Source organism: Amborella trichopoda, chromosome 4, assembly GCF_054954075.1.
Source record: "Amborella trichopoda isolate Santa Cruz 75 chromosome 4, AtrichopodaSantaCruz75HAP2 v2.0, whole genome shotgun sequence".
Lineage (NCBI taxonomy): Eukaryota > Viridiplantae > Streptophyta > Magnoliopsida > Amborellales > Amborellaceae > Amborella > Amborella trichopoda.
In genome coordinates this window covers 6,948,311-7,009,258 of record NC_142339.1, presented here as the reverse complement: position 1 = coordinate 7,009,258, position 60,948 = coordinate 6,948,311, and the positions used below count along the sequence as shown (strand labels likewise).

The window sequence follows — 60,948 nt, the reverse complement described above, 5'->3', positions numbered from 1 at the left end:
TGAAACTATCAAGCAAGGGCAAAAAGACTATAAGTAGATACATCAGGTCGAGTATGGAAACGACAAAATCCCTTACAGTGATAGAGCAACATGTGTCAGCGAAATGAAAAGAAAGGTCTACCCACCATATGGTATTATAAGGCAAGGTACCTTCCTCTGTATCAAGTCATGTCATTTTTTTAAGCCTAAATCATCGACGCTTTAGAAAGATAGAAAGGCAACGGTGAAACGGTATGCAAGCTGGAATTTGAAAAATATTTAGAGTGACTCTTTGAAGACATCAGATAAATTTTGAATGGTACATAGAAGATTGGCATGGCCGATGTGCAAGCATGACACATACAAACCGAGAAATAATCTAGTAATAGAGAAAGTTTGGAAAATTTTGAGAAAGTAGATGAGGGGTTGTCTATCTGATGTATAATATTTTATGTTAATAGAAAAGAAATTAGTGGGATATTTTCAAGTATCTAGGGCATACACCAACATGACACTCACCCCTATTTTTATTCACATTAGTTGCTGAATCTTTTAGTCTGATATTACTAGCAATAAACAGAAAAAGGCTTAGAGGATTTTGGCCGTCTATTGGTGGGCCAGTAATATCGCATCTTTAATCCACAAAATAATACTTTGATCTTCTATCTTGCTTCGATATCCCATATTAAAAATCATTGGCTCTTTCTTGAATATAATGAAGTTCTATTCAGCCAAAAAAATTAACAAGAAAATAACAAACAATGCTTCTGGAAGTGTGTAGCAATTCAGATGAGATTTATGCCTTGGCTCATTGGTTTAGCCATAATATTGATTTTATCTAAGCCAAATACTTAGGGATGCTACTTGTGGATGGACAGCCCTCAAGGGTTATATGAAACAAGAGGTTTTAGACAAAATTAAATTTGTAGAAATTAATATATTTATCACTTGGAGGTCGAATTATCCTTGTTAAAGCATCCATGTCAAACTTGCCATTACATTTAATGTTCAAAGCACCAAATACGATTATGAAAAATGTTAGAAAGTATGATGCGGAGTTCTCTTTGGAATGGTGCTCAAGAAAAGAAGAAGTTTCACCTGGTTACTTGGAACTTTGTTTGTGTTTCTGAGAAGCTTGGTGGCTTGGGCATTCATAGGCTCAGCTCATGAATGATGCCCTGATGACGAAATGGTGATGGTGAATACTTCCTGAGGAGTCTACTTTATAGAGACCAATAGCTCAAATCAAATATGATTGTGAGAGAAATGTTTTATCACTAAATTATCGGTTTGGTAAGCTTGCATTCTATGCATGGAAATATATCGACAGCACAAAACCCCTCTTCACTCGTTACAGTAAAATGCAGAGATTTTATTCTTTCAAAAATAAGTGTGGTGATGCCCCCTTAAAGTTCATTTCCCATAGCTCTTTACAAAGGTTAAAAAATCGAATGCCAGAGTCATGGCGGTTCATTGTTGGATTTGAAATACAAGTTGTTCGGGAGATTAAGCTGAAAGGTAGGATAGTGGGTGACAGAGTTGCTAACTGATTTATGACTTTGATAAAAATGGTGAGTGTTATCTTTTATTGCCCAATAAATGAGGATGAATATATTTGGGAATTGAATTAAGAAGATTTATATTTAGTTAAGTCCCTTTACAATTTAATATCGGTGGACTAGTCAATCTGCCTCAAAATGATTGCCCATAAAGCTTGGCTTTTACCAGTCCCCAATAGATCTCAACATTTACCTGAATTGCCTTCCATAACATCTGACGATTGATGCACTGCAAAAAAGGGGTATGTTCCTCACTAACATACGTCTTCTTTGCAAAAAACCATGAAGAAACAATTACTCATGTATTTCTACATTGCCCTTTTTTTTACCCCCTTTGGATATAGTTGTTTAACTCTTTTATATTCATCTGGACCTCTCCCAATTTCATAAATGAGTTTTATAAGGTGGGAATTTGTCTCTAGAGAATAGTGCTCGCAAGGGTCCTTATGTAGTTTGGAAAGAGTGGAACAAAGAAACTTTTGGAGACTCTCTTAAAAGACAAGTTCAAAATTAAAACTACCATTGTCATGTGAGCCCTAGCGAGAAATGAATCTTACAAAGAAGATTTGATGATAAATTTTAAGCAAATAGACATTTGAATACTAAGAGATTTATAAAATCCAGCTTGTGGTTGCCGCCTCCTTCATACTGGGATAAAGTTCCTTTTTTTATGCTAGTGTTATTGGCAACTTAGGTATCGTTGGGATTAGAGGGATCCCTAGGTATAGCAATGGCTGCACCTTACTATCCTACATGGGTCCTTGCGGAAGATGTATAGTGAAAGAGTTGGAACTTATGCTTCTTAAATAAGGAGTGGATTACATTCCATTCTTCCTGACTATCGGCGAATATTAATAGAGGGTAATTTGGGGGGAGAATATCAAAAAAAGGTTCAAAACCCGATATCATTAAAGGGGCTAAAAGATTGTAAATTACTATTAAGATAATGTTTTAAAATTTTTATATCCCTCAAGTACGTTCTAAAAAAAATGATGAAAATTTCTCAAATTGCCCCGATTCGAATGCTAAGAAATTGAAACAATTAGGGGTAATTTGGTAATTCCCCCCTCAATTATCATTTGGTTAAAGCCTCTTGGGGGAAAAATCACCAAAGTACTTCGAATTGTTAGGTCATCCCAACATCGAATAGAGGCAATTAGGGAACTTTTCAAACTTTGTTTTTTTTAGGACACGCATATTTGATATAGAAGTTTGAAAGTACCCACTCAAATGTAATTTGTAACCTTTCCAGAGGTGTCGATATTTTCCCAATTCCTAGTTGTTTTTACTCCTCATGGAATCTATATCTAGTGGTTAATGAAGTCAGAGTTCTGCTCAAAGGTAAAGAGGAGCACAGTTTATTCATATATACAGAGAAAGAAATCTAACAGCAGATTCCTTCGTCAGACAAGAGTTATCAAAAAGCTCATCAGATATTTCAAACCGCAACCGCACGAGGTCGATCTCACGCTATCATAGGTAAGAGATACATTACTATTGCAAGTCAGAAATGGAAGTTAAGTTTCAAATATGGAGCAAATTTGGTAGCTTCAACTTTTCTATATCTGTGCTTTATTTTCTGAGTTGTTTTTCCATTTGGTACAACTTTCTCATTGTACAACTTTTGATAAAAAAAAGTTTTGTTTTCATTAAAAAAATAAAATAAAAAATGTCATGAATATAGCTGCACTATTTAGTCCATAATATTTGATGCTATGTTTCGAGTTTATAACAATTGTTATTTTTCTTGCACTCTCCCTCTTGTCAAATATCAACAAAGGGCTAATGGGTGGTATTGTTCATTCCCTAGTTCTACAAAAGTACTGAGAAACTTTGAGGAACAACAGGCCCCAACAATTTGTTATCAACATCAGATGATTGAAGCAGGAACCAATAAGACCCTAGCATGCAAACCCATAATATATTTCTCCAAGGAAGAGGTTCCATGTAATTGGTTATGCAGAAGTTCCAAGAAGCAACTTCTTACTATCAAACACGCCCTAACTGTAAGAATAGAAAGTTGATGAGTAAAATGATACTAATGCAGTTAGAGTTTTTATTTTTAATTTGGTTTCAAAATTTTTCTAGAGATTGAATTTTGGTTTTTTTAGTTTTGTATGAATTTTAATGACTTTTGTTATTGTAGATAATTAAAGGGCATAAATGGGTTTTTAATCTTGGAAAGTATGGGATTATGATTAAATAGTGATTGGGATTTCTTATGGAGCTAGTTATACTAATGGTTTTCTTATAAATAAGTATTACATTTGTAAATAAGGAATATAGAGAATACTTTTTCTATTAGAGACTTGTGGCTAGTTTTTGGGGGTGAATTCCCTTGTATGGTATGATAGAGAGCACAATCTCTAATCTTTCACCTTTATTTGTCTTTTTGGTTGCTTTCTCCTTCATGCTAATATCCAAGCTTGAGAGATGTATATAGTATGGCGCACCACAGTCACTAACTATAAATGATGAAACCACATCCAAGAACTTGAGTTTTGAAAGTATAAGTTACATTTGACATACTGAAGCGACACAAGGAAAATGGTGTCATGGCGACATGGAAGGTCCAATTAAATTTTAATTTTTTTTATTATTATTAGTATACTTGAACCAGGTTATTTGTCTTGGACTACTTTTTTTTGTGTGTATTGTAGATAATTTAGTTGTAGAATTGGAATTTCATTTTTGAGAAAATGAATGACCGGCATTTAATGACCATTACGGTTTTTTATAGAGCAAGAAAGATTTTTCGGATTTTAATAAATATATAAAATTGTTTAGACCAGGCAAAGAGATAAAGTTTGTTTGTGTTACTTAGTAGAGAGAGTGAGAATTTTAATGGAAAATTATAATTTTACATACATTCTAGAGATAGATATATATAGAGAAAGAGGTTATTGGTAGAGATACAGTAGTAGAGAGAGAGAGGGAGAGATGCCAAGGTTGGGAGAGAAAGCGAGTCATAAATATAGAGAGACACTATGGTTGATTTGTGGTTTTATATCAAGGCTTATAAAGTGGGAAGCAAAAATAAAAGCCCCATATTGAGGATTTCATTAAGCCAGGCTTTATAAAAGCTTTAGACAAATAATTGGGTATATACATGGTATGCAAGTTGCTTAGTTTTCTTCTCTCTTATTAGGAGGTACACGTAGGGTGATGTTAGTGTGCACGACTTCGTGATGTTAGTGTGCACGACTTCATGATATTAGTGTGCACAACTGCCAAATAAAGTGTGAGAATCATGTGGGTTAATGTTAGTGTACACGATTTCCAAAACTATGTTAAAATTATGCAACTTCCAAAAATAAACGGTGGCCATTTAAACCAATTTTGTTATGACATAACGGCTCAATTATGTCAAAGAGCTGGCCAGTTCAAGTGGGGAGTAGTCTGGATCCCGATTTATTGAGGGATGAGGAATGGTGTGTTAGTGTGCACGACTTCGTGATGTTAGTGTGCACAACTTCCAAAAAAAATGTAAGAATCATGTGGGTTAATGTTAGTATGCACGACTTCCAAAAAAAAGTTAAAATTACGCAACTTCAAAAAATAAACGGTGGCCATTTAAACCACTTTTGTTATGACATAACCACCAAATTATGTTAGAGAGTTGGCCAGTTCAAGTGGGGAGTAGTCCGGAACCTGAACTATTGAGGGATGGGGAATGGTGTGAACCAATGGTTTAAAAAACGGATCGGTGACCATGATCGGGCACCCAACAAACCGATCCGGATCGACGAATCGGCGATCCGAATCGGGAATCGGGTGAATAGGTCAGAATAAAGCTTAAAAAAAATCGAAAAAAATTATTAAAATTCATTATAAATATTGTTTTTTAGGAATTCAATAAGAAATGAGGGTACTCCATTAAGAATTTTCATGTTTTTGAATGAATATGAGAATATTTATATGTTCTTTCCTTGCATGAACCGCCATTCAGCATTTAATTTACATCACACAAAAGGATAAACATAGAATTATCATGGAATAAGTATATCAACATACATGGACTACAATAAAGCATAAAATTAGTAACATATGATCTAAAAATAAAATGATATACGACGTTATTTTTCTTCTTGGTCACGTTGGTGCCATTGATTGAATTCGTTTAACAATTCATTGATTCGATCTAAAAACGAATCATCGATATTAGCAGGCGTCTGACTATTCCCAAATCCCTGAGTGTTAGTGTTTTGTTGTGTTCCCAATCCAAAATCCCCGAAGCTTGTCCATCCTTCATGCTCACCTGCACTGTCGTGCTCATCCCTATACTGTTGTTGTTGGTACTCGATATGTGAATAATATGGCTGGGATAGGGTGGCCTCAGAATCATTATCTCTCTCATTTTCTCTTTGAATAATATGGATTAAAAAAAAAATTAACAAAATTTCAAAAAAATCGATCATGGATTAAAAAAAAAAATCACAAATTTTCAAAAAATTCTATCATGGATTACAAAAAAAAATTCGATCATGGATTAAAAGAAAAAAATCACAAATTTTCAAAAATTCTATCATGGATTACAAAAAAAAATTCGATCATGGATTAAAAAAAAAAAATCACAAATTTTCAAAAAATTCAATCATGGATTACAAAAAATTCGATCATGGATTACAAAAAATTCGATCATGGATTACAAAAAATTCGATCATGGATTACATAAAATTCGATCATGGATTACAAAAAAAAAAAAACATAAAAAAACAAAAAATTCCATCGTGGATTACAAAAAAAGAAAAAACCAATTCGATCATGGATTACAAAAAATTCAATCATAGATTACAAAAAATTCTATCATGGGTTACAAACAAAAAAAAAAAAACAAAAAATTCGATCATGGATTACAAGAAAAAAAAACAAACATTTCGATCATGGATTACAAAAAATTCGATCATGGATTACAAAAAATTCTATCATGGATTACAAAAAATTCGATCATGGATTACATAAATTTCGATCATGGATTACATAAAAATCGATCATGGATTACAAAAAAAAACAAACAAAAAAAAACAAAAAAAAACAAAAAATTCGATCGTGGATTACAAAAAAAGAAAAAACAATTCGATCATGGATTACAAAAAAATCAATCATGGATTACAAAAAACTCTATCATGGGTTACAAAAAAAACAAAAAACAAAAAATTCGATCATGGATTACAAAAAAAAAAAAAAAACATTTCGATCATGGATTACAAAAAAAAACAAACATTTCGATCATGGATTACAAAACATTCGATCATGGATTACAAAAAATTCTATCATGGGTTACAAAAAAAAAAAAAAATTCGATCATGGATTACAAGAAAAAAAAACAAACATTTCGATCATGGATTACAAAAAATTCGATCATGGATTACAAAAAATTCTATCATGGGTTACAAAAAAAAAAAAAAAAAAAAAATCGATCATGGATTAAAAAAAAAAAAAAACAATTTGATCATGGATTACAAAAAAATCGATCAAATATTACAAAAAAATCTATCATGGATTACAAAAAAAAAAAAAAAAAAAAGAAAAAACAAATTATGTTCTTCCGTACGAGACTCGCCGATTCCGTACAGTGAATCGGCGAGTCACTGTGCAGAATCGTCCGGTTCTCTCTATAACCGGACGATTCCCATTTTTTTCACCGATTCGATTCGTCCATGGCGATTCCCGAGTCGAACAGGGCGAGTCCGCGTTCGACTCGGCGTTTTTTTAAACACTGGTGTGAACGATTCCGATCTGAATCAAGCGATTGTGATTCATATCTATTGATTCCGATTCGAATCACCAAATTTTTAAACCTTGGTCGGAACAATATAATGTTCATGCCTTATATAAACACTTCCCATAAAAATTTCGGAATATTATAGATACTACCCTTGACCCTACTTTCTAGGTATATATGTCCCAAACTGGCATCATTTTAAACTATGTGCTGATCCGGCACAGAATGTGACAAACAGGCTTCATTTTAAACAATGTGTCAGTTAGACACACGTTATGCCTGACCGGCTTTATTTTGAACAATGTGTTAGTACGACACAATAACCACACAACCAACCCCAAATATGTTTATTTTTGCAACCAACCCTCAAATCAAAAAGTGAATAATCTCCATTTCTCCAGCTTAGTATTCATATGTTGTATTTTTCTTGTCACATTAATTAACAAGTGCACCATTTTTTTTACTGGTTTACCAAACTTCTAGTTTTTTTATGGCTTGATAACATTCTATACAAATAGATTGTGTTTCTTGCATCATGGTTGTATTACACTTCTATCAATTGTTTTGAATATCTAATGCCTCATGATTATGGGGATTGGCAGTTGTTTGCCATTTGTTTTTGTATTTTTGTTTAACTAATCCGTGTCACATCCTTATTTGAGAAACTGCCCGTTTGGATGACAGTTCACTTCATCCATCAACTTTTTCAATTCTTTTTAAAAAATTATTGCTGAGTTATTGCAAAGGTTTTCTACATTATTTTGCAAGTTGTGGCAACACTCTATTATAAATATTAGCTTCCAATGAAATGGACATTTGGAACCCGGATAGAAAGGAGAAGAGTCCCATGGCTGTGTATTTAAAAACTAGTACATGATTTTGCTGACATCTGGAACCCTGCTTGCTAGCTCTATTTCTCTTGCATTTTATGTCATATTTCCAATTGGAATTTTTCATGCATGGATCAATGCTTATTGATGAAGTTTATTGCATTAATCAACAATCGATAATTTTGAATGGTGTTGGCAATATTGAATGGTTAGCTTTCAAACTTTTAAATATTTATTTCTTAAATAAATGATATATGTTTACTCTTGAGGGCAGCTTGTGCATTGAGTAAAGTTTTGATATTAAGAAAATCAATTTTCTTCAATATTTATGTAAATATTGGTATTCCTTGAATCTATTTTCATGTTTGGTAATATGTTAGATGAATGAAAGGAGCCTTATTTAATTACAAAATGTCTTTAAAAACTGCATTTCACACATCATATCAATGAAATACACAATGAACAATATTACGGTAGGGGTGATTCCCAAGGACACCGCACTCAGAGTTATCAAATGCTCATAATATACATTTCTCTTACGTGCTCTGCATTTTCTTAAATGATGCCGATCTTGCACAACGTGTGCTGGACTAGCATCATGTTAAATTATGTGGCAGTCCAACACACATTATGCCGGATGGACTTCATTTAAAAAAATCGAAGCTAGTCCGGTAAAAATGTGTCGGACCGGTACATTGTTTAAAATAAAGATGGTATGATACAATGTTGTGTCGAACCGGCGAATTGTTTAAAATAAAGTTGGCAAGGCACACATTGTGCTAATCTAATTTGATTTCATCTTGATAAAAAGTATTATATTGGGGGTATTTTTGTCCTAAAAGATGTTAACTTTTGAACTTTGGGGAGGTAGAAACAATAAATAGTGGGATTAAGGATGTAATTTACAAAATGACAATCAAATTAGAGCCTACCTTCAAATAATATCGAGAAATGTGGATTCAATATTGGAAATCTTTGTGATAGCCTTAAAATATATTTTCATCTTTCTTTATAAAGTTTAACGCTTCAAAAATAGTGTAGATCAACAGATCTATGACAACTTGAAAATATTGAAAATAGACGGTCAAAAAATGCATTACAAAATATACTATTTTCAAAACTTGAAATCCATTTTTTTTCTCATGTCCATGCATCTTGATGATCAATTTGAAGATATTTGGGCATCAAAACAACCTCTTCTAGTGAAATTTTTGAGGTAGGCTCAAATTTGATTGTTTACAGCCTCGGTTATATATATAAACTTTACCATTTATAAAAATTTGTTGTTGGGGAAGGCGTGGGGCAGAAAGTGGCATCAATGTGGTATTTATAATTTTTTCTAGAAATTAAAAAATACAGTTCCTACTCATATATAGAAAGAGTAATGATCCTATAGGACCCTCTCCCATCCATGTGTGTAGGACTACAAAGGATCACCATTAAAATTGGCACGGATCTCTAAAAAAGTTATCGTGATCATTTGGGTTCCTACACACATGGGTGGGGAGGGTCCTATGGGATCATTTATCATATAGACATACAACACCTCTTAATAATTTATTTTTAAAATAGATAATGGCCCTATTTTCTAAAGAATATATAATGAAAAATGTTTCGATAAGACTGCAATTCTATCAAAATAAGTAAAGCCGCATCTCATAACTCAACAAAAATTGCAGTTATAGAGTTGAAAAACCTTCAAATCGATCATCTGGGCTTGACGATTATGGTTATGAAAAAAATAGGATTCCAAACCCTAAAAATAGTTATATTATAAAGGGAAAATTACAAAAAACCCCAAGACTACACTTACTATGCAACTTACCCCCAACCCAACTTATTGTCTCACTTTTTCCCCAAAAGTATACTTTCTATGCAAATACCCCTCAACCAAAAAATTTTATTTTTTTTAATGGAAATTCCCTTCCCATACAAAAATAATCAATTTCGCCACTTACAAGGCCTTCACGTGTGGTAATGCCGGAGCGTGCATTGAAACTGCTGGAGCGGGAGTACTTCGAAGCACGATCGAGCAGTTTCAAAGCTCGGTCCAGCAATACATGTTATGGAAGTACTGTTGCTCCGACAGTTTCAACGCATGCTTCGGTAGTACTACATCGCTCTGGCAATACCACATCACTTCGGTAGGTTGAAAGCATAGTCCGAAAACACTCCGACAGTTACCAAGAGCGTTTCGGTAGAAAAGGTTCTGTCAGTCATGCCGCTCCGGCAGTTTCAAAGTGCGGTCCAGCAATACATGTTCTGGAAGTACTACCGCTCTAGCAGTTTCAATGCATGCTCCAGTAGTTTGAAAGCTCGGCCCAGCAGTGGTTGCTCCGGCAGTTGCGAAGAGCACTCTAACAGATAAGGTTCTGTTAGTCACAATGCTCCGGTAGTTTCAAAGCGCGGTCCGGCAGTACATGTTCTCGAAATATCGCTACTCCAGCAGTTTCAATGCAAGCTCTGACAGTACCACATGTGAAGGCCTTGTAAGTGGCGAAATTGATTATTTTTGTACGGGAAAGGTATTTCCATAAAAAAAAAAAGGAACTTTTTTGGTTGAGGGGTATTTGAATAGAAAGTGTACTTTTGGGAAAAAAGTAAGAGAATAAGTTGGGTTGGGGGTAAGTTGCATAGTAAATGTAGTATTGGGTTTTTTTTTGTAATTTTTCCTATTATAAATTATAATACATTACCTTGGTTGTCCATGTGAAAAATAAGTGTTCATGGATCTGCAAGATCTCGAACATTTTTTGAACACCAAATTTCATAATCGATGTTTGAAATTAATTTTAAAGCCCTCATAAAATTTTTCCAAAGTGCTTTACGAGGATTCGTGGTAAAGCTTTCATTTCTTTTCATAAAGCATTAACCTTATAGAAATGGGCAAGCTTTCTATGCTCCTCCTACAACATAGAAGTTCTATCCTCCCCCTACCATCCAGCATCCAATTTTGATCAAGAGAGCTACTCACCGTTTGATCTTAGATCTGACGTCTCAAAATATTTTATTTTTAGTTTTTTTATACAAATTGTATGAATATAAAATTTGGTACGTGCCATCTTCTCATTGGGGGCACCTATAAAAAATATTAAAAATAAATTTTCGATAAAATATAACGATCAAAATACGCCTTGAAACTTTTAAAGGTATTTTGGTCATTTTAGTTGATTGAAAATAGTTTTTTTATATTTTTCGCTAGTGTGAGTTTGATAGAGGAATGAACGTCCAAAATTTGTTGTCAAAACAGTTTATAGAAAAAAAATTAAAAATAAAATAATGTAGAAATATGATATTGTGATTGAAGCAATTTTAGCCCTCTATTCAGAATTGACGGTTGGATGAAAGGGAGGATAGAACTTGGAGGAAGTTGAATAAAGGGTAGGATAGAAGTTGTAGGAGAAGCATGGAAATCTTAACGAAAGGGCGAAGTATAAGCTGACATATTGTACTTTACAATAAGAATCAAATAACGTGCATAGCACGTACTCGTGCTAAGTAAAACTTTAAAACTCAGCGGTGTCATATTTCTGGACACAGCGCCAACCGAGAGAGAGAGAGGGTGAGATTCAGAGAGGTCAGTCTAGAGAGAGAGGGGAGAGGCTAGAGAGAGAGAGAGGAGAGAATGGGTTTGCAATGGGTGATTCTCTCGTATGTGGTTGCAGCAGAGGCCGCTGTTGCCCTATTTCTCACATTACCTTCTCCAAGCATCATAAAATCTCGGATCGTGAGCCTTGTCTCCTTGATTTTACAGCCGGCCCTTGGAATAGTGCCTTTTGCTGGTTTCCAGCTCATGGGTTTGTTCTTTTTCACTTCCAAACACTCTCCATGAATGGATTGAATCACATGGAGTGCCTACTTGTTGTTACATTTTTTTATTTTTAGGAATTTTTCTCTGGATTTTTAGCATTCAAATTCTTTTATTTTCCTTTTGTTTTCAACGATGGACGAAAATTTGTTTATTTTTTTTGAAATATGTCTAACCTCGGCGAATTTTTTGTGGAGATATCTATGTTTATTGATGAAAAATGGTTCTATTCGTCTGCCTATAGTCATCGCGGTTGGGATGTAAAGAATTTTACTTACTTCGCATAATTAATTTGTGGTCCTTTTCTTCTTAGCAACTCTCTGATTCCCTGTGTTGTTCTTTTATGGGAATCTAGGGGGGATAAATTCCATTTTTATGTTGATTTCTTTTACTTATTCAGTTTCTTAATTGTTACTTTAGTTTGTTAAAGTGGTTTTATTTGTTCTCATATGGAAAAGTTCTTATTTGTTCTAAAGTTGAAACTTATGGTACTGTTTGGATTCAGATGTGTGTTTATTTAAACCCTCTTATCGCACTCTCTGGATTCAGATGTTGTATTTGTTCTTCAATAATGTACTGGGCTATATGTATCCTTTAGGTTTCAAACCTGCAAAATTTTCTAGAAGCTATAGGTGTAGGAAGGTGGAGTTCGTTCTTCTTGTTCTGACTTCTCTATGTAAAATTTACTTGCTATTCAAATGAATGCAGATATTTACTGGAAGCAAGAGCATCGCTTGATGTGTACGTCTGAAACATGTACGGCAGCTGAAAGGGATCGATACGAAAAATCAGTAAGTTATTACCTGATATCTTCTACTTGTTTCATGATTGCTTTAGGATTGTTATATTTGCAAAGTCTCCCTCCCTCTCTCCCCCCAAACCCTCCCCCGCCCGCCCTTCTACCCCTCTTTCCTCTTTCTATATTTCTTTATCTTTACAAGAATGTTCATCTGCCCCTATAATCGATATACATGCCTGCTTTTTGTTTTGCACACATGTATGTTTGTTTTTTTTTTTGGAGAGAAAGGTTAACTTTGTAATTAAATGGTGAGAATACATTTGGCTAAAACCTTAAGATGGCACTCCCACAAGTTGGGTGCTCAGACAAACAAAAGTAGTAAGAGAAGAAGGAGAAAGAGGGAGAAGTACAAAGTAAAAGAAAAAAAAGAATAAAACGATCTACATCAATAGAAGTGATCGGAGTTCAACTAACTCCCCAAAAGTTCTGTATCCAGGCTTAGCTTACGACCTGCGAGCTTTAAATTGCCTTCATAAGCTGACTGTGTTGGTGCGAGAAAAGCAACCGACGTTCTGACTTGCTTCCTTTGCTTGGAGAGGGAGCAGCTCGAAGAGGTAAAAAGGGATGTTGGTGAGGTTATAACGATGTGGAGGCAAGATAGAGAATACTCGGAGATATTGTGGAGCAAAATGGGGGCTCCGGCTACTGGTGAGAGGCCAGCAGACCTTCCACACCCGGAAATTCTTTGAAATTGTTAGGGGTTGAAATTTTTCCCATTGTCCGATTTCTTTTTACCCCAAAATTACTCGTTCACCTCTGTTCCCTATCTAACTTGATCTTTCCCTAATTTTTCCCATTGCACACATGTATGTTTGTTGACTGTAGTCTATTCTTATCCTCATTGATCTGGATTTGGTTTTGGTTGGCTCTAAGCAAGAAAGCAAAACCATGATAACTAATTTAATCTTTGACATTCAGTTGTTTCATAAACATGCAAATTAAATCAATAGATGGGTCTAACTGGATGAGTAATCGAGCACCTTGCAACCCCAATGATTGCAATGTACACATATTTTAATAGTATAACTTACACTGTCTTTTATTATTATTGTTATTTGGTTTGCAGTACATTATTATATTCCCAATTTTGTCAGTAGTGCAGCACACGTTTTCAGAGCCTATAAGTATATTTGCTAACATTTTTGTGAAAAATGCAATTGGAATAAAGCTTGGAATGAACTTCATTGCTTCTTGATGACCGAAATTACGTGGATAAATCTTTGGAGTTGGATTAAAGATCGGATTATTCTTGAGTAATTCAAATTATGGAGAAATATAGAGAATGGCCATTTGGCTTTTTAGGATAACAGTACTGAAACACTTCCTTTAGCTGGTTGAAGTATTTAAATCATTCCATGATTGCACATTCGCTTTCAGATCTTTCTTTTCCTACACTTTTAATGGATTGCCAATCTCAGCATGGGTATTCTTGCACGTCATAACGAGACAAATTATATTCTATTTGTTTTCTTTTTCTCTAGTCATGGGTGACTTGACTTGATGAAATCTCTATATTTTATAGTGCTTTCATTGTTGCAAATCTTATCCACAAGTTGGTATTGCAACCACAATAATAGACCTGAGAATCTTTGTTGAAACAATCTTACAAACTTCAGTATGGTAATAGGTTGGCCCTAATCCTGATTCTTAAAAGAGGACTACGATCCTAACATTGTGGTGAAGTTTCAGGCCTGGGCTACCTTGATTCTGGCCTTGTTGGACTGGGCCGGTGCTGGTCGGGGCCCTTGGATCGCTGGTCATGCTGAGGTTGGTCTAGACTTGGTCCAGGCCCGAGTCACTTGTGGCCTTACTCAAGCGGGGGGTTTGGGATTGTGGGTGTGGGGTATCTGACTCAGGTAATCTTGTTTGAGGTGCTATAGTTGCTTTTGCAGACTAGGTCCACGAGTCTGGCAAATATTGAATCCGACATGGTAGCCGTGTTTATTCTCTTCTTGGAACTTTCCTTCATAACAAATCTCTCAGGTTACATCCACGACTTTCCTCAACAGGCTCCTGTATGCTATTGTGTCCATGTTCTTCCCTTTATAGTGATTGTTGACTATAGTTCTCATTGATCTAGGGAGTCCTGAGAGAAGTAGTCCAATATAGAAGGTCTTTTGACCATCTGGCAAGTGATGCACACATTATTGGAAGGCGTTACCATTGGAGATCTCTTAATGAGACAAATTTAAGGCTATGAGTTATCGATCTACTATGATTCTCTGCCATGTCCTCCATTGGCTCGTAGAAATGGATCTGAATGGTGGTGAGGAGGCTCTCATCTGAATTTGGTATTTGGTTCCGGAGTGAGTCGGGACTCCTGTCCCATCCTCTTTTACTTCAATGCTTCTCCGGATAATCCGCCTTTTCTCGTCTATCGAATTGATCCCACCATCACCTCAGGGTGCCAATGAATCCCTGAGTTAGCTTATTCAACACTTCAGCTTTCATTTTTCTGCCTGTCATATGAGCATTATTATCTGCAATCATCAGGCTGAGCATCTCTATAATCTGCTCTGAATTTTCCCATCAATGCACCAGAGATGGTTCTATAGTTGAAGTGTTTAACCGTCCTTGGAACATAATGGGGTCTTCATGTCAAATTGGTAGGCATTGGTTGAGCACTTTGAGGCTTTCTTTGAATAGCCTGGATTTTCCGCCCTGGGTAATCTTCTTGGGGATAGCGTTGTCTTTGGTTTTGATTCCGAGTTGTCTGAGGACTAATTGTCTGGCTGTCAACCTCTCATGGCACTTAACTTGCATAGTAGTAGGGAATGGGAGACCAATGGCTACCTCGTACTCTCCTATGGATCTCTGTGCATGACTGCCGCTGGTTTGTTCCTCCACCGTGAGTGGTTTTTGGGAAATCATACTGTTCGCAAACTGCGATACTAGTCCCAACCCAGTTTGAGGAACTTCCTTAGTGTTAGAAAGAGAGCAGTTTAAATCTCCATCGATGATACCAAATTTTCGACTTGCTCTGCTAGATTCTTCCCCAACTTTTGGTCGATAGTGTTTAGCGCAGTATTGGTCTGATTTAGTTGCCGGTGGACCTTGTCTTGTGCTCCTCTTTTCAATCCTTCTGTAGAGGAAACGGGCACTGCTTGTCTCTTATCCTCTTCGTCCAGTGACTCCAGTCTAAATAGTTCAAAATAGGGGAAACGTTGACATCTCCAGCTGATTCCCTGTGGCTGAGTTCCATAGAGGTTTTGCCACCACTGCCATTTTTTTCCCATAAACAAAGTCAGAAAGAGATCTTCTGTCCCTCTTTTTGAGCCTTGATTCAGAGGCCTTGGAGGTGGGTCATCTACTGCTCGTTAATCTCTTGAGCCAACATTCTCTATGGTGTTCACTGAGGTACTCTTCATGCGGTGTTGCTGTAGCCCCAGTGATAACAAGGGCCTCCCATGTCGTAATCTCCTTTGGGTGAGATTCGAAGTCCTTCATACTGCATCTCTTTTCCAGGAAGTAGGGTAGTGCTGAAGAGATATTTGAGTCGAAGTCAATAATGACTCACCTAGCATTATCCCCAGAGATACTTCCCCTCGGTGGTTCTACTGTTTTTGTTGTCTGGTGCTCCAGAGCCCAGGACTTTGGGTTTCCAATTTCAGCTGGTTTGGCTTTTTGAGGGATCATCACCTTTCCCTCTACATCGTCCTCCATGTAAACGCCCTCAAATCTCGCTGGGCTATGATTACTAGTGTGCAGATGGTTACTGCTTGGTAGCATACTTTCTGGGTAAGAGCAACATTGATAGATCCGAACATGAATAGCCTCTAAACCAAGTCCTTTGCCTACATATGATGACTCATGGCTTTAGTATTACAAAGCCCTTCACTCTTTTCTACCTTGATTTGGGCTACACTTCAACAAGAGTGCATTGGCTATGAGTCACACCTAACTCCATCGAAAAGCTGGGTCGCCCCTTATGCTATCAACCAGCTATCCGCAGCCTTTTACTCACCTCTCTACTGTGCAATGGGAGTAGTCTTGCGTAGAGCTTTGATTCTTGCCACACTATGTGCTATTTTTTTTTTGGTGAGGGAGGGGAGGGGGGGGGGGGGGGGGGGTGTTGGGGATTCCATAAGGGCGCGTTTGGCAACCGGGAACTGGAATTAGAATTGGAGATTTCCAATTCTGAAATCTAGAAGGCAGAAAATTGAGTCTATGGTAATGGGAAATGCTATGTTTGGTTAACCAGTCTAGAATTAAGGGGATTTCTGAAAACTGTGTTTGGTTTATGCTGAAATTTCGTAAATTATGATATTTGAAAGTCAGCCAACTTCAACCCTTTATTAAAGTTTTTGTTGATGGTATGGTAATGTTTGTTAAATAAATTAGATTTCAAAATCATAGCTCATCTATGATAGGTCTAGCAAATTTACACTCAACGTCCCAAAAAAAAATAAAAAAGATTAATTGGATAAGGTGAGAGCAATTCTTAGTATTTCAATTTTTTTTTCCTATACATCAAATTGAGCTGACATCTTTAGCGTCTATACTTTTCACCCGCAATAACCTATTAAAAATATTGAAAAATAATTTGGAAAAAATATAATGATTGCAATATCCTTAGGGATCATTAAGGGTATACATGGGTGTTTCAATTTTATTTTATTTTCTATATACATCGGATTCAGCTAAAATTGTCGGAGTCTATGATTCTTCCCCTCACGAACTTGTAGAAAATATAAAACATTTTTTAGAAAAAATAGAATGAATCGAAATACCCCTGAAACTCCACATTATAGATCACCTAAAATACTATCGATGACAGTCGTATCTAGGTTGGATAGTCCAGAATATTCTAGTGTTTTTTTTTTTTAAATGTATTGGATGGATCTAAAATTTTGGGTGTCCATACATCTAAATAACTTGCTCCTATAAAAATATTTTGTAAAAACCGACATGATGGATTTGGCCTTAAAACTTTGAGGGGTAGTTTGGTCATTTTGTTCTATATAAATTATTTTTTTGATATTGTTTATAAAAAGCAGCCTATTAGGCACACATGCCCTCTAAATTTCATCTCGATCTGGTTTTAGGAAAAAAAAAAAAGTAGAAATATTTGAAGTTTTGTACACATTTTCCGAAATGCACATTTCCCATTGTCTGAGCAATTTGCTCTTCTATGGGTGTGGTGGAATTCTAGCTTTCTCATTTTTGAGAATGTGGTCATCCTTTTGATGTAGCACTTCCATTTGCCAAAATGGGAAATGCTACAGTTTCAATAATTTTGCATTTAGCAACTAACTTTACAGTTTCCAAACGACCCCTAAGAGAACTATGATAGCCTCAGCTGAATATGCAAGAGATCTATCTCTTGGGCAAGGAATTTCAAAACCTTTAGATGTCTTTCAACAGCAAATTTAAGGTCCAATAGGGCCAACATTTTTACCTTCACCCATAAGGAGGTCCAAGGTCTAGATCCATCTCTTGGATACCCTGAAGCCTAAGCTTAGGTGTTATCGAGCTTCACATTGATGAATGCTCCCATGATAACCCTCGGCATTGTGTTTACAAGGATATTTTAAAATTTGACAAGGGACACTCTTATCAACTTTCACTGGGTATCTCGGCTTTGGGGATTCTTCTTGGGCTCAAGCAAATGCCATTCTTGAAAGATGAAAAGATTCGAGGCATCGTAGCAAGAACATCTATCGGTAGAAGAAGATTCCAAAATTTTTATCCTATGGGTGCATCACCACCACACGCAAGGTTGAAGGCAGGGAGCCTCGAGGGCCGGTGGGATGAACGAGCTAGGCAAACCCACGCAGCATGGGTTGAGGGCTCCATGGTGTGCACCTAGGCACACGGTGCCACGATGGCCTACGCGTAGCCCGAGCAAGGCACACCCGCACAGTTTACCTGGTGGGCACCGAGGTGTGCACCTAGGTACACGGCATCGCAAGGGCCTGCCGGTCGCCGAGCTAGGGACACCCAAGCTGTATGCCTGGTGTGCACCAAGGTGTGTGCCTAGGCACAGCGCAACAATGGCCTCCAGGTTGCTCGAGCTGGGAACACCCGTGCGGTATGTGTGGTGAGCACTAAGCTGTGCGCCTAGGCACAATGCATCGACGGTCCACAAGTCAGCCGAGGCGAGGCACACCCATGCAATATGCGTGGTGAGGACCTCAAGGGAGTCTTCTGGTCCTTGGAGACTATCTCACATTGTTCGACCATTTATCACTCGTGGACGCCTCTTCAAGTTAACTTCCGTCATACTTGCTGGAAGGCCAATGCAACGGTTGATGGTTTTACTAAAGAAGAGCTGAATTATAGCACTGCATAGTTATTCTCTCATTCTCTGATCCTACTGTTCATTTTCTACAATCATTTATCTCTATTTTTTCTTCTATCTTTTTTTACTCTTCTATTTTCTGCTAACTGTACTATCTCTCCTTACCTGTCCATCTCTCCTTATCTATTCTATTCTCCTAGCTCTTCTATTCTCTCCTCTTATCTCTTTTATCTTCCCATCTGGTCCCTATCGATCGCTTTCTCTAACCTAACATTTCTCTGTTTCTTCCCATCCTCTTCACTTCTCTTTCTACTCTCCTTTTCCCCCTACCTTGGTTTTGTTGCTATCATTTCCACTTCTCTCTCTACTTTCATTTTCTCCCTCTACCTTTCTCCTCTCCCTCCCTTTCCTTTTCTCCCTATTATATCCCAAGTTTTAAGTCTATTATATACGTAATGTCCCCCTTTTTGTCTTTAGAGGGCCTCTTCTGTTTTCTTTTCTTTTTTTGGTTTCTCACGTGTTTGTACATTTTTAGCGAGCACCAGACCTATGGGCTGCCTCATCCCATCTCTTTTGGGGATACTTTTGTAAACATATTATACATTAATATATAGTCATCAGTTAACTGGGAAAAAAAAAAAAAGGCTTTTAGAATTTTCCATTCAATGGCTGGAGCGGAGAAGAAGATATGTCTTAAACTAGTAGTTGTAAAGCAAATTCAAAGAAAGAAAAGAAAAGAAAAAGACAAAAAAAAAGAAGAAAAAACAGAAGAAGATGCAAAAGTTTCGCAGAAGTTTTGGTTTCCAATATTGTTGGTTTTTTAACTTGGGTTCTTTGGTTGAAGTGACTTTACTTTGGCCAAAAGAGTAGAGAGCGCAAAAAATGGATGACAAGTTCCATTCCCTGCTATGTTTCAATCTAGAGGCTAGATTGAAGCAACTATAGCAGATGTCCCTCCCGCTGCCTCTTGCAGTGGCGTCGCATTTGACATCAAGTGACCTCAACATGGCATCAACATCCATTTGGTTGGATAAAAAATGACCTGCTCACCCTGCTCTTTATGTGCATCATGCCATGTTATTAACATCCATATAGATGGGTGGAAAATGACTAAATATATTATTGCTAGTGAACAGCTGCCAACAGGAAGCTGGATTGATCAAATTATCACTTAGGCTCACCTGTGGCAGGTTAGAAAATTTTACACACAGACATCATATTAGATAGGTAGGTAGGTAGATGTGTGAGCTTGTGCGTGTATCCAAGTGGAATGGTTTTTGTGTCCTGGATATTTATTTATGTAAAAAACTCTGGTAGAAACTTGTTTCTTAATTTGTGATTTTTTCCAACTTTTGGAATTGTGATAATCTTCACTGTGGTGCTTAAAGTGACTGAAACTACATTTCCATATCTCAGAGTGTGTTTTGGCTTGTGTTTGTTGTTAATATCTGGGTTGAATATTAGTTTTCAAAACTTGAACAATGGCGGAATTCAATAAATTTTGGCTGACCAAAATTTGAACATGGCACCATTTGAGCTCTTCGATATGATGATTTTGGCCAACTTCAGTTTGAATTTTGACTGTTCTATTAAACCTAAACCCAGATTATAAAGTCGAATATATGGATTTAGGATCCTCACAGATTTTGGGGTTGGCTGAGGCCTAAAAATGATTTTGGCACAAAGTAGCGGAAAATTCAAATAATAATTTTAAATGCCACACGTGCGCATATGCATTTGTGAGTCAGGGTTTTTCTTTTCATGCATTTTCTTATGTATTTCTTTTCCAGAGGTACTTCATTTGAGTCTCAGTCCACTCTTAGTCTGCTACAAAATTCATTGTCCAAGTATATGCTGATTACTTTGTGGTGACCTAAACACAGATATATAAAGCTCAAAGAAACGCAATTCTCTGTTTGGCCGCTTGTCTTCTTTACTGGTAATTAGTGACGACTTTCATCTACTGAGCTTGATCCCTTAACCTTCCATTTATCTGGGCTCTGAGAGAGAGAGAGAGAGAGAGAGAGAGAGAGAGGAAGAGAGAGATACATCATCATCAACAGAGCCTCTTCCCAAAGTATTTGGGGTCGGCAGAGGGCTGATACATGTTTGGGATTTTATCTTGTGGTTACAAATGCAGGTTTGTGCACCGTATCTGTAACTACTACAAAGAACTCCAAAGGCTGGAAGAAGTTGAGAAGAGGCGCAAGAACTTATAGGATTTGTAACACTAGGGAGCTTAATAGGAGACCCTCTTTATGTTTATCTGCACACTGTTTCATTCGGCGAGTCTCTCTTTCTTGTCTGTTCTAGTACAGCTAGTTTTGAAGTTCACTAACCACTTGGAAAAATTTGTTATATCATAGAATCATCTGGAAACTGTTGTGTTTCTGCATACCCTTCTTGTGATTGTATGGTTACTACGACATTCATGGTATACCCATCTCATTTCTATTCCAAGCTCACTTGGCTTTGGAGTTTGATGGTATCAGGTTCTCTGTGCTCAAGCTGGACGAGATAAGGTGTCAACTAGCCAAGCTAGGTAGGCTTGGCTTGTTATGAGCTTAGCTGGACCAATATTTTATAGCTTGATGAGCCAAGCCAATCGGGGCGTGGCTTCTTGTTTTCTAGACGAGCCGTCACAAGCTTGGCTTGAGCTTGTTTAATGTATTACTAGCAATCATCATATAATAATCAAGAAATTGCAACAGAAAAAAAGGAAAAAAAAGGGGTTTGTGAAGATTTTGAAATCTTTTCTACTGGGTAATTTATTATTCTTATGCATGAATATAATAGTCGGACTCTAATATGGATTTCTTACCACATTCTCTATAGGGCACTCTTATCTCTTATTTCTTGGAGCTCGGGTCATTGAAATGTTATATAACTAATATGATGCTGATAGCAACATTATAGGAAATAATCTATTGAATAGGAAAATATGACTGTCTTTTGATGCTTGGATGTTAGACATGCTTTGCCAAATGAATAAATTGTTTATGGGGAAAAGTTTATATAGAGCCGAGGCTCTACACAATCTAATTTGAGCCTACCTCAAACATTTTATTAGAAGAGGTTTTGATATCCAAATATCTTCAAATTGATCATCTCGGCATCAAGATCTCGACATCAAGATGTATGGGCATGAGAAAAAAATGGATTTCCTGTTTTGAAAATAGTGTATTTTGTAACACGTTTTTGGGCCGTCAATTTTCAAGATTTTTAAGTTTTCATAGATACGCCAATTTATATTATTTTTGAAGCTTTAAACTTAATAAATAAATATGGAAATATATTTTAAGGGTATTACAAAGATTTTCAATATTTAAACCACATTTCTTGATACTATTTGAAGGTAGGTTTTAATTTGATTGTTTAGAGCCTAGGCTCTATACACACCGCACCTTTGTTTACGTATTTTTGTCTAGCATTTAATTTTTTTAATATAGCAAGTTAAAAGTAATGTAGAGATGATATTATTATAATCATAATTCAGGTATAGCTATATTTTACTCAAAAAATAAATTTCAATTATATTATTGTTATTATGTCTTTTATTGGGTGGTTATCATTGTTATTATGTTAATACACAGAGCATAATATTTAGTTGAAATTTTAGAAGTGCCACATAATTTTCATATTTATAACTGAGGAATTGATTTGGCACCAACTTATTACTCAAGATACTACAAAGCTATTTTGTTAGAATTGGGCGAGAGAGAGAGAGAGAGAGAGAGAGAGAGAGAGAGAGAGAGAGCAGTTATACATGTAAGAGAAATCAGGAAAATAGAAAGATCTAGAAGAGGAATAAGAAGGAGATATAAAGATATAGGATGAATACTTCACTAAATGATAGGGAATGAGAGTACAGAAAGTCCAGAAGCACTCTAATGAAAGCTTTTGAAAGAAACTTAAAATTGCATGTAAGATAGGAGGCATTTTACACTTTGAGAGGATTTTAAAAGAAACTTAAAATTGCATGTGAGAGGGCATTTACTCAGCGAGAGACAGTGAGAGAGACTATTTATGGAAGATTTAGAGAGAGAAGCTACAAAGAGAGAATTGAGGAATCCATAAATGGTAATATGAGTAGAATTGAAAAGTCCCCAATGTAAGAAGAGAGAGAAACGCTCAACTGAATTGCATGTGAGAGAGGGCCTTTATACGTGGGAGAGAGTAATTTTTGTTTTCAATCTTACTTGAATCTTAACCCAAAACTAGTGTTCTTATGCAACTTACCTCAAATTTAACTTTTTTAACAAATACCAGTCAAGTCATAAAAAAAGATAAAATAAACACCAAAATACCCTTTGAAAAGCATGCAGTCCAGCACAAAAAGGGGGCGGTTTGACATTGGCTTTTGGAAAACATGCGGTCTAGCACAAAATAGGGGCTGTCTGGTACTTTGGGCATATGGTCTGACACACAATGGGGGCGGTCTGGCACTTTGCTTATGGAAAGCATGCGGCCCAACACAAAATAAAGGTGGTCTGGCACTTTGGGCTTCTGGAAAACATGCAGTCCGATACAAAATAGGGGTGGTCCAACACTTTGAGCATGCAGTCTAGCACAAAATGAGTATTTTCGTAAATAAAATATGACCTTTTTTATTTGGGGGTAATTGCTACAGAGGTTCAATTTGGGGTAAAAATTGTTAAAAAAAGCTTTTTTGGGAGTAGGTTGTTTAAAAAGTGTTACTTTGGGTTTTTTTTTTTTTTTGTAATTTTCCCTAAATCTTATTAATCAAAGAAAGAATTAATATGCTCATCAACAATAAACAGAGATTCCAAATGCGTTCCATATTTTCGCTAACCCATCTGCCAATACTATCAACCCCTGGCACAAGTCCATAATGAAAATAAACGATCTACCCCTAGCACAAGTTCATGGTGAAAAGAAACAATGAACCCCTGGCACAAATCCATAACCTCAGCCCAAATATGAAGGGACCTATATGGCGGTTTAGGTTTACTGATCATCTTACACCAATTTATTACATTTTGGAATCTACTTCAATAACACAACTAACACCCACAAACCTTTAATCCTTGTAACAAACCTCTAAATTCTGGCAAACTAGGCAACTCAACTAACACCCACAAACCAAACCTATGCTTGAAAACCTTTAATCCTTGTAGCAAACCTCTAAATTCCGGCAAACTAGGCAACTTCAAGTGCATCATTAATATGGGTGACTCCTAGGTAACAATAATTTATACCCCCATCAACTGAAATACCCACCCCCACAATGCACTAGCAAAGGAATAATGCAAGAAAACATGATCCAAATTTTCTCGTCCTCTTTACAAAAAATACAAACATTCATCAAAGGTGATCAAAATTTTCCCTGTACTCTTTACAAAAAATACAAACATTCACCAATATATTTCCTCTCTTTTGCAAGTTATCAACAGTTAAAGTTTTTCCTTGAAGAATCCAGAAGAAAGCTTGAATTTTATGAGGAATTGGAAACCTCCATACCTTATTCAAAGGGTGATGCACCTCTCTGAATCTGTCATGAAATAACAATCTGTAGGCTAATCTCGCGGTGAAGATACTATCATTTTCCAACTCCCTTACTATGATATCTTCCGTATTAGAAGCAATATACACAGAATTCGGCTCTACATTTAAGCTTAACCACTGTTGTAAAACTGCTGCTTGCACTCTGTTATATATCTGAGTTCCACAATCCAATGTTCACGACTTCCTTGATTAACCCAAATCTCTGCCACCTTTTGTATTTTGGTTCATGCTCTTGCTGTAAACTTATTATGACAGAAACCAACTTTATCCCATTTGCCCACATGCCTCATCACAACATCCTTCACACCAGCAATAACCTTCCAAAACCAGAAGTTTGAGGTCTGTTTTTGATTGAATAAGTCATGATACAATCAACCGACTCTCCATACTTCGCCTTTAAAACATTACACCCCAAATGATCTTCACAATGAGGAACCCTCCACCACAGTTTGGCCGATAACGACTAATTGACTAACTTCAATCTGCGAATTCTTAAACTTTAGAGAAAATAAAGATTTTCTTATTTTATAATCGATCTCTTTTGTTGATTTACTGAATTGAGATTCACTAGTGGACTCCTTTTATAATTTCACTGCATACTCTTATACTGATTTTAACCTGTTTAATTCTTTCTATATCCATCTATATATCTATTTATAATCTATAATATGAAACGTGAATTCCCTGAAGAACACGTCTCACAATATTTCCGGTTTGAAGGCTTGACATCATCTTTACAACGAGCTATAGTTTTAATGGTCTCACGGGTACATATACCAAAGTATTTCTCAGCAATGCGTTTATACAAAGGAAATGTTTCTATGCTTCTCCTACTACATAACACATATATACTTCCCCTTCATCCAGCCATCCAATTTAAATCAAGTAAGCCACTAACCATTTAATCTAGATCCGATGGCTCAGAGTATTTTATTTTTAATTTTTTTTACTAATTATATGACTATAGAATTTGGTATGTGCTATCATCTCAATGAAGCGCACTTAAATGAAATATTTAAAAAATATTTTTGGTATAATATAATAACCAAAATACCCCTAAAACTTTCAGGGGTATTTTAGTTATTTTATTTTATTAGAATTTTTTTTAGTTATTTTTTTTGGCTTTTTATAGGTGGGAGTTCAAAAAAAGGATTGGACGCTTAAATTTTGGTATCAAAATGTTTTTTATAAAAAAATTAAAAATAAAATAATATAGAGGGTGACATTATGATTGGTGGATAAGGGGAAGTATGGAAGTTTTACGCCTTAGGGAAAGCATAGACCCGTTTATAAATACCCTTGATGTAATAGTTGAGGACACGATTTCTATGAGGCCACCCCACATATTGTAGAAATGACGGCTAAGTAATAAATATATTTTTTAAAATATAATTTGATCCAAATTTTTAGAGAATATATAATCATTAACATAGAGATCATGAATATGAAAAAAACCAAAAAAAAAAACTAAAAATAATAATTATATTAAGAATACATTTGAACCGTTGGGTTACACTTGTTTTAAGATGCTATTGGCATCCATCTTTAAGATGGATGCTTTATACCTCGGGACCCCATATTGTAGAAATGTGGTCCAGCCCACATGAAACAATTTTTAATAATTAAACTAAAAAACACTTAATTTATATTTTTATAAATAAAATATAGAAGTAGGTTAAATTTTTTTGACCAAAAATGATGAGAAAGGTCGTCTATTGTAGAGCTATTTAATTTTCCCATAATACCCCTCGGTTTGGGGATGATATCTCAAACCGATTTTTAAATTTTTTTTTAAGTTTTTTTTTTCGATTGTCTGGGCCATGTCCGATGTTTTAAGACAGTTTGCAAACCGGTCTTAGGTCCCCCATCCTTGGACCACCCGATTGTGTGATTACATAACATTATAGGCAGTCCATGGATGAAGATCTTGGACCGTTTCAATCTAGTTTGCGGTCCGAAGTCTCCATCTTCGGACCGCCAACATTGTGGTATTTAACCATATTATAGTTGGTTCGAGGAGATATCTCGAACTGTCTGTAATGTGGTGTACTAAGACAATCTAGGTAGTTTAAGGATGGGGACCTCAGGCTGCCTGTAATGGTGTGATAACACCACAATTTGGGTGGTCCAAGGATGGGAACATCAAACCAAGTGTCCCAAAACATAGGACACAGTCCAGATAATTGAAAAAACTAATAAATAAATAAATTTAAAACCAATCCAGGGATACCATCCTCAAACCAAGGGGCATTATGGGAAAAATTTTAAAACTCTACTATAAACGACCTTTATTGTAATTTTTGGCCAAAATTGACCCATTTTATATTTTATTTATTATGTATTTCATTTATTTATCGTGTCCATAAATAATTGTTCATCTTTGACATACACAAAATCGGCAACCTTTTGAGTTCAATTCTGTTGAAGTTCGTCGAAGTTACAGAGCTGGCCGGAGGTTTCTTGAAGACCAGAGTGAAAGATGTGTTGAGAGAGAGGGCTCTCTCTAAACTCCAACGATGGAGCTTCTTTCTATTTCCAATCTCCAAAGAAGAAGCTGCTCTCTCTATTTCATCTCTCCCTCATCTCTTTCTGAACGCCAAAGAAGCAGCTTCTCTCCCTAATCTCCAAAATAAGAAGTTACCCTGTTGTTTACCACGGTTTTTGAACGTGACATTTATCTCATTTTTGGATTATTTTCAAATTTCAATGATGGTTTTAAAAGATAGGGTTTAAATGAGGGTTTAAAAGGATCATGAAATGTGGATCATGGACCATGGCACTTTGTAGTTCAAAGTACTCTAGGATAGTGTGGTCCTAAAGATTTTCTAAGGTTAGGAAAATAATGAGAATCTACTTAATTGAAAAACGGGTGTCTTCATATTTTAAGACAACTTTTTTAAAGGGGATTAAAGGAAGACATTTATGTGAAACAACCATAGAGATATGTCAGCAAAGGTCAAGAAGAAAAGATATATAGATTAAAGAATCATTATATGGTCTAAATCAATCATCAAGACAATGATATTTAACTTTTTAAAAAGGAATTGCCTAAATTGGCTATGTAGCTAATAGATTGGATCACTGTGTATATATTTGGAATAGTGGGAGGAAATATGTGATTTTATCTAGATATGTAGATGATATCTTATTAGTTGGTGATGATATAGAAATGACAAATAAAACTAAATTTGGCTTAATTCACATTTTAAAAAGAAAAGGTTTGGGAGAAACATCATATGTTTTAGAAATAAAGATTACAAGGGATAGAAACTCTAACCTTCTCTACTTATTTCAAAAAACATATCTAGATAATGTTCAAGGGATTTATGATGGAAAACGACAAAAGAATGAAATTTCCTATTTGTAAGGGCATGAGACTATCTAAGAAAAAAAAGTCTAATTAGTGCTCAGAATAAGGTTAAAATGGAATATATACCATATAAACAGGCCATTGGGATACTTTGTACAAGGCATGACTTTAGTTTTGTAATTGGATATGCCGGTAGATTTCAAAGCAACCCAAGTATGACTAATTGACAAGCAATTACAAGGATATTTAGATATATCCAAGGAACCAAACATTATAAATTATGTTATTAGGTTGATAACATGAAAATTCAAGGGTTTTTTGATGCAAACTTCGGGAGATCTCGATAATAAAAAATCCACTTCAGGAAACCTTTTCCTCTTTGGAGGAGGTTATGTTTGTTGATTTAGTAAGAAACAAGGATGCATTGCCTAGTGCGCAATTTAAGCAGAATGCATCGTTTGTAGTATATCCTTTACTTTTGCTGTCTGGATAAGCCACTTCATTAAGGAGTTGAAGCTATAAATAATCGACGAGTTAGTTCAAATATTTTGTAACAACCAAGCTGCAACTTCATTAATAAAAAATAGAGCCATAATCTCCAAATGCAGACATATAGAAGTTGATTATTAATATATTCAAGATAGAGTAGAAAAAAAAGAAACCATAACAAGTTATTTGCTTTCAAGTAATATGGTAATACCTCTTAACTAAAGACCTGATCGCTGAACTGTTCTCCGAGCATGCGACCATGATGAGACTTGAAGAAATATAAATTTTTTTTCCAATAAGCCTCATAATGCTACGAAGGATCAAAGCCTGAAAATGGACCAAACATTATAGCATGCCATGTCAAAATGGGCAAATTCTTGTGACCAAGGAACGTTAATGCATTTGGTCTTTTTTTTGGCCAATTGGGAGATGTTGGAATATAACCATAAAATGCCTCATTATCACCGTGGTCCCACTCTAATAATTCTCCTTAATTCCTTTGACCAATGGGCCACATCTCTATAACGCTCAAACGGTCATGTTGAACAAAGCAAATCTTTTATCGAGAGAGAGAAAAAGAGAGAGAAGGAGAAGGCTTAACCGTTGATTTGGGTAGAGAGAACTTGACAGTTGGATACAAAACCTATCCCATATAACAAGGGAATAAACTCCAAGGTTTATAGCTAAGAGTTAGCTACCCCATTCTAAAACACATAAAAAAAAAAAAATCTAAGACTCCTCTGTGCATCTTTCAGGTTATCAGTATGCTACAAAGCTTCCATATCCATCTTCTCTCTACCCAATTTTATTATATATTTTTTTTTAGCATGATGCACCATAACTATATGCTTATTGTACGTATTTACCTTTAGAATAAATGAAATGATAGTGTGTCCGGCTTCGAGCACCAAATTTGGACCTCCATCTGGTTAAAAAACTACTTTGAGGTGGGGAGCAACCCAAATTTATAAAGTGTATGGTTTGCATTAGGTTGCAACCTTAAACAATCTTAATTAAGGCGCACCACTAAATTTTATCATAAATATAATTTTGATATACTTTTTTTAAAAATGGTTTGAGAATCTATTTTTTTAAAAATGGTTTGAGAATCTATTTTTTTAAAAATGGTTTGAGAATCTATTTTTTTAAAAATGGTTTGAGAATCTATTTTTATCTTTAATTATAAAATTTTAAACTCTAAAGATGGTTCAAATCAAGTAGATCGATAAGCACATAAAAATCTTGAAAATGTACAGTCCAGATAATATGTTGCAAGATATACTACTTCACATACTGAAAATCCTTGTTTTCTTTTCATATTTATACATCTCGATGTCGAGATGATCAATTAGAGAGTTTTCCAACATCCAAACAACCTCTTATGATGGATTTTTGAAGTACACCTTAATTTTACATATTAAGGTGACAACCTTATATAAACTTTTTCCGGTATGTGTTTAGGATGTTGTCCATTGACCTAGAAGTTTTTTTTGGTGTCTTCTATGCCTCAAAAGTGGTTTCTAAGGGTGGGCAGAGTGCCAAATCCGGTGCCCCGGTATACACGTTATGACACCCCCATTTCCCTAGCATTTAAAACATTTATAGAATGTGACCATAGGACAAGGGAAGGTATCTATTAATATTAAGAGCCTGAGAGGAATAACCATCTTTCAAATGTTCATCACCCTCATTTTCAATCTCTCTAAAAATCACCAACCTACTACACATATCCATCATCTCAAACCAAACCAGTGATTGAAAGTGTGACTTGGATTGACTAATCGTTCTTGGCCGGAGCCGATTACTCGGGCCGAGGCCGAGTCCCGAGTAACTCGGCTCGATTAGTAACTAGTACTATAGCAGCAAAAGAAGAAAAAATAAAAAAAAACATGAGAAGTAGGAAATGTAAGTTTAAAGTAGCAAAACACTTTAAAATAATATTAAAAATAGTAAAAAATAGATTTTGAAAAATCAACTTGTGATTAAGGGTATTTTTGAAATAATTCAAAAAAGGGAAAAATGTAAAAATAAATATTTATACCCAAAACACTTTCCAATTTTTGCTAAAGTAATAAAATGATAAAAAAACATGTTCCAAATATTTTTTTTGGATTTTTATGATTTATTTTGAAATTTTGTAAAATCTCGAGTTGGGTGTCTAACTCGAGACAACTTCGGCTCGACAAGAGCCCGAGGCCAAGTAGAAACTACTCGGCAATTTTCAATCACTGAACCAAACATACTTTAACTTCCAAGCCCTTGCACCATTTAATGGAGTCACGTGAATGACCTTTAACCATCACCAAAATACCCAAATTCTCTATCAGAATTAATTTCAGTCCTTGAAGAAGAGCTTTTATCACAATAATTTGCCCACCTCCATTTCTCAACAATCCACCAATCCCCTAAAAAACCCCGTTTCTCAAACAACTTCCATTAAATTTATTTTTAAAATCCAAAGAGGCTACTAAACAACCACCATTCTCAACTTTCTAATACCCAATTTGGAGATCTCTCCCGGACTATGGATCTCTGTACTCACATGAATATATAGTCAATAGGTTCTCTCCACAAGGTCGGAGGTTCATGCCCTCTTTTTAGCACATTGCTGATTCTATTCTCATCGAAGGGCAGGGCTCAAATCCCCATTGAATTTTCTATTTTGGAGAATGAGCTAGACCCCATGATGAAGTCTTTAACTCCATTATCATCAAAAGATAGATGTCCAAATCTTAACTGGCTTACCTTTCTTTTTATTTATTTTTAGTCAATAGGTTCCCATACTTATTGAAGGCTGCACACGATAGTATTCCTCGTTGCCATGTCTGTACCTTGTTTTACTGGTTTTCTTAGGGTACATATTTTAATGGTTATGATAGACAACTCTACTCACAAAATTTTGAGCATAGAATATCTTGTATCTGTATTAATCTTATTTTGAAGATAAATATATTGTACGTAATTTTAAAACCCATTCTAGGTAATAGGTGAGAATCTCATTAGAAACTTAAACTTCATTAGAAAACATATGATAATTACCTTTATTGCCCGTCCCATTAAATTAATAATAATAATATAATTTATGCTCATGGTCATGAGTAGAGGTTACCATTTAGAGTAGTATATTGTAGAGTACCCCACCTGTATTGTATAGCAATTCCTTTCCTTTTTTTTTTTTTTGGTAATTCAGTGGAGAAGCCACGCCCTTACTTGTTTTTTTTAAAGTAGATTGTGAGTTAGTAAGTGTTAGTAAAGTGGTGTTAATGGTGGGAATGAAAACCACAATGTGGTGACTAGGGTGTGGGGGTGGTACCACCACAATCCTTTTCCCAAATATCAAACTAAAAATTATATTATTATGTATATTTAATTTGACCAAGTTAGTTTATAAATCTCTTGACTAGGTCAAGTCCATGTTGCCAAGCCATTAGGAAGCACAAGCCAAATTGAGTCGGAGTTGTAACATTAAACAAGGGGATTTGAACAAGGTTTTAACAAATGGATCAATGACCTGGATTGTCTATCAAAAAAAACAATCTGCTTTGGTGGATCGACGGTCCAAATCGACCATTCGGCTGAGTGAACTAGCCAATAAAAAACCAAAAGAATTAGAGAACCAAAAAAAATTTGTAAAAAATAAAATAAAGAAGGCATGTTCTTGGACAGAACCAGACAAAACCAATCGGTTCCTAATTTGTGGGAACCAGACCAGCACCTCCAGTTCCCAGGCTAGATTACCTTGTTTCAAAACCCGTTTTTAAACAAGGGGAATAAAAGTTATTTAGCAAATTCTAGGGTTGTTTAGATGCATGTAAGGATGTAAATGAGGGACCCTAAACCATCATCAATTAGACGTTTCGAATTACGCAAATATCAACCACTCATAAACAATGGTCAAAGATTTTTCTTTAGAATTATTTTATTATGAAATGTGGTTTGATAAGGCTGCAGCTCAATCAAAATAAGTAAAGCCTCACCTCATAACTCATTGAAAATTGTACTTCAAGCATTGAAAAACTTTTACATCGATCATCTCGGCTTGAACATTATGATTGTGGACCAAAAAAAAAAGATTTCAAGCTCTAAAAATAGTGTATATTACAACAAATTATCTAAATTGTCCATTTCACCATAAAAATAAATGTTCACAAATCTACAAGATATGTAATTTTTTGAGTTTCAAAGTTGAGTATCGGCTTCGGAAATTGATTTTAGAGTAGATTTCTATTGCCGAAAGTACATTCCAAACGAGGATTTGAGGTGGGGTTTTATTTTGTTTTCATAAAGCCTAGGCCTTATAGCAACTTCATCCTTTTATTATTGCATGATTTGCAGATATCCAACTGAAATATGGTTGCATTATACTATGATACAACTGTTGCATTAGACCACTACCCGTAACTAAAAATGGAATGATTTTGTTTTTAGAAAAAAACATTGTTTTCTAGAAATATAGTTGCATTATACTATGATACAACCGTTGCATTAGATCACCACCCCTAATTGAAAATTATACTATGGTACAACCGTTGCATTAGATCACCACCCCTAATTGAAAATTGAATAGAGCAATTATCCAATGCAACAGTTGTATCATAGTATAATGCAACGAAACTTTTAGAAAACCGTGTTCGTGGTATCTGTATGACCGTAAATTTTACAAACACACTCTCTTCATCTCAACAATCAATCTTCCTCCCAAAAAAATTTCAATTTGAACACTAGATATTGTCAAAATGAGTCCCCTCCAAAAACGAATCTAGACCATTCATTTTGTAAATTTCAATATCTTAGCTTTTATAAACTCAAAATCATTTTTTTCTTTCTTTAACATTGTTCATCTAAAGATAATAAAGCCATCCAAAAAAATTGGAAATGAAAAAATCATTCTAAGGCCTAGATCTAAGCATCTCACCAAAATGAACGGCCTATGTTAATTGACTAAAAAATTACTTTCTAGGTTATATTTTCAATTTTTTCTTTTTCTTTTTATTGTTCATTAGAATGAAAAGAGTGTATATTTTAAAATTTGGATCAAACAAATGGCCATAAGATGATTTTTTAAGGTTGTTGCATTATATTACTATATAACGGTTGCATAAAATCATTGCTCAATTGAATGAGCAATAATCCAATACAATGGTTGTATCATAGTATAATGTAACAACACTTCTAGAAAACTATGTTTGTGGCATTTGTATGACCTCAAATTTTGCAAACACACTCTCTTCATCTCAATAATCAAACGCCCCCCTAAAAAAAGTTCAATTTGAACCCTAGATATGGTCAAAATGAAGCCCCTCCAAAAACGAATCTAGACCATTCATTTTTTGAATTTCAAGATCTTATGTCACACCCCAAGAATTTTCAATACTGTTATTCCTGAGATGTGACAGACAAAACATATATACATCTATTGATAGGACAAATTTACAGTGGCGGGGTCTTACAAAATAAATAAAGAAAGCTAGCACAACGACAGTATCTTCCAAGGTTGATCTTGACTAGCACTCAAAATGGATCCGTAGTTATCCTGAAAAAATGTTTACCATAGTTTGATGAGTTTGGCTACTCAGTAAGTGATCATCATAATCCTAGAAATAATCATGATTGAAAGATATCAATATTTTCCAAAATGAGATCTATTAACAGAAATGCATCAACAGTTTCACCTTCAATAAATGCATAATTAAGTATAATCCGAATAATTGAAATGCATATAACACTTTAACGGTAGTGCATAATTCAAAGGATTTCACAAAATACCCTACTGGCGTCCCAAGTAGGTCACCTATATACCCCATCAGCGTCCTGATGGGTCCACTTAATCCCTATCGGCGTCCCAGATAGGTCCACTTAATCCCTGCAGGTCCACTTATACCTCACCGGCGTACCGGATGAGTCCACTTAAACCCTACCGGCGTCCCAGATTGGTCCACTTACACCTCACTGGCGAACCGGATGAGTCCACTTGCATACTTAAATTATTTCTAAATCTTTTTAAACATTCAAAAGCAGCAATATCATGTACTCAATATATTACTGAAACCATTAATATGAATTTCACTTAAACCATTAATAACAATCACTCTCTATAACATTTCAAAAATAACCAATCAAATATTTTGGGCTCAAATTTAGAATGGTAGCAGTTTGTAAAGGCATTCTAGCATAATTGCCAATTTAATATGTATAAAAAAACTCTTATAAAAATTCAAGAATACGGAATTATCACAATTTATGGAATATCAATTCACAAATAAACATTTTACAACAATACTATAATCAATTGCAAAATGTCAATTTTTAAATAATACGGCAGTCATTTGTATATGAATTTTACAATGTCTAAATATTCAAAACAGTAGAAAGAAATATAACAATTTTACTAAAAGCAGAATTATCACATTTATTTCTAACAATAGACAAGAAAAATAAATAAATTTATTTTTCTAATTTACAGCATTCAAAAATTCTAACATAGATAAAATATCACAATTTTTATTAAAAAGATTATTTTTCAAGATAATGAGGTCACGTGCGCATAAAATTTATCGCGCCTAAAATTCATGATAATAAGCAGAAATAATTATTTCATTTTATTTTTAAAAAGAATGGATTATTTTTCGAGACAATAAGGTCACTTACACATAAAACTGATAAAATAAAGATCCTAGACGGAAATATCATTATTTATTAAAAATAGACTATTTTTCAGGAAGACGATGTCACTTATACATAAAACTTATAAAATAAAGATCCTGGACGGAAATATCACTATTTATTAAAAATAGACTATTTTTCAGGAAGACGATGTCACTTACCCACAAATACTTGAGAAGGAGCTTCCGATAAAAATTCGGCTAGAGAGAGGAGTTCACTATGTTTCGACCAGAGAGAAAAATCGCATAAGTTTTCTAAGGTAGGAGTCCTCATCTCTCTGAATTTAAATTCTACTAATATATTATTTTATTCTTTTATTACGTTACAGGTGTGAGCGTTAGGTTACGCTTTAAACGACTAAAGCCCACGTCCTTTAGTGGACGTGGCAAGCGCAAAGAAGCAAAGAAGCTTTTAAACGAAAAGCTTTGAAAAGTAGAGATGGTCCCTAAGGACCATCATGTTCAAACGAATCATCATGTATTAAAAGTTTATTTTCTTCTTCTTTTTTTTTTTCTTTTTTTTTTCTTTCAAAAGTTTAGGATTGTTACATCTTAGCCTTTATAAACTCAAAATTATTATTATTTTATTTTTTAATATTGTTTATCTAATGATAATAAAGCCATCCAAAAAAATGGGATATGAAAAAATCCTTCTAAGGCTTAGATCTAAGTATCTCACCAAAATGAACGGCCTATGTTAATTGGGCTAAAAAATATTTTCTAGGTTGTGTTTTCAATTTTTTTTTTTATTGTTCATTAGAATGAAAGAGTGTATATTTCAAAATTTGGATCAAACAAATGGTCATAAGATAGGTTTTTAAGGTTGTTGCATCATATTACTATACAACGGTTGCATAAAATCATTGTTCTTGAATGAGGTATGGACTTGCTGCCCAAAAAAGTCATTATTTTATTTTATTTTATTTTTTCCCCAAATTTGAAGCCCAATACTTCTCAACATCGCTAATACTACAAATTTATCGTCATAACCACATTCGGTCGCCTTTTTCAAAACTGCAAATTATGACCATATGAGAGAAGGTATATTTGAGGTGATGCAATCGTTAGGATTATAGGGGTTGCATACTATGAGATCATTTATACTTGGTACAAGGAGGTGACCATCATTTTAACCATTAGATGTCAAATCTAATAGATGAAAGTGCGTCGTAATATTCGATAAAGTTATTTTTTTGACTTTATATCAAACAATGACACATTCTCAACCACCAGATTTCAAATCTAACGGTTTTGATTTCAAATTTAATAATCAATGGTGATTGTGACTTCTTTATAAAAAATAAATAATCTCAATATATAAAATTATTTTTGTTTTTGATGGGTCATTGCTTCATAATTCCTATGGGCTCGCTAATATATTCTTGACCATAAGAGTATAAAAGATCAAATCTTTTAGATAAATTTAAAAAATACTCTGTGTCGGCATCGATAAGAAGTGGACACTTATCGCAAAATAAGAGACCCTATCTCTGGAGAGATTGTACAGTTGGTGCTTTTCAAATAGAAAATAAAGGATGCATATAGAGAGAGAGGGCGTGAGAGGGAAGGATGTATATAGAGAGAGGGGGCATGGAAAATAGGGGGTTAGAGAGAGAGAGAGAGAGTTACGTGGGGTATGAGAGAGAGGGAATTTATTTTTTCTAACTCCTCATATAATATGGAGAAAGAGAAAGTTAAGGATCTCTCCTAAAATTGAGAAAGAATATATATAGAAGAGAGATCCTAAAATTGAGAGATAATAGGAGATGTATTCTAATTTGAATTGGCATTCTTTATGGATATTTGTCAAGGCTATAGAATTTAAATTCAAGATGGCGTGTTTCTGCTTTCCATTTTGGTACATATGTGATAATTTGAAGGAAAATTGTTTCATGCGAGCTGGACTGCATGGCTGCATATGCGGTCTAAAAAGTGTAAAGTGTCCATCTTAAAGATGGCAACAAGTAGGTGTTCCAGTGTTTGTAAATTCAAACCGGAACGGTTAATCAGACATAGGCTTGGAAGCAAGTTAAACTGGCCTAACCGGTAAATCGGGTGATTCAACTGCTCTAACCGGACAAGTCCCCGACGGTAAAAAAAGTGTTGAAAAAAATACAAAAAAAATTCACTAAAAGATGACAAGCATATAAAGAATGATTAAAACAAAACCAATTCAAATGAAGTTGAAAATTAATGAAAGAAATGGATTTTAACCTATTTTATATTTTCTAATGGCTATTTTTAAATTTTTTTGAAAAAGATGACAAAATATAAAAGTTAGTATTAATGACCAAAACAATTTTTAATCTTTACCATAGTGTAAATAATATTTAAAAATGTATTACAAATCAAATTTCTTATTTTTGAGAATTTATATACATTTTTTTGAAGTTTTTTTTAAAAATACCGGTTGATCACCCTAATCGCACAAATCCGGAACCGGCCACAGTTCTGATCTAATCGGGAAGTTAGTGGTTAGATCGAGCGATTTTGCGAACAATGAGGTGTTCCATCTAAAAACAATAGAAACTAACGGTCCAAATGTTTTCTTACTAGAATTATTATTTTTAGTTTTTAAAATTTACTTATTTTTTTATATTCATGATCTCCATGTTAGAGATTACATGTCCTCAAAAATTAAGTCCAAAAATCCATCTCAAAAATAGATTTATTAATAAGCCCGCATTTCTATATATGCGAGTTTGGCAACATAGAAACCGGGTCCTAATTTGAATTACCATATGTCCACTTTTTTACCAAATTGTGGTACAAATATATGAGAGAGAAATCTGAATTAGTAACCTATCTCTCTCTAAATGGTACGGTTTCTATAAGGTCGGAACCTTAAACAATCCAATTAAGGCGCACTTCCAAATTTCATCATAACAGGTAATTTTGGTATAAAAAACTCCTAAGATTATCTGAAAATCTATTTTCATATCTAATTATAAAATTTTAAACTCAAAAAATGATTAAAATCAATTAGATAGATAAGCATATGAAAATCTTGAAAATAGATGATCTAGATAATGTGTTGCAAGACGCACTATTTTTGAAACTCAAAATCTTTTTTTCTTCATATTTATATATCTCAATGTTGAGATGATCAATTAGAGGGTTTTTCAACATTAAAACAACATGTTATGATGAAATTTTGAGGTGCATCTATGATTCTACATTTTAAGGTGCATCTTTATATAAACTTTTTCCCTCTCTAAATATTGTTCCATATATGGAGCACAAGATTTTGTTTTATGTATTATTTTGGATGGATATTATTCTTTTGATGGACAACTCATGACAGATCCACCAAATCATATTATTTAATTTTTTTTTTTGTCTTCTTCAATATTATTTAAAGTCATTTAAAGCTAAAAGATATTATACTCATGTCGGAGTATACTATCCATTTATTCCATCATGTAAAACCTACTTAAAATTAATTTTAGGACCCAAAATTGGGGGATGGAACCTCTCCAACTCATAGATTAACCTCAATAAAAAAAAATCCCAATTGTATCTTCTATACACTTAGAAAAAAATGATGTCTTGTGATTGAACAAGGAACATGTCATTTTCAAATGGTGAGATAGTTTTGAAATCAATTTTCAATTGGTGAGATCTGAGATCTAACTATTGGAAAACTCAAATTTCAAAATGTTAGTTTTGAAATCAACGGTATAGCATATTGCAATATATTGATAATAAATCATTACGTAGAGAGATCTGGTTTTTTTATCTTATCTTTTTAATGCTAAATATTTTAGAAATTCCAAAGTAAAAAATAAAATAAAATAAAATGGTAAACAGGAATCTCAAAGTAGATGGAGATTTAGGAGCATAATCCAACTTGAAAAATTGACGAAGAAAAGGTTTTGTTTTTTCTATACGCATTAATATCTGCAACGCAATAATCTCACTGGTATCAGGAAAGGTGGAAACACCACACCAGTTAGTATCAAGAAGGATGGAAAAAAACCAAAATGAAAGCCGTGTGCAAATGGATGGGTGGGCACCTACCAGACCCGACATGGATTAGGACCCAATTTGGTCTGTCTCCATCAGACACAGACTTGACCCACCAAGTAGCATCCGGTCTAAACTCACACACACAAATCGGAATAGGGTTGAGCCCAACCCAACACCAGCTGACCCGGAGACGTTTGGGCTGGACCCAGATTCAGTTGGGTCGAGGCATGTTGGACCCAGACCCTAGTTGCGGGGTCCACTTCCTTTGGACCGGATTTGCATCCCAGAACCAGAGAACCCAAACTGCTCGGATATACGAAGGATCTAATTCTTTTCCCAAGGGATAGTCGAAACCTATATACGTCACCTATTCAAATGATTTTATCGTTTTATTAAAAGCTAAGAACTTAAAAAAAAAAAATAGGAGAGAAAGAGATTAAAATTTGGCATCATGAACTTCAATCAAAGAGTGTGGTTGCCTTAAGCCACGAATGTCATGCTGCGCAGGCAGAAAAAAAAAAAAAAAAAAAAAAAAAGGGGTAATTTTGTGTGTGCGTGTGAGAGAGAGTCATTTCCACAGAGAAAGAGAGAATCATTTCGAAAAAGAGAGACATTTCCAGAGAGAGAGAGAGAGAGAGAGAGAAGAGACTATTTTCTTGAGAGAGGTCTCATGTACTGAAACCAGGTATCCAAACTTCTCCCGCCAAAAACAATAACACCTTTTTCTTTTCTTTTCTCTTTAAATTATTTTCTTTACTGTCGTTGATAACGACAGTTATGTAATTCCACCTTAACGTTTAAACTTAAACAAACAACTACGTAAGTTCAATCGATCGACCCCATCAAAGGGGTCGTCTTTGAATAATTCCTGTAAAAAGAATATTTTTTACATTTCCAAACAATTGGAGAAAGAAAAATGAAAACAAAAACCCTATGTCTAACTATTCAATCTTCATTTTACCAAATTTCACAAAGAAATTCAGATAAATTCTCCTTATCCGGCCCCTTTGATGAATCGGCTTACCAGAAATGGCGAAGAATCGCAGTCTCCATCACAAAAGTTCCTCTCAAAAAGGCCTTTTCAGGCCCTTAAAGTCACCTGAATCAACGCATTCCCATCTCTCTCTGTAAGAATTCGTCACCTTCAAGAGATCAGTCACTTTCTCTTTGATCTTTCCTTCGCATCCAACCTGTAAAAGAAGCAAAAGCTTCTGGAAAGCTCCGACCTGTAAAGCTTCTGAAACAGATTTGAGCTTGCATTCTTCATCTTTGCATAGTCTCCACAGCACGGTGACTGAGAGCTCGGTCACGAGATCAGAAACGCGAAAGATCTTCTTCACCACTAGAGGCACCATCAAAGCGTGCTCGCTGGCTTTGGCCCTTCCTTCCTTGCTCTTGCACAGAGCATCAATGGCGGCCATGGCTTTTTCGCACACTGATCTATCTGAATCAGGAAGAATGTCAAGAATTGCAGAGATAAATCCTAATTTCACTGCCTTTGCCCTAATTTCCTCATCCGAGGAGCACACGTAAAAAACAGTGATCAATGAGGCCTTCAAAGAAGAAGAACAGATTGGGTCTCGGATAATCTGCAACAGAGATTCAAAGAGGCCATCGATTTTCCTGAAATCAATTGTCAATTCACCATTGGAAGCAATCTCTTTGATCAACAAAGCTGAATTCTTTCTCAATTCGAGGTTCCCCTGTCGAAGCCCCTCGATTAAACAGAGCAAAATCTCTCTAGACGAAAGAAAAGAGAAAGCTTCCAAGGTTAATGGCGTCAACACCATAAGCAAAGCCATTATCTCCTCCATCAAAGCCCTGCAATCTGAGTTTCCTGCCCTTGATTTTCCAGCTATTTGCAGGAAAATCGAAGCCAAAACTCTTCCGGCTTGTGAAGAGGCAACACAACGCCTGTTTCTCTCACTTTCTCTTACCGAAATCTTAAGTTTCCTTACCAGCTTCAAGCAATTCGCAAGATTACGGTCGCTTGAAACTGATATCTCTGATAAAATTTCAGAAACCCTAGCTTCACTGATTGGAATCTTAGGAGTAGGGATCCTATCAACTCCATTGGAGCTATTGGCGACGCACCAGCTCTGAATCATGCGACGAAGAGCATGGTTGGGAATAAGCTCTGGTTCATGAACTGGCTGGTTCGTTACAGGGCAAGTCTTTCCACCTTCATCGAGCCATCGTTCAATGCTCTGGCGATCGTACGTTATACCAGTAGGCATTATCACGGGATCTCTCATCAATTCAAGAGAGATGGGGCACTTGAAATTGCTCGGAATCTGAATGCTCTTGATCCCTGGTTTCAACTTTTCTGGCAACTTTGATCGCCGTGAAAACATTTTCCGGCGAAGCTAATGTAACCGCCTGGTTTTTTCTGAGAGAACACCCTTTCAATTGCCGGAAATCTTTAGGTCTTAACGATTACTGGTGAGAATCCTGCGCTAGCGGTTTGGTACTTTCGGGTGGCAAAAATCGCGTTCAGGGAATTTTCCGGCGAGATAATTGTTGCGGCATTAGATGGGGTTAGGAGAGTTTTTATAGGGGAGGGTAAGGTGCAAATCCCCTTGGCGACGTTTATTGAGTTGATTAAGGAGAGAGAGAGAGAGAGAGAGTTAGAGAGAGAAAAAAATTAAAAAGAAAAATAAAAAAATATAAAAAAAACGAGAGAGAGAGAAAAAAGAATTAAAGAAAAAAGAATTTAAAGAGTAAGGAGAGAGTGAGATATGGTTTAGATATTAGAGAGAGAGAGTAGAGTTAGAGAGAGATGGTTTGAAGTTTTAGAGAGAGAAAGCGAGTCTGAGGGGTTGAATGTTGACCTTTGAACCAGACAAAGGTTTGAATGGGGGCGGGGCGCGATGTCGGTCCGACGAACCGTTTGGGGCATACTTTTCTTTAATAACTCAAAGCCAATGAGGGACCAGCATTAAAAAATCCCCACGTACACTATGTTCCCTCGGGAGCATACTTTATTTTTACTCCCTCCCTCCATCGATTAACATACCTATTTGGAAAGATTTTTTTCAATGTAATTTTTTGGAAACTACTTATAATTCCTAGACATTATTCTTAAAAAAAATTCGATATTTGACTTTCCTAACATTTATATTTCACCATCGGAAATAAAATGGTCTCTATTCAACCTAGAGACATTTTTTTCTTTTTCAAGTGCATAACATACACAATTAGTGATTTTTCTTTTTGAGGTCAATCCATGGTTTAAAATGGTGATAGGTCTTATCCGAGGGAGTAAACGAATGTGCTACTCCCTCAGGAGTTGAATATATTTTTGGCTTTAAAAATTGCAATTGACAACTAGAATTAGACGGGGAAACGGTCACTCGTTTGAACTTTGACTTGGTTCGTTCGTCAAAAAATGCGCAGGTGGCCATCGTCTTTTAAACCTAGGCTTTGGAGAATAGGTGAGTTTTTGCCCTTTTGGGCTCCCAAAAACAAGACCTCAAAATTAAGGGGAGACCGATTGATTAGGGTTTGGATCTAAGGGTTTCACATTGAATCAAGACTACTGCAAATTTGGATATGAGAATTTCCAAAGGAAAATAAAAAATAAGTAAAATTAAGATTAATTAATTTCAAGAATGATTATTTGATTGAATGAATTTCCATATTTCGGCCGAACAATGTTTGGATTTTTTTCTAATTATGTTGAATTACTATTTAAATTTGGCGACCGGAATTTAGAAACTATTGATGGCTTCAACAAAGTCCAAGGTTGACCAAAATAAGGCAAAATTCAAAACTATGGATGAATTTGAACTCCTTTAGGAATAGAGAAGTCAAAATAAAAAAATAATTTGGAACAGCAAAAAATAAATAATAAAAATTAATTTCTATGAATTTTGAGATCCTAAAATTTTTCTAAGTTAGAAAATGAGAGCAATTTAGAGAATATTGATGTTATTTGCAAGAGTTGAATATGATTCCGACAAAAAACTGGAAATTTAAAATTAAGGATAAGGAGCGTAACAAATTTACTTGCAGTTGCCTAGCATCTCATAAACTATGGGAAAATATTATTAAATTTTATGTCTATAATACAAAAACGTCAACAATCACTCCTAGCTATAAGAGTAAGACATGAAATTAGTGCGGATTGGATAGGCCATCAACCGTACCCAAAGCCCACAAAAGTTTCTTAAATTTCCTGTAAAGAAATGATACACCCCTAGCTTTCTGATTTCTCATTTGGCTAAACGGATGGTTGTGAACTTCTTCTACAAAAGTAAATTTTTTCTACGATCCCTCGGTTAGAAGAAAGTAACTTTTTTCTACAATCCCTCAATTTATTTAGTTAATAAAATATCAATATTTTATTTCAATTTTGTCTTAGATTAGCAAAAGCTGGGATAATGTCGTGATTTTTACAATAGATAGAATCCGAAATATGCAGTTGAGCCCAAAATTTAGAGATTTCAAATATAGAACAATATGAGGATATGGTAAATTTGTTAACTTGAAATTTGGGAGCACCTTGATGCTCTTTCACAATGTAATTTTGGATTTGGGTGCATAAGTAAAATGCAATAATTGAGTTATAAGATATGTGTAATGATCCTACGAGACCTTTCCACTCCCATGTGTGTAAGATCTCAAAGGATCACCATTCAATTTGACACAGATCTTTAGAAAAGTTATCGCATGGATGTGAGACTTGACTTTTTTAAATATCTGTACCAAATTGAATAGTGATCCTCCGAGGTCCTACACTCATGGGTAGGGGAGGATCTCATAGGATCATTACTCATGAAATATTTATGAAAATATTCCTGACTTTTCAACAATTTAACAATCTACCTTTTGTCAACCATTCAAACTCAATGGTCATATGTATTTTGATGGGCATTTTGAAATTAAAGCAAAAGTTATGAGTATAATGTTTAATAGTTGATCTCTTGTTTTGATAAATTTTTCGCTTGATAACTTATTGTGGTTGTCATATACTAGAAACAATTGTATGTTCCCTTGTTTCTATACTATTATTTGAAAGTATGAATATCTATTCTATAATTTTATTGGGGTTTCTACTCTTTATTATTACATGCAATTAATTGGATTTTTCTACGATTCTATTGTCAAATGAAATATTCGCACATTCTGTGTAATATCATAATATTACATGACGATGATAAAGATGATGGACTTTTAAGATGAGACTAGTATTTTTCACCCACAAATCACAACCACCTCAATCTTATGAATGAACAACTGGATGGCTTTGGTGCCATTTTTCTTCACAAAAAGTTTGATAAAATAACAACAACAATAAGCTTTCTAACTTAATATTGATTTTTGGGTAGTTAGAGACATGTCAATAGCTTCTTTTTTCTTTTTGGGTAGATAAGTGAGGAATACAAGCCCCTACACGTTTTTAGAAATAATTAGTGGTTTTCAAATGTGTCAGTGGGAATGAAAATCTAGATTGGTAGCTGCGGCTCAAGTGGTGCTACCATCAGGACCTCAATGCCATTTCTAGTCATGCTAATAGCTCATCGACAAGAAATGCAATTTATTCCTTTATTTGTGGATAAAAAATCATTATCACTTTTGCAGTAAAACACTCTTTTCAAACATCTATGGGTGATTAATTCCACAACTAGCTAATTTAAATTAGGAAAAAGTTTATATAGAGCCAAGGCTCTAAACAATTAAATTAGGCCACCTCAAAAATTTCACTAGAAGAGGCTGTTTTGATACCCAAATATCCTCAAATTGATCATCTTGACATCAAGATGGGTGGACATGAGAAAAAAATGGATTTCAAGTTTTGGAAATAGTGCATCTTGTGACACATATTTAGATTGTCAATTTTCAAGATTTCCAAATTTTCATGGATGTGCTCGATCTGCACTATTTTTTAAAATTTAAATTTTGTAATTCAAGATAGAAAAAATATTTTAAGGCTATCACAAAGATTTCCAATATTGAAACCACATTTCTCGATACTATACACTATATAAAAGTGCACTTTACCTTGCTTGTTTAGAGCCTCGGCTCTATACAAACCGCACCCTTTAAATTAACCGGTTTCCATTGCGACACCACGGATCGCTTGGGTTCTGCCCAAAGACCCCATCCTCAATCTTTACAAGAGCTCTCCCCTCACGAGATCTAATTTCTCTCAATAAAATTGTTTATAGCGCTTATCAGAAACTTGGCTTGTCAAACTTGGAACCAGCCAGTCAAACAGGAATCGGGCACTGGCGGATCCAATTTTGGTGGTCTGGCTGAGTATTTAAAAAAAAAAAAAGAAATAATAAAAAAATGAATTATTTGTAATGTATTTTTGAATGTTATTTATCATTTTGGAAAAAATTGGAAAGTGTTTTGGCTATGAATACTTATTTTTATATTTTTTCATCTTGTTTTTTAGAAAATTTTAAAAATATCCCTGAGCACATATCGATATTTTAAAATCCATTTTTTTTCAATACTTTTCAACTTCATTTGGATATGCTTTATTTAATCATGCTTTAATTATACCTTTCATATTTTTTTGAAGGGAAAAGTAATATACTTCTCATATTTTTTTGAAGGGAAAAATTTAAACAATCAAATTAGAACCTACCTCAAAAATTTCACTAGAAGATGTTGTTTTGATGCCCAAATATTCTCAAATTGATCACCTCGACATCAAGATGCATGATCATATGGAAAAAAAAGGATTTCAAGTTTTGAAAATAGTGTATTTTGTAACGCATTTTTGGACCGCCAATTTCAAGATTTTCAAATTTTCATAGATCAGTTGATCTACACTATTTTTGAAGCTTTAAACTTTATAAATAACGATGAAAATGTATTTTAAAGCTATCACAATGATTTTTAGTATTGAAACCATATTTCTCGACACTATTTGAAGGTAGACTCTAATTTGATTGGTTAGAGCCTAGGCTCTATACAAACAGCATCCTTTTTTGAATTGTTTTTTTTATTTTTTCTTAAACTTTTTGGACTGTTGGGGCTTGCCCAGTTAGGCCGGTTGAACCGGCCAGTTTACAGGTTACTGAAAGTTTATACAAGGTTGCAACCTTAAAATGTAGAATTACAGATGCACCTAAAAAATCTATCAGCAAGGTTGTTTTAATGTTGAAAATCCCTCTAATTGATCATCTTCACATTGAGATGTTTGAGTATTAAAAAAAAAAAAGGTTTTTGAGTCCCATAAAAAGTGCATGTTGCAACACATTATCTAGACCGTCCATTTTCAAGATTTTCATATGTTTGTAGATCTACTTGATTTCAACCATTTTGAAGTTTAAATTTTTTTAATTAGATATAAAATTAGCTTTTAAAATAATCCTAAGAATTTTTTACAATAAAATTATATTTTATAATAAATTTTGAAGGTGCACCTTAATTGGATTGTTTAAGGTTGAACCTTAAGCGGCACCCTAAAAATAAATGGTGTCTTTGTATACTTTTTCTTATTTATTTATGCGTTTCAAAACAAATGGTTCTGCATGAAGTTTTGAGTCATCCAGGATTGACGCACAAATGAAATTGTCTTAATATCACGTTAAGAATGGTCAACTACACGTGCATGCGTTTTGAATAGGGCTGAACGGTTCAGATTTTTTATTGCATCAAGCCAACTGTAGAACTTGAAGTAAGGCAACGACTTGCTCTCTAAATTCCATACGGCATGCGGTTGAAAAATGCTTCCACTAAGTCGTACTTTTATTTTCTTTTGAAAAGCTTAGTTATAGTTTAATTATAGTTGGTGTGTCTAATGGAAAATAAATATTATAAGTGAAAAGATTGCTCTGTTTAAAATATTTAATTCGAGAAGCTAAAAGGTAAAGAGGTCCTATAGTAAAAAAAAATAAAAAATAAAAAAAATACATACATACATATAAATATATATATATATATATATATATATATACAAAGAGTATTGGTCCAAAGGGGTGATAATGGACCCGAACCCAACCCGTTACTCGAGAGATAAACCCGATCTAGGTCTGGGTATGGGTCCAAAAGTTAGACCTGGTGGGTTGCATCCAACAGTATTCGGGTTCGGGTTAGGGTTAGGGTCCGCGTTTGGTAATATTTTTTGGGTCCCAATATATGAAACATATTTAAACATAGTTAAATATATATATATTTTAATTTTTGAATTGGGTCCGTGTCCCACACTATATTTCGGGTGCAGTTTTGGGCCCGGTGAATTTAGGTCCGGTCGGGTTTGGGTCCGGGTCTGACCCGACCCTTGCCACCCCTTAGTATTGGATTAAGTAATGTTATGTGGAGCTATTCTTTTTGTTTTGTCCGGTCGGGTTTGGGTCCGGGTCTGACCCGACCCTTGCCACCCCTTAGTATTGGATTAAGTAATGTTATGTGGAGCTATGCCTTTTGTTTTGTAGTTATAGAGTGGTAGGGTTTAGGTTCATGGGTTGCATTTAGCCCATATTCCCAAAATCAAAATTCTAGATCAATGTTTTTGAAGTGGGCCTCCGACTTAGCTGCGTAACTCTTTTGCTGAGACACGTATAGGGCCCAAAAAGTCATAAAACTTTAAAATAAATTTAAAAATTGCTAATAAATAAATAGATGTTTTTAAAAGTGAAACAAAACTAAAACCACATAAAAAGTCTAAATAACTACTAAAAATATCCAAAACATGGATCTATAAAAAGGGAAATGGTTCTATGGTTCTCCTACAACATAGAAGTTTTATCCTCCCCTTATACAATCGTCCATTCTGAATGGAGGGCTAAGATTGCCCCAATCACAATGTCATGTTTCTACACTATTTTATTTTAAATTTTTTTTTATAAACTTTTTTGACACCAAATTTTGGACTTCCATTCTTCTATTAAACTCGCACTAGCAAAAAAATATTAAAAAAATATTTTCAATAAAATAAAATGACCAAAATACCTTTGAAAATTTGAAAAGGGTATTTTGGTTATTATATTTTATCGAAAAACTATTTTTAATATTTTTTATAGGTGCGTCCAATGAGAAGATGGCATGTACAAATTTCATATTCATACAATTTGTATAAAAAAACTAAATATAAATACTTTGAGAGGTCGGATCTAAGATCAAACGGTGAGTGGTTCTCTTGATCAAAATTAGACGGCTGGATGGTCGGGGGAGGATAGAACTTTTATGCTGTAGGGGGAGCATAGAAATGTTGCCCCTATAAAAAAAGTTGATCTACAGTTGGAGATATCTTAGAAAAACTAAAAAAACTTGAAAATACAAAAATATGGCACATGACGAGAAAACTCTCTCAAATTCTTATGAGAAACCCATATTACATATTATGACTTTTATGTAACGATCCCATAAATTTATGTAATTTTTATTTTTTAATACCCAAGTTGTTCTTGAGTACTTGGCTCTGCAAGGGTCTGAGTCCAAATAACTCAATAGAGTCTAAGTAGCCTTGACCAAGCAGTTAAATAGTTTTGGACATAGATTTTGGATCGAAAAATTTGCTTGTCTATCATCTAGACCACCATGATCATAAGTCCTGAAAAATAAATTTATAAAACGTTAAAAATTATCTATAGGGTACTATTTTGGGGTCCATTATCAGATCTGTATTATTTTTGGAACTCCAAATTCATGCCGAAAATGGATTTACAGTGATTTGAGTTGTCTGATGGTTAGGGTGTTTAGAGTCGATGCATGATATCCGGTGTTTGAATCCCTGCAAGCCTACGTGAAAACATGATTTAAGTGGTTTGAATTCTATTAATTTTAGAGTTTGAATCCCTGCAAGCCTACGTGAAAACATGATTTAAGTGGTTTGAATTCTATTAATTTTAGAGTCAATGCTCCTATGTCTATTGTGAAACATGTTAGTATTAATGTATGTAACCAAACTATATAGGGGTGGTAATGGGTTGGAGGGGTGGTAATGGGTTGGGTGGGTGGGGAGGGGTCGTCTTGGACCCGGTCCTAACCCATCAGGTCAAGAACTTGGGCCCGACCTTGACAAAAATGTTTTTCAAATCTATAAAAACATTATATATTTTAAAAAAAGTTTTGTAAATATCATATATGTATTTTAGGTTTAGGAAAAATAGTTCCCATCATGTGTAAGATATCTTCCCTTTGGAAGACCGAACAAAGACTGTCCAATTTTTTACGGGCTAGATCTAAGAGTAAAATTGCTCAAAATTCAAATTGATGGCGCACTTGATAAAAATGTATAACCATTATAATTCTATGGCCTTGGGAATTCATCTCTATCTTAGGAAAATCCATTTCGAGCTCTTAAAACAGAATCAATTTAAATGTCTCGGGTCCATATACAGGATGGTTTATTTTTAGAGCTTCAAATCTATTTTTTTTTTATAATCTTGATTGATCTCTTGGGTTATAATAATTTTTCTCCTAGATTTTTTAGTATGCAATAATCCAAATATGAAGAAATGAGGAGGCACCGCGTCCCATTTTTTCTTAATTTTTATCTTTTTCTGGTGCCTCCATCACGCCAATCAACTTTCCGAAATATATTTAGTTGCATTGACTTGGAGGCTTAGATTAAGAGGATCCAACTGTGATTGATTGGCAAATCTAGTCGAAGTCGTAGATTTTACGATCCAACGGCGATTAACCCGTGGACTTGGCAGTAGTGGTAGAAAGCTGTGTCATGTTTTGAATTAGAAAATGGGGTTTGGGCCAACACGTTTTGGTAGAATTTGCAGTGAAGAACAGGGTTTGAAAATGGGGAATTGTTAGGAGAGGGCAGTAAATGGGGACCAAACGTAACGTGAGTCTCTTGGGGTCGCGCTCACGAGTATTTGGGTGCGTCTGATTTTCAAACCACGCGCTTTTTATGCTAAACTTTCCAAGACGTTAAATGGAACAGTTGTTTAAGAGAGGCACGTTCACACCATGTCACCTAAGAATCAAAAGTTATAGAGATAGAGAGATTTGGACTGGAGTTGTAAAAGTTGGAGAGAGAGCTAACAATTAAAGAGGAGAGCATGGGACGTTCTACAAACATAGCGAAACTTGGTCAATTGAGCATAGAAGCCATAGGGTTGGGACCGCCCAAACTTGGTCCTTAGTCCCTATTGGATTGGGTTTAAGAGGCATTGACCAAGCTTAGTACCCCAAAATAAATGCCTCTTAAACCTAGATTGGCCCAAGCTTGGTACCCCAAAATAAATAAAAGAAAAACAGTATGGGGAAAAAGGGACCAGGTAAGGCAGCCTTGTCACGGCCGGGCCCAAACCCCGATTCAATCGACTCTTGGGCTTTGCTGGCCCATTTTGTGCCTGAGACCCTAGTTTTTTAAGACAAGGCTGGCCATACGGGCTGAGCGACCCATTGCTAACATTAGGTTTTTTAATACAGGAAGCCAATAAAAATATATGAAAGCGCCCACAGCAGTGTAGGAAATTTTGGGGGGCGGTTCAAATTCTAACCTCCCAATTAGATCGGAACTGACCACTGGCTAGTTTTTGTTTTAACCGGTTTTGGCGAACTGGTCGGGTATTTTAAATTTTTTTAAAAAAGTTCTTTAAAATCCCAAAAAATAAGGAATTTTATTTGTAATATGTATTTTTAATATTTTTTTATCATTTTGGCAAAGATTGGAACATCTTTTTAAAAATTTAAAAAATATCCCGGGGCACAAATCAATTCTTTAAAATCTATTTTTTAATATTTTTCAACCTCATTTGAATGTGCTTTGTTTAATCATGCTTTAAATATGCTTTAGATTTTTTTTATATTTTTTATTTCTTTAACATTTTTTTGACCACCCGGGACTAGCCCGATTATACTGATTGAACCAACCAGTTTACTAGTTAGGCTAAACCGCTTCTCGCCCCATGTCTAGTTAACCATTATGGTTTGATTTTTCCTACACTAGCCTACAACATAATTCGTTAAAGACTGTTGAGGAGGTAAGGTATATATATATATATATATAGGAAAAGTCTTCCCAACGCCTATAGGCGAAAATGAATAGTGATTTTGTCTACCTTCATCATCATCCAAATTTCATCGCGCGGTCACGATTGTCCGGTAGTGTTTTATTTTTCATATTTTTTTTTTACAAATCAAAATGACTTAAAATTTGGAGGGTATGTACATCTTATTGAGGTGCATCTAATAAAAATATAAAAAAAATTATCCGTGAAAAATTAATTGACCAAAATACCCCAAAATTTTTTCGGAAGTATTTTGGTCAAATTTTTTATGTAAAATAGTTTTTTTTATATTTTTTCAAGATTCCCTTATTTTTGATGAATACACGCTCCAAATTTTAGGTCATTCCGATTTGTAGAAAAAGAATGAAAAATGAAACACTATAGGACAATCGTGACCGCGTGATGAACTTTGGACGGTGATGAGGGTAGGCGAAATCACTGTTCATTTTCGCAACTCCTATAGGCTAAAATGCACAGTGATTTCATCTACCCTCTTCACAGTCCAAAGTTCATTGCACGGTCACGATTGTCTAGTAGTGTTTTATTTTTTATTTTGTTTCTACAAATTGGAATGACCTAAAATTGGATTGTGAGTTCATAAAAAATATGAAAAATCTACGAAAAATATCAAAAAAATATTTTACATGAAAAAAATTGATCAAAATACCCCCGAAAAGTTTTGGGGGTATTTTGGTCACTTTTTGTTTAGTAAATTATTGTTTTTATATTTTTATTAGGTGCACCTCACTAAGATATACACACATTCCAAATTTTAGATTATTTTGATTTGTTAAGAAAAAAAAAAAATGAAATACTACCAGACAGTCGTGACCGTGCGATGAATTTTGGACGGTGATGAAGGCAGACGAAATCATTGTTCATTTTCGTCTATAGGTATTGGGAATAATATTCCTATATATATATATATATATATATATATATATATATATATTGGAAAAGTCTTAAAAATGCCTATAGGTAAATTGTTACAGTGTTTCGCACCGTCATGGACATGCTATATTCGTGAAGGTTTTACCTAAAAATCGTTACGGATTTATAGGAGCCGTGGCGGTCCCTATATAATTTTTGCATGGAAAACTATCCCGTTATGGACTTGCTATGTCCATGATGGATCGCAACGGACATGCTATATATCTGTAACGATTTCAAGCAACTATTGTACAGTAATATGATGCAACAACCTTAAAAAACCATCTTATGGTCATTTTTTGATCCAAAATTTGAAATATACACTATTTTCATTCTAATGAACAATCACAAAAAAAAAAAAAAAAAAAAAATTGAAAACACAACCTAGAAAGTATTTTTTTAGCCCAATTAACATAGGCTGCTCATGTTAGTGATATGCTTAGATCTAGGCATTAGAAGGTTTTTTTTCATTTCCAATTTTTTTGGATGGCTTTATTATCATTAGAAAAAAAATGTTAAAAAAGAAAAAAATGATTTTGAGTTTATAAAGGCTAAAATCTTGAAATTCTTAAAATGAATGGTCTAGATTCGTTTTTGGAGAGGACTCATTTTGACCATATCTAGGGTTCAAATTTAACTTTTGTTTTTGGGAGATTGATTATTGAGATGAAGAGAGTGTGCGTGCAAACTTTGGGGTCATAGTATAATGCAACGACACTTCTAAAAAATTATGTTTGTAGTATTTGTATGACCCAAATTTAAATAATCAAAGTAAGGTACACCTCCAAAGTTTATTACATATATTATTTTCGTGTTAAAAATTATTAGAATAGCTTGAGAATCTATTTTCATCTCTAATAAAAAAAATTAAACTCCGAAAATGCTTCAAATCAAGTAGATCTATAAAACAAATGAGAGTTTTGAAAATAGACGCTCCTGATAATGTGTTATAATATACACTATTTTTAGGTCTAAACAATCTGTTTTGTTACATGATCATGCATCTCGATGTCGAGATGATCAATTACCGGTTTTTCTAAACAGCCTTTTTGGATTTTTAAAATACATCTTAATTCCACATTTTAAGGTTCCAACATTGTATAAACTTTTTCTATATATACATGTATTATTTGTGCATAAAGGAGCAGACGGCCAAAACAAAGTCCATAATTTCACCCAACACGCCAGCAAAATGATGGTCTGTACTAAATTACACCGCCTCTTTATAATAGAAAAAGTCGTTCTGTTTGGAAACCACATAATCTCAACTCTCAAGTATACATAGTAGCATCATCGTTCGAGTAAACAAATAGATAAATATATATATATATATATATATATATATATATATAAAAAGGAAAAAGAAGTAACCAAAGGTAACCCCGATTTAAATTGAACAATAGGTAGTGTTAAGCATATGAGTACAGTAAGCACATGAGATGAAGATTAACACATTCTAAATGTGTTTCAATGCTTGATTTTTCTTTTTGGGCCACACCTTGCTTGAACTGCAAGAGTCTTTATGGTGCCGGGGCATAGGTCTGTACCAAAATTGCTGGGCAGAGCAGAGACCACACAGCTCTCTTTACCTAAACAAGCCTGAAAAAAATAAAAAACAAACAAAAAGCACCTAATTGTTAGTTACTAGGAGCAAACATCAATGTTAGGGGCTTAGGAGCAAGCAACACCATATTTACGAGGTTTTTGAGAGACTGAGAGAGAGAGAGTACCTTCTCGACAATGTCCTTGGCGACAGCCGAGTGGCAAGTGCCAGTTGCAAAGGCACTGCAAATACCAATCGGGTTGCCAAAACTTGCAAAGTCGATGGTTTGGATGACATTGTCGGAGGGGCAATGGAGGTTTAGCATGGGCTGCAACTCGCTCTCATGCACCAATGCCTTTATCTGTGAGTCGCTCCTCTCAAAGTCCTTAACCTTTGGTGGGTGGTTCTCCGACACGAATCCGCAGATAATGTCTCTCCTGACATTCTCCAAGGTTATGCGTCGAGGGTTTCCTCCGGTCTCTTCGAGTATGACTAGCAAGTTGCGCTTTGGCTTTAGGAACGATCTAGGAATATGATAGACAGACTGAGAGGGAAGGCCCAGTGGTGTGAGGTAGGAGACCCAGTATCGACCGATGCTCTGTCCATTCACCCAAATCTCACCCTTCCCCATGCTGCTCATGTCCAGGGCTACGGGATCGCTACCGGCAGGTGCATCAAAGTGCCTCTGAAAACATGAGGAATTCACAACCATGGGGAAAACCTCACCGCATTCCTATGGGCCATATGAGTATCTAGCAACCATGACCTATGGGTTTGTCGGCTTCCGATCGAGAAGTTGGATGATCAATGTACTTGTTGAATAGTATGGTGGCATCTACTCATCACCGCTAATGCATGGCTAGAACAGTGATGAACTCGTAGTGACCGTATGGATCATATTTTACAGGAATTTCTTTACAATTCAGCTCTTCTTCCCAGGCGTTCACACGACAAAACATATAGCATGCAATTTGTATGGGAGTTCTACATCTCGAGCTCGATTCTTACTGCTGAACTACCCAAAACAAATTATATGCTAGTTACATGCATGCATATGGGGCATTTACAGTATTCTATCAAGATGAATGGTGGAGATGAGCCTTGGTATGAACATAAAATCCATTTCAGTACTACAGTCCATCTCCACCGTGTATCTTGGGAGTAAACGGTGGATGCTCTGCATATTTATGCCCTAGCATACACATATGTGGATGCTAAACTTTTTCCCAAGTGTCGGCTTCCAATTTTATATAGAGAAAGTATACAATGAGACCATTTATCTCTGGTAGAATATGGTCAAAACTAATATTGATCACTTGATGTCAAATTGGATGGTTCTATTTATTGCATTGACCAAGCTCAAAACTCAAAAAAAAAAAATTCTCACATTTTATGACACACCAAAACTATCGAATTCACATCAGATAGTTTAAGTAACTGTGAATATCAATATAAATGGTCGCATTGTATGCAATCTTTCTTATTTAACAACCGATTATAACTAGATTTGGGCCAGTTTGGAGGAATTTTGAACTATTGGGCAAAGTGGCTTTGAGTACGCACCTTGTACCATATGAGTGGCTCATGGTCATGGCCCTTGGCATCGACCCACTTCACCTTCTTTGAGCTACGAGGGTTGTAAACCTCTAGCTTTTCTCCTAACAACCCCACCTAAATAAGCAAAAAAATTTATTAATAATAATAATAATAATAATAATAATAATAATAATAATAATAATAGTAATAACAACAACAATTACTGAGGTTTGAAAATTTGTCGATAAGAATCAGAATTGCCAGTTCTAGATCTAAATCTGGGTGATTGTGGCTAATGAAACATGAGAACCACCCCAATTACTCAATTTATTAGTTTTTTATTGATTTTTTTGTAACACTTATTCTGATACAAAAAGATGATTAAGAATACGAACAATAATAGTAATAATAATAGTAAGATGTTCAAAGGTATTGTGTGTGTACATATTATAGACGTAGTGTGTGTACAGTGAGACACTTTCCCATGAAACCTGCAAAAGATATGAGAAGCATATGCTTACTTGGTGACCCCAAATGTTGTTGATGAGATCCTGGGTTCCAGTCATTAGACCTTGGATCAATACCTTGCTCACACCAGCAATCTTGTGCTCCATATAACCTCCACTATTCTTCATTCCATAAAAAAACAATAATACTAATATTGTCAAAATGTAACCACAAAAAAATGTAATATATATATATATGTATATATATATATATATATATGCAATTGGAATGTTTTTGAACTTTGGAACATTTGTTCCGCTTAATTTTTGAGGTGCACCTTACATCTGCAGTATAAGGTTGCAACCTTATATAAATTGTCTCCATTTGTATTTATTGGAGAATAACCCAAATGTGTCCTGATAGGTCTTTATAGTAAATTATGAAAAAACACATTTTATTAAGTGCAAAGTTTAATTGAGCTCTTAATTTAATGTGATCCGTCACAAAAATCCATCTCTTATATGGATTTAGGATTCGAAACACATCTTAACGTCTCATTGCATTTATTGTTTAGATCCTTGATTTTTTAAGGCTAAAAGGACACATACGAGAAAATTGCTAAAAATTAAAATAAATGGTAATAAACGGTCCAAACATAAACTTTAAAGTGGTTGGCTTTAACGTTCAGAAAACCAATTTTTATTTCAAGTTCATGAATGTAGTGATCAAGATTATTGAGGTATGAAATTTTAGTCTACAATTTATCTCTAAGACGAATTCTTGAAGAAAACCACATTTGAATAGGTATTTCAGCTGATACACTAAACCCCATCCTCTAATTATCGGATTAGAAGAACTACTTACCGGAAATCCAGTGGTCATGCTCAGTAAGGAAATCTTGTTCTTGCCAGGTTTCAAGGTTATGGGTTTGTTGAGAGAAAAGGGACTCTGTACATGGTCCCCATGTGAGCTTCCTAAAAAAAAGAAAAGGAAAAGCATAAGTCAAGATACAATAACCAATTCATAAATAAAAGAGCGACTATAATATACTCCTTTCGGTGCACACTGTCCACTTACTCCCTCGAGCTAAATGCCTATAAAGGAGGATTTTTCGATCTTAAATTCTGAGATCCACATTAGAATCACTTGTGGAGCATTTTAAAAAAAGAGATGAATTTTTTGTTTCTAAGCCTTAGATCTTATCATCTCAAAATTGGGCAGTCTTGATTCAATCTTAGGATATTATTCCCAAGCACATATGAAGTGTATGAAATTGTTTCTTTTTGAGGTAGGTTGTTAAGTTGTGGTTACATTCCAAAATTTTGGGTTTTCAAAAATACTTCTAAATATTACTTTAACTGAGGGAGTGAATGGATGATATTTGTGTTTTTGGTTAATTTAGTGGGAAGACAGGCCCACTAAATTGTGGGTCTGTCTTCCCACTAAATTCTAAGTTGTTAAGTTGTGGTTACATTCCAAAATTTTGGGTCTTAAAAAATACTTCTAATTATTACTTTACTTGAGGGAGTGAATGGATGATATTTGTGTTTTTGGTTAATTTAGTTGGAAGACAGGCTCACTAAATTGTGGGACTGTCTTCCCACTAAATTTTAGGTTCTTAAGTTGTGATTACATTCCAAAATTTTGGGTCTTAAAAAATACTTCTAAATATTACTTTACCCGAGGGAGTGAATGGATGATATTTGTGTTTTTGGTTAATTTAGTGGGAAGACAGGCCCCTACTTGTTTTCTTTTAGATAGATTAGGAAGTTAGTTTTTTTGACGGTATCAGTGGGTGGTGTCAGCAAGATTGAAAACCACAATATGATAACTAGGTGATATCAAGGTGCTACCGTCACCACCCAAACCGAAGATGAAAGATGATAGACGTACCAACATAAAGGTCGTTAACAAAACCATGGACTGCATGGCCCCAAGATGCAACCTGGAGAATTGGTTTGATGCTGTTGAGCAACGGTAGATCATTGCTACCTACATCAATACTACAATTGCAAGGAGATTAGCTTCAGTTCCACATGAAAAAGAAAAATCAATCCAACAAACACAATACTAATTCATTGCATCAGTACTCCACAAAGGGTACGATTTTAATGGTTAGTCAGATGCCTCTCTCTCTCTCTCTCTCTACCATACTAATTAGACAACATTTAAGTGAACTCTTGCATAAACCTACTTGTGCACATAGTAGAACCCTTAAAAAGAGGTCTCTACATTAGAAATGAGTGCAGGTGTTCTAGAAATTATTATTATTAGTTTTTTTTGGGTCAAACTCATACAAGTAAACAAGTTTGAAGGGAGTTCCTGCTATTTAACAAAGTTATGGTTGAAGTTTTCACTAAAAGATTAATGTGTCTGTAACTTTGCTATGGTCGGTGTCAAGCTGGTCCCAAGCCCAGATAAAGGAGGAGGGCTGTGTTAAGTAGGCAGTCAAGGTAAAACTTTGTCGAATCTTTTCATGAATTATGAAGTCTGACAAATAATGTGGATATAGCATAATGGTGTATAACTGATCCCAAATAGCTAAGATAAGGCTCAGAAGATGGTGATATAAATGTCAATCTTGGTTGTTTTAGGAGCGCTCATAATATAAAAACCCCAATTTAGTAGAGGACAATATCCTATGTATAAGAATATTGGCCCCATTAAACTAATTACTCTTGGTTATTGTAGTGCAGGCCAAACTCTAGACGGAACAAATAATAACAACAAACCAATTTGCTTCAAGAAAACATCAACAAAAGCTCTTATATGAGGTCAAGCCAATTTTGGAGCAAAGTGATAGACTTCTCTTACTTTGTTGTGTACCACAAAAAGTCAGTGGTATCCTTGGTTGCATTGTAATGTTCCAAGAGCAGGGAGTTTTGCACAGGAGTGTCCTCAGTGTTAGGAATACTGTCCTTGAACATCTTCCATCTCATGCCTTTACTGAAATCCTTCACATGATGGAAGGTCCTTGCATTATGCTGTGCATTTACCTGTAAAGAAGCTACTTTAATTAGTCGATTCCTTGTTTGAAATCGCAAATCGAGAGGAGGAACTTGCAAACTTCATGATCTGGGCTGAGTATCTGAAGAATGCAAAGAACTTGGTTCAGTTTAAGAACTTGATTACTTAAGTTAGATCGAGACCCCTGACAAGATTCTCGTTTTCTCCTTCATTGAGAGTTGATTTTTCTTTTTTTCTATTCTTCGATGGATAAGCATGAGAAATCGTACCCCCCTACCTAGAGATTGAGGCTCAAGCCACATATATGAATTTACACATGCACACACAAACATAAATGCTTGTAAAAACCATCATAGGAATTGGGATTAGGTTTTTTTCTACTTCATTTCCTAATAACATGAAGCTCTTAATAGTCCACCTTAGAATGCCAATTGGAATCTTTGTTAAACAATTGATACAAAATTTTATTGGCAACCAACAAATAGAAGCATCTGGCAGTATTCATTTTTACTAAATGCATTCACTTTGATCCTATTCTTCACTGTAGTGGGGGAGCTAAAAATAGATAAATGATTATGTCGTTCCTGGTAGTTCTTCTTTAACAGTAGATAGAAATGTACTGTGAATAAGGATCATGTGGAATGCGGAAGTTCTTCTTGATCATTTCTTGAAACATTATACCCTTATCTATGATTCCTTATATTTCTATTTTTGCAACAATATCTTTTTAGAGATGTCGCATTATCTACATTACTAACCCTTCGTGCTCCTTAGTGTTTCTAACCGTCCACTCACTTGTGATTGAGCCTGCAAGGGCAGTGCGGTGAGAGGCGACCGCAGAAGTAATCATACAAGTAGTATAACTCCCACTTTAAGACACATTGACTAATGTTTTGCCCTTGTAAAATTTCAAATAAGTGCAAAAATATATTCAATCTTATCAAGCCAAAGAAAATATAAGAAGGCATTAACTTCAAGTTTTGAAGAACTATTTCAAAGATTGCCAATTAAATTTTATTTCTAGGTATTATATCCATACATAGACATGCCCCTTTCTACTTTTTTTTCTTGAGGCTAAATATATAACTAATTAAATTTTTTAACTAAATTAAGATTTCATGAGGGATAAATTAAGATGCATGGTTGTCTGATAAAGGAAAGAAGAGAAAAAGAGAGGGAAAAAATGCCACACCTTTTTAGTGTTGAAGACTACTGTCTTGCAATCAGGCAGGATACTAATAGAACGTGGTGGCAAATAGTATGGCACATTTTGGAAATATATAGTTGCAGCTTCCCTAGTATTATTGTTGGCAAGGAAGGCTGAGCAAACATTTTTCTCCGAATTCTGATAGACACGAGCCTGCAAAAAGAGATGTTAATAGCACAATAAGCTTAAATATGATACATCCAAAAGTATAACAAACCCATTAAAATGCTAGAAATAGTGTACTAATTTTTAAAAAAGGAAACATGTAGAGAGAGACCATTTATTTTTAGTATAAGGAGGTTATGAGTATTTTTTTCTATGATTTTAAGTCGGGTGGCTGTAAGTGTCATTGACTAGGCTCAAAGTTCAATTTTTTTTTTCAAACTTCGTGACACACCGCAAGCTATGAAATTCAACATCTTATGGTTAAGAGTGACTGTGAACTCCTTATAACAATGATAACTAGTCTCATAGTATACAATGAATGCCCTAATGAAAATTAGCTTGGGTGAGGAGGCATCATCAACAAAAATGCAAAGAACATGTCGAATTCCAAACTAGAAGAAAATGTGAGAAAGACAGTAGAATTAATACCCTAGAATGTCGAAGTCATTGTTATAATTGATGCAAGCATACCTCTAGTTGATGGCCCAAGGAGTAATTTGAGTGAGTTCCCCAAAGCAAGGCCTTTCTACTAAGTTTAAGAGCCCTATGCAAGTCCCTCAGATGACCCCATTTGGGTTCCCTTACAAGACCTAGCATTTTTATAAATCAAGCCACACCAAGTTCAAAATCTACACCTTTCCCAATAATAAGAATCAGAGATTGGGATTCATGTTTCCTAACCATATTCATCTAGTGGGGCTTCGTCGTAGTAACGAGTCGTCACGAACGATGAAGTTGTCCTCCCAAAATTCGTCCCACCATGATACTGCAGTAGACAGTTGAGATTTGTTTTCAATAATAATCGAAATATAGCAAATGTAGAAGAGAAGTTGAAGGAAAAGAAACGAATTTGTTGTTGCTTAATAGGAACTGCATACCATATAGTAGTTCACCAGCGTGCCGTGCTTCGAAAACCACCGAGCAACAGCAAATGCAAGATCCTCTGCTGGTCTTTGAGATGGGGGATCACCGAGTACTCGATACCTACACATTTGCAATGCTAATGTTTGAGAAATATAACGATTTTCAATTTCCTCTTTAGGAAGAGGTTAATTCAAATCTCTGTCTCCCCCCTCTCTCTCAGTTTCATGTTCCAATTTTTTTGAGCTCTATCGACAACCAGGCATTGTCAAATGACTGTCGATACATCGGCATTGGAATTATCTTTGCAAACGAGGAAGAGAGTTTACGTAGCTTAAAATTGGTCTAAGATAACTCACTGAGCAGTCCAATTCTCGGTCCATAACGAGGGCTTGTTCGGTGAATTGGGGCCCGTGAATGTATCACCACAGTTCCTTCCATTGCAGGTGTTAATCTGCACCAAAT

At 35.0% G+C, this 60,948-nt stretch overlaps 3 protein-coding genes and 1 non-coding gene across 6 annotated transcripts in view; 2 read left to right on the top strand and 2 right to left on the bottom strand.

The window, feature by feature from the left end:
* Positions 1-265: 265 nt before the first annotated feature.
* LOC148782230 (U6 spliceosomal RNA) lies at positions 266-368 on the top strand. Its single transcript, XR_016055176.1, has one exon. It is a non-coding gene; the product is annotated as a U6 spliceosomal RNA (small nuclear RNA).
* An 11,263-nt stretch (positions 369-11,631) lies between these two features.
* Positions 11,632-21,336, top strand: LOC18421719 (uncharacterized). The gene is made up of 4 exons (XM_006826525.4): positions 11,632-11,890; positions 12,610-12,692; positions 20,825-20,880; positions 21,082-21,336. The coding sequence occupies exons 1-4, from the start codon at positions 11,719-11,721 to the stop codon at positions 21,158-21,160; spliced, it is 390 nt and encodes a 129-aa protein (XP_006826588.1). The 5' UTR covers positions 11,632-11,718; the 3' UTR covers positions 21,161-21,336.
* Positions 21,337-39,605: 18,269 nt separating this feature from the next.
* Positions 39,606-41,487, bottom strand: LOC18421723 (U-box domain-containing protein 21). Its single transcript, XM_006826529.4, has one exon. The coding sequence runs from the start codon at positions 41,249-41,251 to the stop codon at positions 39,965-39,967; it is 1,287 nt and encodes a 428-aa protein (XP_006826592.1). The 5' UTR covers positions 41,252-41,487; the 3' UTR covers positions 39,606-39,964.
* Positions 41,488-53,124: 11,637 nt separating this feature from the next.
* Positions 53,125-60,948, bottom strand: part of LOC18421724 (beta-galactosidase 11) — a 12,025-nt gene continuing 4,201 nt past the window's right edge. For 2 of the 3 annotated variants that reach the window (XM_011631119.3, XM_088864594.1), the window contains 12 exons: positions 60,843-60,937; positions 60,501-60,606; positions 60,304-60,388; positions 60,094-60,212; positions 59,443-59,610; positions 58,098-58,279; positions 57,177-57,286; positions 56,148-56,257; positions 55,358-55,465; positions 54,864-54,971; positions 53,488-53,985; positions 53,125-53,356 (listed from right to left, as the gene is read on the bottom strand). In XM_011631119.3, coding sequence (XP_011629421.2) covers positions 53,225-53,356; positions 53,488-53,985; positions 54,864-54,971; positions 55,358-55,465; positions 56,148-56,257; positions 57,177-57,286; positions 58,098-58,279; positions 59,443-59,610; positions 60,094-60,212; positions 60,304-60,388; positions 60,501-60,606; positions 60,843-60,937 — 1,821 coding nt within the window. In that variant the 3' untranslated portion in view covers positions 53,125-53,224. Of the gene's footprint in view, positions 53,357-53,487; positions 54,311-54,863; positions 54,972-55,357; positions 55,466-56,147; positions 56,258-57,176; positions 57,287-58,097; positions 58,280-59,442; positions 59,611-60,093; positions 60,213-60,303; positions 60,389-60,500; positions 60,607-60,842; positions 60,938-60,948 lie in introns of all 3 variants that reach the window. The other variant, XR_016053964.1, reaches the window with a different exon arrangement.

Bases quoted from the DNA above. Each gene is read 5' to 3' on its own strand.
- LOC18421723 (XM_006826529.4), bottom strand. From the start codon at position 41,251: ATGTTTTCACGGCGATCAAAGTTGCCAGAAAAGTTGAAACCAGGGATC.
- LOC18421719 (XM_006826525.4), top strand. From the start codon at position 11,719: ATGGGTTTGCAATGGGTGATTCTCTCGTATGTGGTTGCAGCAGAGGCC. The intron at 11,891-12,609 runs GTTTGTTCTTTT...AAATGAATGCAG, and splicing joins TGCTGGTTTCCAGCTCATGG to ATATTTACTGGAAGCAAGAG. The intron at 20,881-21,081 runs GTAATTAGTGAC...TTACAAATGCAG, and splicing joins GCCGCTTGTCTTCTTTACTG to GTTTGTGCACCGTATCTGTA.